At 38.5% G+C, this 72089-nt stretch overlaps 1 protein-coding gene across 1 annotated transcript; it reads left to right on the plus strand.

Annotated features, from left to right (window-relative positions):
- The first annotated feature begins 435 nt into the window (after positions 1 to 435).
- On the plus strand, positions 436 to 14837 carry LOC145775821 (uncharacterized). Its single transcript, XM_082587197.1, has 7 exons — positions 436 to 505; positions 5659 to 5918; positions 9564 to 9715; positions 10242 to 10403; positions 11097 to 11229; positions 11604 to 11700; positions 14113 to 14837. Exons 1-7 carry the CDS (start codon positions 436 to 438, stop codon positions 14157 to 14159), a joined length of 921 nt encoding a protein of 306 aa, XP_082443323.1. The 3' UTR covers positions 14160 to 14837.
- The last annotated feature ends 57252 nt before the right edge of the window (positions 14838 to 72089 follow it).

The following is a 72089-nucleotide window of genomic DNA, read 5'->3' on the forward strand; positions in this document are numbered from 1 at the left end:
GTTGAATCAGAAGTCCAACAATGTAAATAAAGGTTGGGAATGAGGCGTGTTGACTGAAATTCTCCACATCAGTATTGGAACTGGCAAATTTAATCCACAACACTTTTAATTAGGCTGTCATTTATTACTTACATTACTACATGTACCGGTATGCTTCTCTTTGTTTTACTTTTTGCTGTTTTGTGGCCATGCTAACTACAGACATATATGCCTACAAAATGATCTACTATTTCAGCACGTTTTAATCTTTTGCCACCTTTTCCTGTTCATTGACACGTTGGTAGGTCGATATCGACTATTGATATGTTCTTCTTGGACGCGTAAATGACCAAAAACAAAATGAATAAATAAAAATACCTCTTTGTTTTGTAGCCTTATACAGTACCGTACTTTCTTACTTCATTTTCTGAGTTTTACATCATAAGACATCACCACATGGATAAAATGTGGTCTAAAGATTTATTGAAGGTTTTACGAAATCTCAATAACTTTATCTATTGTATGGGTAAGTGTATTGAAGTATTTTTATAGACTATATTAGTAACCTCAGAGGCTATATGCACCTGTTCAACCAAGCATGACATATTTTTCTTGTTTTCTTTTCTTTCAACAACAAAAACAAGCTGCGTTATAATCTCTAAACTCGACAAGTTTTGGCATGAATGTCTGTGGCTCATAGCAACTGCATTGGTCTCATAAAAGGCATCGATTTAACCTTGCCTAGTAGCGTTTTTTTTAGAATTGTATCAATAATAGTGCTTTATTGCTGCTTGCATCTGTAACAGTATGAATAAACACTTTTAGTTAAAAAATAGATTTTTTTAAATTTTGTTGTAGGCTAGTTGGAAAGTTTCTCTTGTTAAATTTTAGTTTGCCAAAAGGGGTTGACCACGTTTGCCAAACAAACCTGCCCTGCATGTGATCTTTACTGCACAACTGTTCCGAGTCATTCAGTCAAATTTCTTTTCATGTTATTTGCTAGCCAAGTTTACAAAAATGAGATGACTGATTATATGTACTCCATTTTTACTGCCAACAAGTAATTTTGGTGGCTGTAAAATTAACAATACCTATTTCAAGACAATAGTTTTATCACATGTAGGGTAAACTGGTGTAAAATCATTACAAGTGAAAAATGGGACACCTCTTGGTAAAATGGGACTCTTAATAAAAAGTACTCAATTGTGGTATAATTGTTGTTGATGATGTGTAAATTTGTTTTTATGCAGTGTTTTATCTTTCACCTCTGGATGTATCACTTTTACAGTGCAATGATTAAGTGAACTTTAAAATCACATTTCAAACCATTTTTTTAGTTTTGAAGAAGCAAAGCTATGAATATGTGTTCCAGGAGCATTAAATAATTCAATGTGTTGTGTTTTTATGCTTGTATTTTAATAGGTTTTGTTAATTGATGCAGTAAGTTTTCAGATTGTCCACCGAGCTGGGAAGACGTTTCTGAAAAACTAGCAGTGCTTCTGCCCTTTTTCAAAAACGTAGTGGCAATAAATCATACAATCACACTGCATCAATTGGTCACAATGTCCATTCCAGCAATAGTTGATTCTGTATATATATATAATATATATCTTTTCAAATTTAACATGCAAACACTAGGGTGCACACAACCCCCTCATATGCTACAATTGACTTGTAGATTTGTGAGGATGTTCCACTTGTGGAAAAACTTTCCAGACTCGAAAATCAATGACATCGGACCATATTTATGTGGGCCACCATCCACTCAAAGTTTCCAGATATCTACTGTAGGCTTAATTGGAAATTTTTTTCCTTTTTTTGCAATAATTTGCTTCTTTTTCTTTTGTTTTAGAAACATAAGTCTACAAGTACATCAAATATAGTTACTATTCACTAAAAACTTCTTCAGCCTGTTTCACCCTAAAAGGGGGATCATGAGACGGTCCTTATTCAAATAGAATCAATTTCATTTCTATTTGAATAAGGACCTTCTGATGATCCCTCTTTTAGGGTAAAACAGGCTGTAGAGGTTTTTAGTGAGTAGTAACTATATTTGATGCAATTCGCTCTACTTGGCTTTTTGCTTGGTTTTGAGCGCTTTTTGCAGTATTAATAGTACCGGTATTTATTGTTTAAGTCTTCAAGTATATACGAATGTACAGTTGTATACTATAGGATTATTATAGATAAAAGTCTACTTCCCAAGTCAGCAACAGCCACTATCATCATTTTGTTTTCGTTCAGTTGTATACATTTTGGAAGAGATGTACCGTAACGTCAATCCGTGAAATCTGAGGCCAGTCACATGGCTTCCACAACACTTCAGACGGAAATAAATGGCCTGGGAAATGCTGTGACAAAGGAGGATGTGACAATTACAGGCAATCGTCTGCTTACTACTCGGCAGGTATTGCGAAGCATCATATTTCATGTTGAAGATGGATTTAGTGAGAATCGCACTAAGTATGATGCAGCAAAAATGGTGTATGTACAAATTGTCTCGTTTTATCAAAAAGATGGAACTCCAATGTTAGCGGAACAGACTTGTTGCCAAAAGATAAACAAACTCTTGGCAGAAAATGAGAAGTTATGGAAAATACCGAAAGCACGTCGAACAAGTGCATCTGCGCATGCAAAACGCAATGACTATGAAGCGTATTTGTCAAAAACGTTCCCTGTAAGGCTGAAAAACTCTGAGGAGCTTATATCAAATCCTGCAGGCATATCTTTCTTGAAATCAATGATGACAGACAGGGCAGCCACAATAGCCGGATGTGACTCTATTTCATTCGCACGAGTCCGAAGGGGAAAAATAGGATTCTGAGTGCACAGAAAAACGACAAAAATACTCTAAAACAGAAACACAAAAACTGTTTCTGCTGTAGCTCTTAAGATAAGGAACGTGCTCTTCTCTGGTCAGGTTGTTTACATCACATCGGTGAAATCGTTGTGTTACCTATCTTTGAAGATTTTAAGCTAGAGGTTTTAAAATCACCAGAAATGAGCATCTTCATGAGACTCCCCAAGAACTGGAATTATATTCCACACCGCAGTGGCTAACTGCTAAGTACACTGGATAATGGATATCAACAGCTTTCCTGTAACAACACATGATCTCATTCAGAACCTCAAAAGATGACGTTGTTCATAAATAAAGAACTTATAAACTTATGTACCGTATTGCTTATGTCAGTCCTGGTCTACAAAATGTGAAATTCTACCGTCCTGGGGCTACACAAAGGCCAGATGGATTAATTCTTATAAATTGGTGCTCCTGGAAAATCAAATAGCTAAGTTACCTAAGGGAACTATCACATCAGTTACACAAGTGGCTAAACTGAACAGTGAACAATCTCATGAACTTTATTTCACTCGTCTACTGTGCATATTGGTTTTGGTGTAGTGTTGCTGTAGATGCTCCTTGGAACTGTTTGACTACATGTACAAGAACATTCTCAGATATGGAGCAGTGCATAAGTTGATATCAGATGCTGCTGAACGTAGCTTCAAACTTCACTTTTGGTATCTCTCTGCTGAGATGGTACCACTCGCACTGTTCAGCTCTGAAGTTCAGGAAGTGGAAAAACATCAAATGGCTGATGAACTGATACAGGTAAAACCGACAGATCCTGTTTTTACACCAGCAGATCGGTTTGGCACTGGCTAGCTACGGGAAACCACGTTTTCCATCAGAAATCAATCTGGAATCAAAACTGACAGATTTTATCACAAAGGACTCTCGGTTCTTTTTCTCTATTTTAGAGATAAATGATGATTTTCTTCCTTTATCAGTAGAGAAATGGTCTGAATCAGAGTCGTATTAGAAAGCTGTTTACAATGTTGGCCCATCAATGTCACAAATGAAGTGGCTGAACGTGGAGTTAAACTGAGCACCGATTATCTACATAAGTGCCAGAAACGACTGAACACTATCAAAACACTTTACAACTAGTGGAAGCCAACAGAAAAGACGTACCTAATTTGAGAAAGAGAAAAAACAAATATCCTCTTGCACAAATTAGTGCAAGTCCACCACATTGCTTTCTGTGACAAAATGTGTTAGTAAAAGTTTGCAGTTACTGTATATACACAGATTCAATACCAGACTTTCATGTAGCAAAACTTACTAGCCTAGTATTAACTTTCTATATGTACTTGATCTATTTCCAGTACAAAATTAGAATTTTAGACCACTTCCGCTCACTGGAGTTGTATTTTTAGCTTTTGCAACAAGTAAAAAATGCGAATTCATAGAGATCTCGTATAGACGAGCATATTCTTTTAATTCCCTGTACAATAGGTAGTCGCACAGGCATACTTTTTATGAGTTTTATACATATTATTTTGTTGAAACATACAAATTCTGCTAAAAAGCGTGAAAATAATTCAATATTTACTAAATGGCAACCCTGAAAACTTGAATGGGATGGTGGCCCACATAAACGCGCCCCAATTCTACTGATTTTTTGGCCAGCAAAGTTTCTTGGCCAGTGGAACATCCTCACAAATCTACAAGTCAATAGTACAAAAAAAGTAAAAAACAGGGGGGTTGTAAGCACCCTAGCAAACACATTAACTTTACTATTGCATCACTGTTTTTTGTTATGATTATCTATGCTACAAATCTTGTATATACTATATATATACAATTTTGGTACAGAGGTGATTTTTTTGAACCATGTACAAATAAAACCTAACAACCAGACGACATTTAACATAATAACATAAAAATAAACTAAAAATTACAAATGTGTATATAGATCTGATCTGTAATTTCAATTTATGAAAAAGAAATGTTAGGTTTTATATCTTGTACTAGCTGTGAATATTTCATTTTGTTTGTTGTGCTAATTTAGCAAAAATACTTTTTCTTTCTATATAGGCTACTGTTATTGTTAAACTATTTCTCACTATACCAAATGAATAGAAAAACAGGACCATATAGATTTCTTTAAGTGTCCCATTTTTCCCACACTCAGGTTAAATGGGACACTTTTTTATTTTACAAGAACCTTTCTGAAATGGTAGCTTTGTAATTGTTATAGGCTTGCACCATTGTTTGATTGCAAAATTTGCAAAACAATATTAATGCCAGCTGTGAGGCTATTTAGTCCGGCAACAGAAGTAGTTATTTGTGTTCCATTTTACCCCAATTTACCCTATTATTTAAGGGTTTTAGTTTTACCATTTTCTTAATGCTGCCACTTTCATACCTTTATTAAAGCGTGCCTTAAAGGTTATATTGTAAATAGCCTATTGCCTCTGCCTATTTCAAAATTGTCTCATTCTTCTTCCAGCATAATCTTCATCTCTTCTTATGTATTCCGTAAGTCTCAACATTTAAGACATGTCTTTCAGCTTATCTTTCAGCTCTCCGACTTGCAGTCATTTTTTGATAATTTTATTTTTTTTACTTAATCCTGCTTTGTCATTCCCAGAGACCATGACAGCATTTTCATTTAGCCACTTCCATTTTCCCTTCTTGTGTCTTCATCAAGGCTATTGTCTGCATCCCATACAACAATGCTGGTGTTACCGTTGTTTTGTAGAGTTTTCTCTTCAGCTTTTCTGATATCTTTTTATCACACAATGACCATTGTTACTAATTTTTAAGCAATTTCTGCTTAAAAGTTTCAGGTCAAGCTTCTGCATTTTGAAGTTTCCTTTTTTATTGCACAGATTCATCAAGAAATGAAAGCACACCGTTCTACATTTGTGACATTAAAGTTGGCATTTTAACCTCAAAAGTAGTACAAGAATTAAAGAATTATCCAGAAGTTTTCAAAATTTGCAAGAATAGCAAGATTTGTTCACAAGAATATGTGACACTTAATGCTCAATTGAAGACATTTGATGAGCGTACAGATGCAGTGGAAAAAGTATTAAAAAATATGGTAAAGCGAGAAGCACACATTGCATTACGAGGATGGAGAAATGAAGTGAGACATTTTTGCAATTTAGGGTTTGTTTATGTTATAGAGTCCATGTGCGTATTTGTGATCATTGACATAATTATGTCTACTTCACAGATTAGTACATATTTTGCAATTGAAAATAATTTGACAAAAAATTAACGTTTATTTACCAATAATATTATCACAAATTGTGTAAGTTTTATTATTTTACGCTAACTCTGTGACTTGTTTTTTGGTTTTCAAATTACAGTACAAATTTACATTTTTAGAAAAACTCCGTTTTTTATAAATATAAAAAACAATGGCATCATGGCTTTATTCTACTGAGATAAAAATAAATATATCAAAGAGAAGTGCTATTTGCGTGTTCTTGCTGTCATCGTATTATTTATAACACCATATATTTTTTACAAACCGTTTTATTAGACGGATCACGCAGAATAATTCCACCAGAAGGACTGTGGCGTTCAGGGGCATTTTAGTACTAGAACAGCAATCACAAAATGTGCTACTATGATTTTAATGCACATAACCAAATTATTACACTTTTGAAAATATCTTTCTAATAAAAAAGAGAAGGCTAACAAATACAATTTTCAGAAATCCTTTAAAAAAATGGTCTCAAATACGCACATGGCCTATGCATGGTGATCACAAGATTAAAACAAAAGTTATTTTTTTCCTAATTTTAGTTATACAATGTGGTAGGCTACTGTGTATGATACTGATTTTGTAGCAGTGGTGTGCCGTATCATGAGCACGACTACTTTAGCTAGGATGTTTCCTGTTTTAGTGAAGTTCAAATAGTTGCTGCTTTGATTGTCTTCCGATTTTGCATAAATGCAACACAAAATTTTTGCTGCTTAAAATTTTCAGAGGAAATTGATTTGTCAAGGGAAAGTTTCACAATACCGGGGGTGTATTGGTACTATAATAGTAACTTATAAGTTAGCCTGTCAGCTATTTGAAAGTTAATTGACCTGATTTTAAAAGGCAACAGTTTTTTCTGTTATGTGCATGTACAGTAGAATTCGCCTATAGTGACTTTGGCTATAGTGACACCTGTTGCAAAGTCCCGTGTGCACACGCAACGGTTGAGTAGAATTCGGCTATAGTGACACTTCGGTTATGGTGACACTTTTTTCGCGGTCCCTTCGCCTATAGTGACACCTGTTGCAAAGTCCCGTGTGCACACGCAACAGTTGAGTAGAATTCCGCTATAGTGACACTTCGGTTATGGTGACACTTTTTTCGCGGTCCCTTCAGGTGTCACTATAGGCGAATTCTACTGTATTACTAATACTGTACATACTACATAAACAAAATACACGTATGTAACTTTTAATTTTCCTGAAGGGTTTTAGGTACCGTATCTTTATATCAAGAAGAAATTCGTATTTAGCAACCTGCAACACTTAGATTAGTTACACTGCTAGGTATTTCTTATTGCAACTGCTTCCTCACAAATCACTTATTTGTGTCGTAATCGATTGCCAAAACAGATGGTGTTTACTGTTTGGTTGTTGCTAGTACTGTATGTTTCAAAATCGAAAAGACGCCAAGATAAACACAGTCTGAGAAGCATTAAGTTTTACAGAATGAGCAGTTGAGTACTGCCATATCAAAATTAGCCTACTCAGTACTCTGCGATAACATGTGGTAGTTACAATACCAGAGATTAAAATCTCGTTGAGGGTTTAACTGTGTACACATTATGTTGATAAAAATGTCTTGCATCCATAGGCGGCGACTTTTCAAAAAACCTTGGAGGGCGAGAAAAGTGATGACGTTATAACCATAACGCTATTTTACTCAATTAAAATTATCTTTGATTAAGCTTAGTGTCTTGTTTATATTGACACCTAGGTCGCAAACCGAATTTATTAGAACCGCTGCATGAAACGATTAGTTTTACGCATGCAGTACGCCTAGTCGTAAAAATTTTGATATTATTAGCTTATAATTGGAACAGTTGAAAAACAAACCGATTTGTTTCCTTTTCGTGCGAGTGAATAACAACAATCAATTCAAAACAGTGACGTTATCGAAATAAAACGCAAAAAATCATGATCTCAAGCAGAGTGGAAACCCGCTATCAGTTTTATTAGTCTCGTTTCGCTCGTTTTGCTAATTACTTACCTTCAAAGCGTTAACAACGGCAAAGTGTTTTCTCTTCTGTTTTTTTTATCGAAAGTCTTTATGGTCTTTTATCGAATCCCGTATATACTCGAGTATAGGTCGAGATTTTCGCAAGTGATTTTCACCTCAAAAAGACAGGTTCAACTTATACACGGGGCAAGCTGTTGTCCCCAGCTTGGCAGTTTTCAAAATTAACGCATTTTTGCTGCGGCAAAATAATTGCCGACGTAGATTACGGATTGTGAAATGGGTCGGCTGAAGTAAAAATTTTGAATACGTTTATTTGTAAAGATTCAAACTTAAATTTCAAATTTAATGATTTCTTGTCAATTCTAAACTTTATACACTTGTTGAACAATATGCAAAGCCCACGAGACAAAACAGCAAAAAGAGCTGTTTATAGAGATCAATTTTTTTATTTTTGCGTGTAGGATATAATCGTTTTTATTACGTATAATTCGATGATCGTTGAAGTCGATGTCAAACCTTAGCGGCCGCATAAATCAATGATGTCAGGTTGGCTAGGTGATATTCGCGGTAAGAGACGTCGTTAATGCAGGCAATATCTGCGACCAAGACCATTAAACACCTTTTCTTTTATCGGTTTTTGATTTAATTCTCACACATTGCGAACAAAACAATGCGTTCTGTTGAATCATAATTGATCTCACAGCGGGAAGACCTCGTTGAAAATAGCGCGTCTAATTCAGCTGGTTTACTTAATATTGCAGTGAATAGTTACGTGACTCTTCCAGCAGCGTAAGTTACTCTACGCACGCTCTACTTTGAAATTTCCATACCGTATGATTTCCAAGCTGTATTTACGTAATTGTTCGTTGTGTCGTAGTTTCAACTCGATAAAGTTTGCTAAAATCGATTTCATGTTTGAAGTCACGAAAAATCTAACGGTCGTTTGGATAACCAGTGAAATGAGAAAAAACGTTCAACCTCGCATTCGCTTCATCACTACCACGCGTTTTGACTTTCAAGTTGCTCCTCACGCGCTGGAAGATAAGCAGTGTGTGACTGTGAGCGTGCGTGCCGTGCGCATCTCAATAGTAATTTACGTTCCAGAGAAAGTCATGCGATCAGCTGCTGTTTTGGGGGCAAGAGCAACGTAGGCTGTTTTTCGCTTTCGGCATTCTTTAAGTCCGTAATCTGTGTGTGGCTATTGGTTAAGAAATATATTGGATAGAAAAGCTGTATTGGTCATGAAAAAAAAAACGATTCACCATGGAATGCAATCTACTCCACTGCTGTGTTGTAATTAATATAATGTATAATATAGTATGTTTTATGGCTGTTGGTTAAGTAAGTGATAGTAAAAGAACCATTTTCATCTGCAATCAACTTACTGCATTTCTAGTCTACTACATAACCTATTTTAGATAGTGACAAATCAAAAAAATACTGTGCAAATTACTCAAACAACACTGTGTCCACTGTCCAAACTCCGAAGCCAGCGTCTACCTTCATGAAAGGAGCTGTAAGCCTGCATTCGCACGCCAGTGATAGTGTTTTGTATTGCAGTACTATGATGTGGCAAGTAGTCCTACAGAAGCACCCTTCATGAAGGTTGAAAGAGCTGCTGTGTCAGTGTTTGGAATTAGAGCCTATGGATCTCATATGAATGGTTTTGTCAACCACCCACTGAAGGGAATGTGCTTGTGGATTGCTCGTAGGTAGTAGGACAGTAAAATAATGTAATAATCACTGCGTTGTTTGTGGAAAAAAGTTATGTGGGTTTTTTAACATAATTGTTCATAGAAACGCATTGTACTAGCGATATACAAATTTGAAGTTTCAATTAGTGTTGCGACACAGATTAGGTTGTTTGTACATTAGGACATCATTGGCCCTAGAAAAGTTGATACTTCAAAATTTAGAATCGGCTGACAGTGTGTCTGTGATGTCTAAAATAGTTGTGATTGTAATATCGTTGAGGGTTAGAATCTCGACAGTTTAAAGTAATTTGTCATCTTTTTGCACTGAAAGAACTTTGCAACATGTGTAGTTGTGTACATTGTGTGGTGTGTACCCTTTTCTTAGATTTTCCAATAAATTAGCATGTGGCTTCCACAGACTGTTATAGTTATTGCTTAACTCTTTGAATGTGGAACCAACCTAGCAGATATCGTCACGTGTTCTAATCGAAACCACTTTGCATGTATGCAACCTCTGAAGATGACTTAACTCTTACTTATTTAGATCTTTATCAAAGCCTACTTTTCCTGGCAAGTTAGATAACATGGTAGCTGGAGGTAAAGCTTCTGGTATTGGAATATTTGAAACAATTGTGAAGGAATGCCAGGAAGAAGCAGGCATACCAAAATCATTGGCAAGAAAAGCGGTTCCTGTTGGAATCATTAGGTACCGTAGTTTATTTCTTTCATTTATATTAGTACAATGTTAAAGAGCGATGTCAATGAACTCCCGTGATCCCATATCCATTGACTCATAGTTACTAACATTGCATGTTACAATGATTTCAATGTGCGCTGCTAAGGCAGTTTTGTTACCTTACCATATTTTACATCTTGGAGTGTGTTGATTTGCTCTCACTCAAAACCCCTTGCTCAGATTTGCATTTTATTATTTTTCCATAGGCCTACTGCAAAATAAGGATTAGTTCGATTCCGTTACTTGTTAGCACATCCCTCTCTATTTTGAGCAAGGAATCTGCTAAAATGGTTATGTTATTGCATTAATTCTTTTTTGTTAGTGCTTTCAGTGTGTATCTCATATTTTGCATGCATGTAGAATAGACTGTAGATGTACTGCAGCGCAACTTCTCCAGTTAATTTAAGCGCCTAGATCTGTCGGACGTAGTCTTGATTTGGCACATTTGGCACAATTGGCACAAATCTGATGAGTACAAGTGTGGTTCGTTGGTGAAAACAAGCAAAATCAAACAGCAATGGATCCCGTCAATCTTCGTCATGGTCTTGTCAGATTAAGAAATTTAACTCAAGATGGCCATTTGCCAGACAGTCCACTTCACATGTAACTATTGTAATCAACATCATATATTTTTTGAATGAAATCTTAATACATTCTCTGCAGTTACATCTACGAAGACGAGCGTGGTATACAGCCAGATGTCCAGTATTGCTTTGATTTGGAAATCCCTCCGGATTTTGTTCCCACTATTGAAGATGGAGAAGTTCAGGAATTCAAGTTATGCTCAATTGACGAAGTAATAAGCGTGTCAAACAAACGCCTAACCTTTAAAAGAAAGTGAATTCGTTCTTACCACGCTTATACTTTGAGAATCAGTAAAAATGAAACCTGGAAAGTCTAAAATTTGAACACCTCATTGTCTTCCAATTAACAATGATTCTATAGGAGATAAATGCGCAAAGTTCGGGTAAGGTTTCTAGAAAATTGACTAACCGTATGGTTGATGGAATGTTGAAAGCAATGTACTTAATTTATAACAATCGTTGATTATTTAGTTTGGCAGTTTGCTTAAATAGTCGACAAATTATTTCTCGAGTAAACACTGTATTCACCGTCGTTGCATAAAACGGTTTCTGATTCTGGAATAGTTAGAGCAAATTTTATGTTCAGGTGAAACGATTGATTGTCAGCGAAGATTTCAAGCCCAACTGTGCTGCTGTCACTCTGCATTTTTTAATGAGAAAAGGCTTTGTGCTGCCAGATGAAGGTAATCGAAATGATTGATTATTATTCTCACTAAACATTGAAGACATTAAAACCAAATTCAAACAGCATGAGCGAGCTTACTTGAATTACTATTTTAATTTAAGTTGATCTTTTATCTTATGACGTCATTGAAAGAGGTATCACGAACTGCAAATTACAAACCATAAACCGTCATATTGGCGTTATGTGGGGAAAACAAAATCATTATATTTGGCATTTATGGTACTGCAGCAGTCTCTATGGTATGCTGCAGTCTCTAAGGTATGTGCCAGGAAATCGTGGGGAGCTTAATAATTTTGTATTTATGCGGCTTCAACAGTATCACTTTTTCGGTAAATCAATTGAAACGTTCTGTTGTCAGTCATCATTCGTCATTGTCAGTCAATCAGTCATCATTCGTGGCTATTACAATATTATGGTAAAACATCGAAAAATTGCACTTTTGAACCTAATACCTATAAAATACCATTACCTAAGTTATAAAATTTTAAAAGTTTTTGTGATATATGATACAGTTGGATTTTTGATATTGCTTTTTGCTCCAAATTCTTTATAACTTAAAAATGTACAGTATAACTTCGCACTGGTCAGGTGCCGATCCAGTGTACTGCATTGCAGTGTTGTACGTTGACGCCGTCAATTTGACGGCGTCATTTGACGGCGTCAACTTTTTGTTGACGCTGAGGCTAGCGCCGTCAATTTATTTTTCAGTTGACGGAAGTAATAGCGCCGTCAACTATTTTGCCGATTTTAAGCGTCAAGCGCTATGCGTCATTTTTTATTTTCATGGAAAAAAAATGAAAAATCTCGTTTCACAATTAGAGTTTCACCTATGGTTTCACAATGTATTCTGGCCAGCGCGACTCATCCGAATTACCGGCTTTTGCGTTGGTTGGAATGGCTCCCTGGAATACACGCGGAAGAAGTTCGCCAAATGATGATCAGTCTAGGGCCATTTTTATTTTGACCTAAAAAAAATTTTTTTGACTTTATTTTTATCAAATTTTGACTTTATTTTGACCTAACGAAATTGCTTATTTGTAAAGGTCACATTTCTTCCTTGAATTGACACTAGTTATCCAAACATAATATTTTGTCGATTTCAGACCCAAACGTAATATTTTGTCGAAAAGTCAAGGTTTTTATGGATTATAAAAAGTGCGTCGTGTTTTTCGCCGATAGGAAAATCTCCACAAATCTGTCTAACTTTTGCTGAAGACGATTTAGCTTGGCTATTCCTAAAATCCAAACTGTTGATTTTCGAAAAGACTACGTTTGTGAAGATGGAGCTTTTTATAAAAAATATTTAAATACGTAACAATGAATAAACAATGGGCAATTTGCGATAAAAGGTACTGCTGATCCGTCAGCATTGTGACATATTTCCTGCTTTTATAGGTTAATATGGTTTAATTGTGTCGCAGTTCCTGATTTACAATGCTTCCACGAGGATTTTGACAAAAATTACTTTCAAGAAACACAAAAAGTTTGTCAAAAGCCATAATTTGACAAATTTTGACTTTATTGAAAATTTTGACTTTATTGTCAATTTTGACTTTATTTTGACCTATAAACTTCTTAGAAACAGTCCCCTAGGTGCTAAAAATAACTTTATTCTTGGATTCGTGGATAGACGAGGTCCTTAAAAATTTTTGACTTCATTGACTTTTGCGGGCCCTAGTGATCACCCATGTATTGAGAACGAGAGATCAGAGACAGAAAGCGAAAAATCCATGATCGGCTTCGCGGAACGTTGAAGATACTTTATTTCAAGAGCTTTGTGCCTCTGAAAAGAGCGATGTTGGTGCAGTGAACCTGGTTAAAAGATTTATACGTGCTAAACTATCACAGCACGTTAGGAACAGTGATACCTTTCCGAGTAAACGTTTTCAATTTATTTTTGAAATACAACACACCAATACCAACCAGCGCTGCTGTGGAACGCATGTTTTCACTTGGAAAGGACAATAGCTTAGGCTATGCGTCCCAAACGCAGCAAATTGTCAGACAAACGTTTTGAAATGCTTGCTTTTTCTGTAAGGAAATAACTAATAGGCTAAGCAGCTAATTACAATACAGTCTCAAAACATAATATCTGCTCTTTATTTTTAGCTATTGTTAGCCTAAACTTGGTTGAAATATTTCCGTTTTATGAGACGCTGGCAAAAAATAGCGCTAGAAATTAGCGCTGACGCCGTCAATTTCTTTAAGAGCTTACGCAGTACTTTACGCCGTAAAGTTTTTAGGCAATTCGCGCTGACGCCGTCAATTTATTTCAATGACGCGTACAACACTGCTGCATTGTAGTAACTACTGGGTGTATCAACTGAACTTACGAAGTTGAACTAGAATATTTTGTTTTATACTAAGTTAGATTTTCGCTTTTGGATCAGAATTATTTTTTTGTTTCTAGTTCCAGACTACGTCGAACTGAACCAACTGATGCACCATCAATTCTGAGAAACAATATCAAGACTATGCAATATGCATTTGTGTTTTTAAGGTATAAACAACCCAATTTAACTGCTCTCAACAAAAAACGTTCTTATTGTAATAGTGACATTGCTTTGAATCACGGCTCACTAATGTTGAAATTACTACTTTGTATTATCAAGGTGAACAACGACACGCAGCGTAAATGGTAGAACTTTTACACCTTTTTGCTTTAACTTCAAAACTTGTTTCATGCGAATGTGTCAATTGTTTGCTCTTTGTTACAATGCAAAAGAACACAGTATGATCAATCATATTGACACTTACCGGCCACACTAATCGCGAGCATCACAAAAGATCAGGCGTAGATGTCTACATCTAAAGGATAAAATGTCTACGCTGGAATCAAAATGGCAATCCTACTATTTTCGAATGTTCACGAAAACTGTTTATGTTCATCAAAGCTGTTTAGTTTCCAGTTCTAATACTGCGGTGTTGCAATGATGGTATCATCTAAACCAGGGGTGGGCAAACTACGGCCCGCGGCCACATGCGGCTCGCGAGACCATTTTATGCGGCCCGCCGGCACTTGCAGAAATTCCTACTCATCACTTATTGTTTTAATTAAACATGTTACATGACAAAATATTGTTCCCTTTACGAGTGTGTTTTTCTCTTCACTTTCAGTGCGTAAACACACACGTCAGTCGCGCATGTATTGCAACATGCTCTCACACATTGTTTGATTCAATTGTTTGATCATAAACTACAAATACGGTAGCGGCTACCGTAGGCCTACCAGTACTTCTACTTTCCTCCAAATAGCTTTTCATTGTTACTTGAGAGAGTACATTTTAAAAAGATACAACCAAACCAAGCACGCAAACTTTGGACAAAATTTCACCAGTGAAGAAAGAAAACGGAAATGCCAAGAGCTAGTGAACAAGCTGAAGAAACAACAGAGTGTTTTCACTAAACAGTCGACCATAACTTGATAACTTTATAGCAACAGTTGTAGCAAGTTTAGTTTCCCAAAGTCAGTACTTGCGGGGCGACCACGTGGAGGTACTTGCTTTCGTCCCGTGCTCACTGGTGTTTGACGCTATGATGCAGTCATGTTGCGTTGGGGCTTGGCAGAGAGTGCTGCTTGTGAGTGTGGTGAAATGCAGACGGCAGCCCACATTATCAAGTATTGCCGGTGTAGCAGTCCAAGAGTCACTGCATGCCAAAAGTTACAAGAGTTGCCAAATATTTCATTTAAATTTTATTTAATTTTGTTTTAAAAAATAATTAAATTTTTAACCTCTCAAAAGGTCAGATTAATAATTATAAGTATTTTGTAATGTCAACTGAAAAGCTTGCATTAGTTTGAGAGCAATGAATTCATTACACTTAGTTAAAACAATTTTCGCTTTTCTATCGATTGTGAAAACGCCTGGCACCGCTGGTAACTTTTGGACTGACAGTAACTTCCAGACTGCAACACCGCAGAAGCAGTCCAAAAGTTACTGCTATTGTAAGTGGGTGTGCATTTTCGAAATTCTTTTGGGAAAACTTGTAAATGGACTGAAACTTCGCTTGGTCAGTAGATTAAACCCTCTGCAAGTGTGCGAAAGATGAATCCCAAGGATAAATATTCTCACCACGAAACCATAATCCTAGACTTTTAAGTTTCATGCCACGTGTTTTCGATGGGAGTCCAACGGAAATTCATTGGAATCTCAAAGTGTTCAACACTTTCGTAAAAGCTAAAGCCTTCCCGCGTGTGACACTGTGATAGCCTACTCACTGAAGGTTGATGGCGTTTTGACTACCGGTTGGCCTACATGTAGCCTAAGTTACTTTATATTTCTTCAAAACGGTAGTTATGAAAAGCCAGACCAAAAATAGGCTCAGTGCTTCATTCACTAGAAAACTTTGGTTTTAATTTTCATGAAATAGGCCTACATAAAATATAGTCAAAGACTATGTTCGTCAACTACGACTCAAGACCAGCGGCTAACAAGTCAGCCTTCAAATGCAAACTTTGCACGATATATTAAGGCCTGTATAGCTTATTAAATGCCACCGATTCACGTAGGCTTATAGCCACGATTTAAACTTTGAAATGTTTGTAGCGATGATCAATTAAATTATTTGTTTCAACAGAGCCATATAGCCTACAATGAGTCAATAAAACACTCATATTACTACATTGTGAATCGTAGGTTGCATTATAGCACAATCAGGATGACAGCAAAAAACTATAGGCTAAGTGGTCATCTAGTCAATCACCTCCCCATGCAAATTTATTTGCCAACGCACGTAAGGCACGGACACAACTTCAAATGGTATAATACAAACAAATCAGGTTAAAATGATAGCCTACGTAAATTGTTAGGTTACAAATTCAAATTTCATTCCAAAACAGCAACAATTTCTGGTACAAAACTCATCTTTTAACTTTCATCTTATTTTCGCTTTATTCCCAATTACGTTTCTGCTGTAAATCATGTTGTTAAGATGCAATGGTGGATAAGTCTTCAAGTTCAACATGTTTCCAATGTTGAAATTATTTATACAAATCTGCTGCAAGCGTCAAATCTGAAAACCCTGTTTTAGTAACTTCTGGACTGGCAGTAACTTTCAGACCGCGTATACGCGGTCCAGAAGTTACGGTAACTTTCAGACCGCAGTAACTCCTGGACCGTTACACCGGCTATACAGACCTCCTCATGGTATGGAAGGCCGAGTTTCTATCGATGACGACACCAGGCAGTGGTTAACCAACGGATGCCCTGACATATAGCGACAACACGAGAGAAGAAGTCGACCATACAAGAGGCTGCAACGGAAGCCAGTTTTATGGTTTCTTACAAACTTGCAAAAACGAACAAGCCGTTTTCAGACGGTGAGTTTATCAAGGAATGCATTTTTGACGTAGCTATGTGTCCAGAACAAAAAACCAAAATGGATAGCATTGCCTTATCGAAAAGAACTGTGGTTAGACGTGTTGGAAAAATAAGTGACGATCTCATGAGTCATTTGTAATGAGAGTGTGCGGCCCCCGGCTGCAACATTTTTTCAAATGTGGCCCTCTGTACAAAAAGTTTTCCCACCCCTGATCTAAACCAGCCTGCGTTTTCTTCTCTGCAAATACCGTACTTGAATGTGCTTAAAGTTCAGGTAGTCATAAGTCTTGAACCGACTAACTGAAAAAATGTTTATGCGACGTTTCGTCGTGCATTCCTCAAAAGGATGTTAGCTCTGAAGTCTGGATCACAATGCTGTAGATTTCCAGCCGTATTACGTGAAATTGTTAGACTACTTGCAAAGTACCACTCCAAAAATGTATTCTGCATGTGATTGAAGGACATACTTCTACCATTCTTCTGCCACGCTACCTAAGGTTTTGCTAGTCCATTGAGTGTATCTCATGAAATTCGTTAGTGAAAATTGTAAACAGTGATGACCCTATTTTGTTTTATTGATGCTTTTTGCATTTTTTCTGTTAATCAACTCGCTGTCATAACACTATGAATATATTTCAACTCAGCTAAACCTCGACGCAAATAAATTGCAAACCAATCAAACTTTTGAGCTCATATTGGTGTTAAAAAATTAGTTTACTTCGAATACAGATAACATACACCGGTACAATAAAAGGTTGACACCATCCCATAAACGAGATAATTGGAAGCAACGGACATGCACACGAAAGACAGTTTTATTTGAAGACGCAATCCAAGTTATAAATACCAGTAGAACTCGGTTAATCCGGATCTTCGCCTAATCCGGATAAAACTGGTAGTACAAATGATTTGTAACCTTTTTCTTGAGAAACAGCTTTGGATTATCCGGATTGTTTAATCCGGATCTTCCCTTTTCCGGACAAAGTTGCGCTTTCTCTATCGCTTTATCCGGATTTGCCCGTAATTACTTTGTTTGACCGTGATTTTTTGTAAGTTTTCAATAGAAACTCGTCTTCGGTGACTGTTTTCAAAAGTTTTGAGTGACTACAGATTATTCCGACACACATGTCTGAAGATGTAACTTTTGCCAGTGTGTTCTTGCGTTAGACGCAGAGTCTACAAATACATTCATTTTACATGCATACTGCATTTTAAAAGAACTCTATCACTGGGTCGCTAATGTGGTGATCGCGCGTCTAGAAATTGACAGATGACCACACTAATGCGTTTAATTTCGGTGATTTTTACCGATACCCTCCTATATAGGTAACGTCAGGCTTGATAGAACTGTCATCGGTTAATCCGGATCTTCGCATAATCCGGATGGAATCGCCGGTCAAATCAAATCCGGATTAACCGAGTTCTACTGTATTTATACCTTGGATTGCGTCTTCAAATAAAACTGTCTTTCGTGTGCATTTCCGTTGCTATGTATGTTGTATAATCTTGAATTTAATGTTAAACTACATCACACACTACAAGCGTGGCATACTTGCCAGCAGCAACACTAATGGGAAAAGTAATGAAAAAGTTACTGAAGTATATCAACGTGTGTTAACTTTCATACAATCTGCATTTAAAAATTACAAACTTAATTGCATAGTTTACCGGTAGTTGAAGCCTGTGCTTGCAGCTACCGTGAAATATTTTATAGCGTTTCCAGTTTACTGCCAGTGAACAATGAGAAAGGTTACAATACATTATTTACGAACTATCAAAAATCTTGCTTTAGGACGAAACGTTCATCTACAAAAGCTTAAACATTACACTTAGCAGAAAATTACAATACAGCAGCCCCGTAGTGACGGTTGATTTCAGGTGTGCGGATAACATACAGAACGCAATAGAACGGTTGTAGGAATGTACCGGCACTACTATATCAAATTCCGGCTGGAATTTGCCAGAACTGTAAAAAAAATCGAACATAACCAGAATGTTCCAAATAGTTAAATAAGACTTAAAAAAATTAAACTGAATAATAAAATTCATTTCCATTGAAATTCCCATTGATGTCAATACGCCAACATCAGTATTTTGGCTAGAAAAGTGTTAACAACTTCGGTATACTCCGAAAAGCTATTTTCAGAAGCTGGAAATGTTTAAAAAAATGTTCGAACCTTATATTTCTTGCTAAACTTTGCCGAAGTTTAAGTGAAGCAGTTAGCCTACTTCTAAACTAATACAAAGTAATCTTCACACTGATATTTTCTTCTTCATCAATGGTTGGTTAAGGGTTTGCTATTTTCTTTTATCGTGTAGGCCTATTAAGAAAATAAAAAATACACGCACACAAGCTTAATAACGTCTTAGCCGTAATTTCACTTGTTCCGGACGGAACCGGAACTTTTCCAAATTCTGGCCGGAATTCCGGCACATTCCTGAAAGGTTGTTACTGCATAGATCGAGTGTTAAACCTCTTCAGCATAGCTATGGTAGCATTCGGATTCACAAGCATCTTGCCGACTTGGGAAAAGTAGGATAAAGTGTCAACTAAAATGTGCTAGATTATGTCATGATGACTTATTTAAACTAAGCAGGTAATAAAATCTCATATTTTACGGTTAATTTGCACTAATTTGTTTAGACAAGATTGAAGAAGGAATTTCGTATCAAAAGCTGGGGCGTTTCTTGAGATTTTTTTGTTAAGTTCATAATTGTATTCTTGTTTATTGAACTACGTATGGATCGGCCCCTCTATCGAGAATAACGACGCTTTTTGCGTGTCGTACGTTTTTTAGCTTTCTTATTTTTACGTCGTTTCTGGCGGGGAGCCTGATCAGCATGATTCTTCATGTGGAATTTTAAGTAGTGAAAATGTGCAAAGCTCTTTCCACACTTTTTGCATTGAAATTTCTTTTCTTCGTGATAAACGAGGAGATGCCGTTTCAACGACGCTGAATTTCCAAATGTCTTTTTACACAATTTGCAATTGTGCTGTTTGCCGTCTGAATGCGTCATCAAATGGCGATCAAGGTTGTCTGCACTTCTAAAATGCCTTCCACATTTTTTACACGGAAAGGGTTTTTCTCCTGTATGGATTCTACTGTGGCGTTTCAATCCTGCCTCGCTGTAAAAGGATTTACTGCAAGTGTCGCAATGAAAAGGTTTTGTATCAACGCTTTTGTGCTCAAGGGACACATGACGTTGTAGTAGGGAGTCTGATACAAACGATTCATCGCATACTGTGCAAGTGAAGGGCTTAAGCCCCTGGTGACTTTTCTTATGGTGTGCTAATCCTTCTTTGGTAGAGTAAAACTTTCCGCATTGAATACATTCAAAACATTTGGCATCAAAATGTTCCGACAGTACATGGCGTTTTTGAGCTTTTTCTGATGCAAATGACATTTTACAAATCTGACATTTATGACGCTTTTTGTTGGAGTGCAATTTCATGTGATCCTTTAATAACCACGAGTAAGAAAATAGTCTTTCGCACACATCGCAGCGAAATTCTGTGGATTTTTCCTTGACGTTCTTCTTGTTCTGTGCAGGCAGATAGAGCTTAGACTTAGGTCTGATGGATCCTTCTTGATGCACCGTGGTTGATCGTTGCAAAAACTTTATCTCACTTTTCTGCTCGACGAACGGTGTTTCAGCAATGTTTTCACAAGAAGACGATTCTATGCTTTCCGCGCAAGAGCTTTCAAACGTCTGTACGCTTATAGCCTTTTCAACCTTAGGTTTGTTAAGGCTGTTTGTAATATCCCGAGATGGTGTTGAGCTTTTGTCAACCAAATTTGGTGATGTATATGAAAGTTTACATTCGACTGGTTTCACCAACGTTGCTGCATCTACTGATTCATAACTATGCAGTTTAGCTTTTAAACGAGATATGATTTTATTTTTCATCGCATTTTTTGCAGACGTACACAGAAAAGGATTGAGATCATGTTGCTTATTTTTATTTAACACAACAGTGTTATTATTCATCTTGGTTCCGTTTGCAGGTAAATTAGTAAAAGGGTTTTGTTTTTCCTCTTGTGCAAACATGGAAGTTGTTGTTAATCCACATTTCAACTCGCTTCTTTTTTGGTTGTTTGTTGTCAAAATGTTTTCACCAAGGAAGTTGTTTTCATGAGTGGAAGTTCGAACGACGGCAGATTGGTTATTATCAAGATATTTTTCATCTTTATTAAAGTATTGCAACGAATGTGCTTCTAAATGTTTGCTTGATTGTTCTTGACTTCTGATATTTGTGTTTAAACTTGCAGTTGTCATGAAGTCATAGGCTGTTTTCTTACAGTGTTGGAAAGCTGTATTGGAAACAGTCTCAACATCACATGAATCAGATCCTACTACAGCGTCACAGATATCTGGTTCTGTTGGATCAACAGCCATGGTTTCAGATGCATCAACTGTTTTCTCTAAACCAACGTTTGAATCTGAGTTTGGATTTGGTTTGCTGAAAGAAAAATCTAAAACAGAATCAGATGGAATGTTGGTGTTTGAAATCGGTGGTGTCAAACTAACATCGGATCCAGTTGCATCGTCTAAATCGTCATCATATTCAACTGAAACCAAGTCTTCCTTGCTTGGAGGCGGTGGTTCTAAGTCCATGTGATCATCTGTTTTCGACACAAAGTTTAATTGATTTGGGTAAAAATTCGAATATCCTGTTGAAGCTATTGAAGTCGACGTTGACAACTCACTTACTTTTTTTGCAGAAGCAGTCGGTGCTTTATCAGACACAATATCAACATTTTCATGATTAGCTTCTTCCACCTTAGGCTGGTTTAGCAACGTTGCAATGTGATCACGTGCTGATTGAATCTCATTCCGCATATCAACCCGAAGGCCTTGTAGTTCTTCCAAAATATATTGAGCGATTTCTGCGTTTTTCCCTTCCATGGTCTCGCGATGCTCTTCATCGTCAATATATGACGCGGCATCATCAGAAGATAACGCCTCTTTTCCTTCGTCAAAACAAAATTCTTCTGCAATGCCGTTTTCAGTATGCTCGTCTTTCACATCACTTTCAAGTGAGGCCATCCTTATTGATTACAAAAAACTACACAAAACACACCAAGACATACAACATTTTTCGAACATTTACACATTAACTAAAGCATCTAGTAAATACACTAATGTAGATTAACGTTTTGGGCAATAAACCACAATATGGTGTCACACATTAACACCTATGTTGGAACCAGAGTGACGGTTCGGTTGGTATTACAGCAGTCCCCGCTTATTAAGTCCCGCTCGAAACCGGACGATTTTGGGCTTATTAAGCGGGGGACCATTTTCTGCCACTCCTACACATTCAGTAATTCCGGACCTGATCAAATTGGGCTTAATAAGCGGGGACTAGGCTACTGTATTAACTTGGATTTACAACACAATTTTCGCTAACAAAGCTATTTAGTGAGCCAAGTGCCAAGCGTTAACATTTTTCAAATATTGTTCGATTGGAATAGTTTCTGGTCGTAAAATAAGTCATCCTACAGCGGAAATCGATTTCTCAAACAAGCAAAATTATAAACAAATACTCTTTAATAAAAAATTTTGATTGAAGCGTGGTCCAGAAAACCCTTTCGAGTAGGAGGCATTCCATTATAATTCAACAAATCCAAATAACCACTAAGTCTTCAATTTTGATGACTAAAGCATATGTCATAGTATGCAAAAAATGCATCTCGGCAAAAAAAAAAATTTGAAAATCGGACAAGCGGTTTTCGAGTTCTGAAGTTTTGTGGCTGTCACTAGGTGGCGCTGTTGATGTTCCCAATGTTTTTTGATTTTAGGGTTATATTTGAGGTAGAAAGTCGGTTGAAGTGCCTATTCCACCATTTTTCATGAGGCAGAATTCAAAAATGATGTCAATTTTAGTCTACAAGAATTAGCTAAGGAGTTGTGTGACATTTAAAAAAAATTGGGGGACCAAATGCCAACCCCCAAATTGTCATGTGGGTAACAAGATATCCCAAAATTTTTTTTTGTTCTTAAAAGTTTCTTGCGTATACTTCATGATAATATACTGTTTATTTATGAGACCTTTGTCCTTTTTGCACAATGCAACCTTTTATCAAAGACTTGCATGAGAAGTTATATGATCTATTAATGCAATATATTATTTGAATGATGCGTGCTTATGATGTCACAATAACAAATTACAGATTTTCCCAAAAAACTTTTTTCATAGTGAAAATTGCTCAGGAAAACCAGCCCTTGTTTCAAAATTGCAGTCAAATTTTGTTTTCCCGGGCAATTTTCACAATGAAAAAAAGTTTTTTGGGGAAATCTGTAATTTGTTATTGTGACGTCATAAGCAAGCATCATTCAAATATTGCATTAATAGATCTTTGATATAAGGTTGCATTGTGCAAAAAGGACAAAAGTCTCATAAAAAAATATTATACTATCATGAAGTATATGCAAGAAACTTTCAAGAACAGAATTTTTTTTCGGGATATCTCGTTACCCACATGACAATTTGAGGGTTAGCATTTGGTCCCCCAATTTTTTTAAATGCCCCATAACTCCTTAGCTAATGCTTTTAGACTAAAATTGAGACCATTTTTGAATTCTGCATTATGAAAAATGGTGAAATAGACACTTCAACCAACTTTCTACCCCAAATATAACCCTAAAATCAAAAAAACATTGGGAACACCAACAGCGCCACCTAGTGACAGCAACAAAATTTCAAAACGCGATATCTCAAAAACCACTTGTCCGATTTTCAAAATTTTTTTTTTGCCCAAGTTCAAATTTTGAACACAACAAAATATATCAAAACCAACACCTTTTGAAACCTAGTGGTTACATTTCTTTCTAAAATTTGTTGAATTATAATGGAATGCCTCGTAGGTGTTCTAATATCGTTTGATGTCCATCCCTTCTGATTGTTTGCGACGGTTTTCGTCATCCTGCATAATTCGGGGAAGATTCACACGAAGAACATGCTTATCAAAAAGTACCGTTTTGTAACTGGAACAGTTAGTTCAGCTACCAGTTAGTCTACCGCGTTACCTTCGTGGTTAAGCGATCGAGTCAAGATCACGTGACCCTTGTTCGACTCTGGGGGTGTGCGCTTAAGCAACGCATTTCAAGACTACTCTTCATTCAGCAGCACCAAGGGGTTGGAATAATTTCCGGGTAACGACATTTTAACAATCGGAAAGTTCACTCTGCCAATCTTGGTAACTGGCTTTGCGTCAAGAGCATCTACAATTATGCGAAACTACCAGTAAGAACAACCAGGAATAACCTATCAAAGGCTTTCTCAGTCTGAGGATAAAGATTAACAACTAACCATCTTAACAATTATCAGGCTACTTATCAATTTTGAAAGTTGCCAGGTTTTTCATTTTTGACCTTCAATTTCTTTAAATTTAATTTCTAAGGCTAAGTTGTGATCGAAATTGAAACCGATTTTCTCAAAAACAAACGCTTCTATTTTCGGGAAAAGTTTTAGAGCGAAGAACAAAAAAAAAAACAATACAGTACGTACTTTAAAACAGATTGCAAACAAAATTCTATTGTAGGTCTACCTAGCCTACATCGTGTAGTAGCCTATCAAATTAACTAGTTTTAAAAAACTGTTGTTTGAAACTAGTTTTAAGAAAACTGACATTTTTAGTGTAGTGTTTTCGAATTAGTAATCATCAAATAGTTTTAATCTGGGCTGTGGAGTCAGGAAGATTTTGGCGTGTCTGGAGTCGCAAAAAAACGACCGGCTCCGATTTGACACAAAACGATAAACAAAATTTTTGTTCTTGGTGTACGCCAAAACACATTTTACTTCCTCACGACACGCGTTGTGCTCTGCCAGTCGCCATTTTTGCACACCAAATACAGTTTGTAGTTGCCTAACTTGTGCTTCCAGTTAGAGGGAGCCAAAGGGTACAAAACGTGAGAAATCGCGTGTCCCGCTTTGCCCCGCGTCCCGCTTTGCCCCGTCTTCCCCTACAATACATTTTCTCAAAATAATGTTTCTTGTTCTTCGTATTGCGCTCCAGAAACTAGAAGTGGTGGTTCTTGTCAGGTTTGTGAAAGTTACCGGTTTAATTTTTATTAGGCTACAGCTTTATTGAAATTAATTTTTAGAAAAAGAACAATAAATCCGGCAACACTGAAGCTGCTGTACTAAAATTGAATACAGTAGAATTCGCCTATAACGGCTTCGTGTCAATTCGCCTATTACGTCACATTTCGCTCGGTCCCGGCAGAATTCCTATCTTTTACATACATTGTAGTTCGGCTACAACAGCATCGCCTATAATGTCAATTCGCATGTAACAGCACCCTTTAGTGGTCCCAAGACGTCTTTTGTTCGTTTATAACGTCACTTTAAGCCATCACCTTCACCACAAACGGTCAGTCTTTTAATCCAGTTAGCGCTGCTGCTTGCAAAATGTCTTCCCTTTATTTCGCTACGTCGTTCTCAGCAGGGACTTTAACTTGCTTTAACTGAATTAACTTTTTTCCCGCGTGAAAAACTATCACGTGTAAAAAGCAGCTCTACAGCTGTGTCAAATCCGTGTCAAAACCGAAACAGCTCAAGATCAATGCCCTTTTTGCTAATAAACAATGAACTTTTTTACTACTGTATGTAACGAGCTGTATTGCGCAAATTTCCTGTACCTTTCGCTGTAGGTTATTTTTTTTAAACAGTTTCTTTGTTTACTGTAATTTTTGCGTGCCTTTTGTCAGTTTGGTGGTACCCAGTAACCCTGATTGGATTATACACCTCTTTCTTTAATCAAAAGACAGTTGTGAAATAGTTTGCGGTAGTTCGTCTATAACGTCAATTCGGCTATAACGTCAGTTTTTGCAAATCCCCTAGAGGTGCCATTATAGGCAAATTCTACTGTATTAGGCTACTTGCCCGACTCCACAGCCTTAGTTTTAATTCTTTGGTTGAGCTCTCAACACACAAAATTCATAAATATACCATTTGACGACCCTAGTAGATTTGGACCAGAAGGCTGCCAGTTAGGCTACATCGTCAGATTTGATTTTGACACCGCTGTGTTTAAACCCAATCTCTGATTTAACCTGGGACTACGGGCTACGGCTTGTATTAAACCTTTGTCTATAACAGGGGTTCCCAAACTTTCTGTTCATCGGTATCCTTTGGTCAATTTATAGATTCGCTCGTGTACCGGTACCCCCAAAATTTTCTCATATTTTTGGCTTTAGAAAGTTTAGATATTGCAACAAATTCACAGCAGAGCTACATTAGAAGACTGCATACATGATATTTTGTACCAATCAAAGCACACAAAGTTATTCATAACAATGTAATCCAAGGTTAATCAATCAAACAAACAATAGGCTATATCGGCTGAATAAGCCCAGCAATCCTAGCTAATGTGATGGATGAGCCTGTTTTTTAGCAATAAGCTCATTAATACGAGGTGAAACATTAGCAACAGCGCAACGAAGATCATGTTCAGGTGTTTTGAGCTGTGATCTGACGACTGGTCGACTGTATTTGCTTTCTAGGCTAGCCTTTGTAATTACGGTTCTCATAGCAATCAATCAGCTGTTTTGTCTTGTGTGCTGTGATTGGACAAAATAAGTCATGTGAACTTGGTAGTTACTGTAGCTGTAGTTAAAGCTTCTACTGGGGTGAAAATGTGACTTACTAAGGAGTTCTTAATATCAGGTTTTCAAATTATTAACATCATCAGGTGATAAAAAATATTTTAAGGCAGATTAGAAGTTATTGAAAGAATATCCTTATACTTAATCTAATCTACCCCTTGAAAAGTCGAAATGTACCCCCGGGGGTACATGTACCCCAGTTTGGGAACCCCTGGTCTATAACCTACATTTCATTGAATGACCACTAGCTGTTCCTGACCAAATTCTATTTTTACATGACGGCTTTGCTATGACTGCCTGCAACATATAGGCTATTCGCCCTTCTACTTGTAGTTTCAATTAGGCTACTGGTAAATCATTTTACGCTACCGGTTCTTGAGGTTAGCTACAAGTTTTTGCTAGCTGGCTTATTCTAGACAGGAGGTATAAATACCCTGCTCCTAAGTTTCGGCTATAGCTTGCATTGCCTTAAATATAGAAAATTTTGATTTCTATAAATTAACACATAGCTTCGTACTAGTTTACATCAATTACCCGTAGTACTAGATGATACGAAAAATCCAAGTGGTGTTGGCTACCCGGCATCCCAGATTGAAGATGATCTGACTTCCACAAACAGACTGACTTCAAACTCAAAGAAATATAAAAACTCATCTTGATGAATAGCATTGTTACGAAACTATGGAACAACAATACCGGCTGTGGAAGTTTCAAATCACCATTTTAATTTCCACAACATAGGCTACTAGCAGAAAGTAGCCTATAGGCCTACAAAATCTTTCTGCAGTATAAAGTTAATCAAATCACACAAATGCCATCAATAGCAGTGGTGCCGAGGTAGGGGGGATGGGGGGTATATCCCCTCCAATATTTTGGCAGCATCCCCCGCAATAATTTAGAAAAAATTATTTGTTATGAAGTTGTACTTCGATTAGGGACAGTGGAATACCATCTACTTCTACCATCCCTAACTTCGATTTATATGTTTGCAAGCATCTCGAATTGCTGTTGTTTTTCTTTTATTGATGTTTGATCACAGTTCTAAATTGTCTTGGATTTGACGCTAGACTAATGACTCTATAGAAATCACTCTAAAGAAATGTCGTGATTTGGAGTTTGAAAACAATTGCAAAGTTGCAGTTTCACTTCAGGAAAAATTTGCTACTAATTTTATCACGCCTTTGCGAGCACAACGGCACAGAAGAGCCTCTGAAAGATTGGGCACAGGCTCGATGGCAGCTATATTACAGACACTCAACTGCATTATAAAATACTTTACAATCAGTTCATGGACAGAGTTATCTCTGAACTGACCGAACAATTTGAAAGTAGCCTGAATTCTGATTCGGCAAAGTATAAAGAACTTGCGCCAATTCTCAAGACCGGCTTAGTTCCTAAAATGGTCAAAAATTATCCAAAGCTGAATAGACAATCGATGAGTTATCAAATTGATTCATTCAGAAAGGCAACAGGAGCAAAATCTCTGTAGCCTACGATGCTAAAAGAGCTTAGGCTACCAGGCATTGTCCGAGTTGGAAAAACCTCAAATACCGGTACTCCAGCTGATTAAGATCCCCTTAGTTTGCCCAGTAAGCTCTGCTGCTTGTGAGAGGTCGTTTTCCAATCTTCATAGATTAAAAACCCGGCTGAGAAATACTTTAGTACAGGAAACGTTGAATGCTAGCATTATTTGCAACATTCACCAAAATATTCTTAATGACATTGCTATTGAGTTTTCAATGTGCACTACCGTAATATGCAATATGTTCGGTTGTAACAAGTTCTTGTGATAGGACCTATGTTTGAAAGTTATTGGTTGGTTGGTTTTGAATCTTTATCCTCGGACTTATAATGTTCTGCCTTTATTCACTAGTACACTTTGCTTGCTTACAGTTTCTTTTTCATAATTGTAAAATCCGTTTACATGTGCGAAGTAACATAAATACACAACGGTTCATGCAATATCAATATGAGAATATAAATGAAAGGGACTCATGAATACTACAATCCTCCCCAAGTTGTAGATTTGGATTAAGGGGTATGCTTTTTATATAACGAGTACGATAAATTATAGTTGTCACAAATTTTCAGTCTGATGATAACAAAACGTTGCTTACTCGAATTACAGTTTTACACAGAACAAGAATTAATCAAACATACTTGTCATCAATCTATACAAAGGTCATTTGTGACTGGTTTGAAGAATGAAGAGTTTCTTGTGACCACATGAGATCCTTTTTTTGCAGTGATCATCGAACCATTTATGTTGGTCACTTTGTAAGGACGCAATCCATAAGGGAGTGATAGTTTACTTTCTCTTTTAACTTTCAACAAAACCAAGTCACCAATTGAAATATCACAATTTTTAGCATGTGTACGTTTGTCTGCATATTTTTTCATTTTACATTTTGCACGAGTGTCTTTCTCTCTCAACGATTGGTCATTTACAGTAGTGAGAGCTTGAGGAATAGTAATATTAGCTTTCCTCCCAAACAAAAGTTCTGCGGGACTCATTCTGGTCGTGCAGTGTGGCGTAGCTCGATAATTTCTCAAAAAGTTATTCAAGTCAGATTGCCATGAATTGTGTTGAACATTTGAAATGCGAACAGATTTGTTAAGTGTTTTCATGAAGCGTTCAGCTTCGCTGTTGCTTTTCGGCCACAAAGGAGTTATCTTTCGATGTTTGAAACCTAAACGTTGGGCAAATTGCTTAAAATCGTAACTATTGAATGGCGGGCCATTATCTGATTTAAGCACAAGTGGAATTCCAAACATTGAGAAAATTTTGTCAACTACCGGTATCACAGATGAAGCTTTGGTAGAATTGACAATTTCTACAACAGGAAATCGCGAGTACTCATCGACAATTACTAGCAAGTATTTACCAGTGTTATACGGTCCAGAAAAATCAATACACAGTTCAGTCCATGGTGCGTTAGGCAATGGTGACATTTTTAATGGTTCAACAGCGTTTTTAACGGTTGCAGCTTGGCAATAAATGCAATTTTTAACAGCGTTTTCAACAGTTTTGTCAATGCCAGGAAACCAAACTTTTTCTCGAATCAATGCTTTTGTTTTCACGATGCCTTGATGTCCTTGGTGTGCAAGAGTTACGGCTTGTTTTTCTAACACTCGCGGCATAACGATTTTGTTCTGTTTAAGAATTAAATCAGAGTTTGTTAATGTCAGCTCGTTCCTGATAGGAATGTATGGCTTGATGTCTTGATCTGGGTTCTGCATAGCAGATTTCCATGCGTTGCTTTTGATGATGTTGATGATTTTCTGCATTGTGTCGTCACCTTTGACAGCATTTGTGACATCATCAATTGTCATTGCTAGTGGAATTGCTGATTGAGAAATAAAGTTCACATATTGTTCAGTCGCATCACACAATTGAGTGCAATGTGTGCTTCCCACGGGATGTCGAGACATGTAATCAGCAGGGTTGTCTTTTCCTGGTTTATACGTCACAACGAAATTGTAGGGTTGCAATCTTAGATTCCAACGCTCAATTCTTGCTGGAGGCTTGGATGATGCATTTCTGAATATGAGTTCTAATGGCTTGTGATCTGTAATCAAATTGAAGGGTTTTTGCATGCCATATAGATACAGATGAAAATGTTCACAGCCCCAAACAATTGCTAGTGCTTCTCTTTCAGTTTGAGAATATCTTTGTTCGACAGGGGTGAGAACTTTACTTGCGTATGCAACAATCCGTGCCGGTTCGTTAACATTGCTTCGTTGAGTGAGAATGGCCCCAAGTCCTACGGGACTGGCATCTACAATAAGCTCTGTTTCTTTGTTCAGGTCAAAGTATGTTAAGACTTCATTCCCTGTCAGGCTGTCTTTGAGAGCTTGTATTGCGTCATCATGCACAGCAGTCCATTTCCACTCTGTGTTCTGATGTGTTAACTCTCGCAACGGTTGAGTGATTGTTGAAAAGTTTCTGATTGTTCTTGCACAATAGTTTGCTTATCCCAGTAGACTTCGCACTTCACCGACTGATTTTGGCGTTGCAGCATTCTTTATAGCAGGGGTTCTTAACCTTTTTTCCCTTATTACCCATTTCTGTCCAGATCAAAGTCCCATTACCCAAAATCTAATTTTATCTATTTTGCCGTATTAAAGATATAGAACAGCGTTATTCAACAAAAATAACATTTAATGCAAAGAACAACATCAATAGTGTCAGTGAGACATTTGTTCTTGTTTTTTGTGTACAATCGATGCAATATTGGGTGCGATTTTGGATACTGCACAACTCAAATCTGACTCCAGATCTAACAGCTTGTTTCGGGATTTTGATTTCAAAGCAACAACACTTGAAATTGCTGATTCACAGAGATAAGTAGAATATATATAGGTTACATAGTCAATAATGTTAGTGATTTTTGCGCAACTTTTGGATATGCTTTCCCCAGAATTTTCCCAAGCTTTCATCTTCAAAAGAATAGGCCTATAGCTCGCTCGTCTCAACACTAACTCTAAATGTAGCCTACACTTGGCTATACTACTTCAAACAGCAACGCAGCCATCAAGCTTGCTCATAAAACAACTGTAAATGAACTGATTAGACAAGAAAAATCTTATCATTATGTCACAAAAATAAAATACATAAAACTGGCGACAAAAATGATGAGAAAATAAATTCCTATGACGAAACAATTTTAAAAATGATAAAATATCACTGTGCTTGTTTGGTTGTTTTGAAGGGACTCAAAACATCAAAAAAAGTGTAAGTAATAAAGCAACTTTACCACTTACAGCTGTGACATTGTTTGTTACATCTATAATTCTATATATTCTGGTTCAGCTGATTACCCACCTGCTATCTTCAAATTACCCACATGTGGGTAATTACCCATAGGTTAAGAACCACTGCTTTATAGCATTTATTTTGGTGTCTTGTGCAGAAATGCCTTTGTCAGAAAATGTGTATCCATAAAATTCCAATTTTGTTTTGTTAAATTCACATTTTCTTTTGTTCAGAGTGAGATTCTTTTCTCGCAATCGTTGCAATAAAGCATCAAGATTCTTGTTGTGGTCTGCTTCAGTCTTTCCATAGACAATGATGTCATCGCTAATGTTGAGTGTACCGGGTAAGCCATCGAGTGCTTGCTGAATGGTTTTTTGAAAAAGTTCGGCTGCTGAACTCACACCAAAGTTTAAACGTTTGTAGCGATATAACCCATTATGAGTTGAGAATGTTGTTATGTATCTGCTGTCATCATCCAACTCAATTTGGTGATATCCTTTGTTCAGATCTAGCTTTGAAAACATTTTGGCTCCATTTAGTGCATGAATAAGGTCATCCACAGTTGGGCAGATGTGTCTTTCACGATGTATAGCCTTGTTTGGCATTCTCATGTCCACACAGATTCTTACTTCTTCTGGGTTGTTTGGTTTTGGTGGTGTGACAATGGGAGATACCCACGGTGTTGGACCATTGACTTTTTCAATTATTGGTCACAGCGGTAAACCATAATCTCTTCTTGGGAAAATTTTAACATAAAGTTCCCGAATCCGTTCGTCTGTATATAATGACCGAAGAAACACACACTTGAACTTCTTTTCAAACAGTGTATTTCTGTAAAATTAGCCCGAGGCTACCGAAAACGAGGGGGTGCAACGCCTTACACCACTGAAAAACTGTCACTACAGAACAGATTACTTGGATAAAAGACGGAACCTTTGTCCAGCTAGCAAGCACTAAGCCAACAGTTAAATGTGCGGCCAACTTTCAAACAATCATTTTACGAATGACCAGAATAGATAGCAATATCTCAAATTCACGTATGCAGTACTGTGACGCAATAATGAAAGACAATTATGAAGTCATTCCAACAGGTGTTTAAAGCTGATGTAATATTTCCTGTTTAAACAGGCCCAAACAGGCCCAAACAGGTTTGACACAATTCTTATGAACGCTGGTGCAATTTTGGCTCATGTTTTAGGAATTTCCATGACGTAATATTCAGTAGACTTGAACGGTTTTTATATGACGTTTGATTTGGTGAAAATTGTCGGGAACATAGCGGCCCCTAGTCATGACAGTCTGACATGGCATAACTAAAAAGAAATGACGACAATTGTGAGCCAATGAATAAAAACACACGATACACAAATTGTTTGAATCACTCACGTTTAAGTTAATACGTAAATACAAAGGGCATGCAAAGAATGAACAACAATACGGAATAATACACGACGATACATGAAATTGGTACCATAGGTACACGCTAAAATGACGCTATATACAATGGTTGCGATAATAACCGACTGTTCCGGGCTCAGACAAGGGTCGGCCACCGCAGACAAAACCAGGCTCAAACCCTAACACTTAGGTGTTCTTTACGGGGGCGAGGCACGAAATATCCCTCAACACGTAGTCTACTTTTACTTTCCCCGTACTCTCATCATAGTTGCAGACGGCAACTTTGGCTCTACGAACTACAGGCTTCCCTTTCCTAATTTGTGGAACTACCTCATGCACCCTCCCAAGTTGATACTTCCCACGTTTACCAATGTCTTGGAGAGAACCTACCACTACAAGTTGACCAGGCTCCAAATTCTCGGCCATTTTTAGCCATTTTTTCCGGCCCTGAAGACCTGGCAAGTAAAAATCGATCCATTTACTCCAAAACTGCTGAGAAAGTGACAAATTGAACCGATAATCCCTTCTTAATTGGTCACGATCATGTGGTTGCCCAACAGCACAGTATGGGTCTAAGTATGGGGTCAAAAGTGAGGCAGGGGTGATGACAGTAAAATCCCTAGGGTCGTCACTCAAAGGTACCAAAGGGCGTTCGTTCACGATCCGAACGGCACTGCCTGTGTACGTAAGCAGTTCAATAAAATTGGGCTTACGAATTGAAGAGTCCAAAATGTGAAAAAAGTATTTGGTCACATCAGCCATGAAACCAAATCTTTCAAGCCGAAATCTAGCCAAGACATCTGCCAGAGGGTTTAACAAGTCAGACAATTCAAGACAAGAAGACATTAAATCATTTACACAAGTTCCTCGAAATTCAGACTTGCCATCGTAAACAATGCGCTTTTTTAATTGTGACGTAACAAAGTATGGTAAATACCATTCAAATCTCTTGACATTTCCAGCTTCACCAGCACGCTCAATATAGCCATTAGATTTAAGATCTTTCATGGTGTCAGTAAGGAAATCACAAAGTTCAGGTTGTTTTAAAGCTTTCTTTCTTAAAGCAGCAGCTCTATCTGACGCCAACACAAAATTGTTAGGTAGATCAATATCTTCCTTCAACGGAACAGGTATCTCAAATCGACCATCTTTCAACTCAATATTCGGTTCGACAAGTTCTCTAGCCAAAATATCATTGCGAGACAATTCACAGGTTTCATTTTGCAAAGTCAAATCCTGAATGACTTTATTCAGGTCTGCTATTTCCATATCACGAGACTGAATTTTACGCTGAAAGCCAGAGATGACATCCGACTCTGAAGACGTCTGCACTCTGCACACTTTAGCAACGCTTTCAACTAAGGGTGACTTACCACCACAAGCCAACCAACCGAGAGGAGTGAGCAAAGCATGCGGTTCACTACGATTGTCACCAACACGCTCTTCTTTTGTCCACATCAAATAAGCGTTGTCATTGCCAATCAGTACATCTACAGTACTACAATCATTCAAATGAAACATATTCACGTCATGAAAATGACGGAAACCACTTAAATCTTGTTTAAATTATGGGGTAAAGTTTTAACATCGTCAGCCCAAGCTGGGTTAACCACCGAGGTTATATCACAAAACAGTTCATCAGTCTCTAACGACTGGATGTTGAGTTTAACAAGTTCAGCACAAGTAGGTTTCTGACCAGCCAGAGTATCCATTTTAAACGACGCTTTATCATACGGTTTAAGACCAAGTTCGCACACCAAGTCACTCGAAACAAAGGTCAACTGCGAACCAGGATCATGCTGACAATACACCAACTTCGATTTGCCAGTCATTGGATTCAAAACACGAGCAGCAGTAACGCGGTTAAAGGCTGCTTTAACATTTCCAATCTTAACATTACGCACAGGAACTCTGGCACCAGCATCATCTTTACCGACCGAATCCAGAGAATCACGTGACGTCACATAAAAATCATGCAGAAGAAAATAGTGTTTCCTATCGTTGTTAGGCCCACACTGACGACAGTTGTTTGCATGATTACAGTCCTTAACCATATGCTGGCGCAAACAGTTCAAGCATTTTCCAGCTTTCACAATGACATCTCTCCGACCTTTAGGTGTCAAGCGCAAAAATTCTTTACAATTAGACAAAAAATGATATTCAACTTGACCACGTGACGAACAACAAAAACATGCCGGTATGTCACTACGTCTGGCCACACCGCCGCGCGGTGCGCCAACAGCAGTCGAGTACTGCGAACTCCCTGAAATCACATTATCATGGGGTTTTACCGACGTCTGCCTAACCGGACATGAAGGCAATTTTCCTTTGCCAAACTTTTTAAAATGCTGCGACTCACCAGAATCGCCCATTAGCATAATGCTAAAATCAGTCGACTTGCGCGTTTCCTCCCGTACTACAAAATCAAACAAACTCTGAAAGGTAGGTTCCTCAGTGCTACCATACTGATCACCTAAAAAGTCAAGATAGCGCTGCTTAGCGTCAAACGGGAGTCGCTTAGCCAAATCCAAAACAAAACGTCCTTCTAATTTATCACGCTGACCATAAGCTTTCGCGTAAAGCAAACACTGCGACAATTCATCTTTAAACTCTTTCAAATCACTGGAAGAGATAGAAGTCAATTTGCTACCATAGCGATACTTTCTAATTTCTGGTTCTGCGAAAAGACCTCCACGAACTCCAAAACGTTGGGACAAGCGAGCTAACGACATTTCTATCCTGTCTTCCTCTGACAAGCCAGGAGTGTCAGAAACCAAATTAGCAATCGTTTGTGCAGCTGTTCTAACACAAGCTGCTTGCAACAAAGTCAAACGAGTTCCCTTAAAGGGCGAAGCTGCCATCAAGGCCATAACACGATTTTTAAAGAAGACAAATGGCATATTATTACCATCGTAACCAATCAAGGCCGCCTTATCGAAGAACGTCCTACTATTTTGGTATTCAAAAAAGCAATCCTGCTGTTGAGAACTCGATTTAGCGGGAGAAGACAAGCTATATCCCTTAAGGGGCTGAGTGGGCTCAGTCACATGCACAGCTCGATCACGATCCTCACACACGTTAAAATCAGGAGACGCGATACGCCTCTCACAACCACCCAAATTACGTGTAGCTGGGCGATCAAAAACTAGCGGCGCTGAAAACTGTGAAGGGGGCAAAGCATTACTGCTAATGGCGGCCCCGTGACCTGTACGCTCTGGGGGAGGAGTTCGGTTGTAATTTGCAGACCTTGGCTCTACAGCCTTCGGAAGACCCTTAGCCGCGGCCCCGAGACCTCCTGAAACAGCTGGAAAACATGTGGATTGTACAGGTCCACTTACGGATTGAACAGGCGTCTGGAAAAGGTTAGGTAAATTAAACTGTGATTGATGTTCACTTCTGGAATGCCTAGAAGAGCCCTTCCTAGAGCTACGCCGGGAGCCCAACTCAGAACGATATTCAGCTAAAACTACCTCTTTACGTTGTTCGGCCCTCAACTGAGCGTCTTTGAGTGCGAACTCAGCAGCTCTAGCTTCGGCTCTCGCGGCGGCCTCAGCAGCTCTCGCTTCGGCCTCAGCTCTCGCGGCAGCCTCTGCTCGTGCGGCCTCAGCAGCTCTCGCGGCAGCCTCAGCTCGTATGGCCTCAGCTCTTGCGGCAGCCTCTGCTCGTGCGGCCTCAGCAGCTCTCGCGTCGGCCTCAGCTCTCGCGGCAGCCTCAGCTCGTATGGCTTCAGCTCTTGCGATGGCCTCAGCAGCTCTTGCTTCGGCCTCAGCTTGGATCTGGAGCTCCTCTCGTCTTAACTGTAGGTTAATTTGTGCAACTATCCGTGACGAGCTCTCAGACATCCTAGTGCTTACATTTGAGGCGCTATCCTCAGGATGTATGTCAGCATCCAACCTATCTGACAACTCACTTTCTTTTTGTTCGAAGTTATTTTTTAACGAGTTAAATTCGGGATCTACGCTATCACGAAGTTCTGCCAAGATTGCAGAGTTAACAATTTTACTCAAAAGAGCATGGAAATGCCGTAATTCCTCTTCTAAAGTAGATAACTTAGATCTAAAAATTAACAGTTCCTGCTTATCACTCAAAGAACCTAGGGCTACAGAAAGTTTCCCAATTTGAGTCAAAATATCCCGTCTAAGATGCCGGGCCTCTCGAACTGACTTAGCCTCATCGTTAATGGGTCCCTCCCCAGAATGGCCTGCCCGACCGCAAAGAACATCATCAGGCTTAAACTCAGTCGAGTCGACGGCGGTCGAGTCCCTGTCGCCACCGAGTGTAGACATATTAAATGTTAGGGCTAAATTTAACAATTAAAAAATTAAGTTACACAAACACACAAAATTTAAGTTATAAAAAACTTAACTGTAAAGACCGTAAAAATACAAAAAAGAATTTAAATGCACGATACCGTAGCTGTACGAGTATGAAGTCCTAAAGTCCACAAAACTTGCTTGGATTCTTCCACTTGAATCTTCAAGCACAGATGGATTGCCTTTAATCTTCTTTCTTGCCAATGAATGTCAAAGTTATTTTTCTTCTGTACCAAACTGAGAAGAAATGTCTTTACTTTTTAGCTTAAAGTTCTTCAGTTGCCTACCGAGAAGAAATGTCTTTAATTTTCTTTGCTTCTTTAGACTACCAACCAATAAGATCTTCTTTTATTATTTCTTTGCTTCTAAGTGCTTCTTGGCCTACCAACTAACTAACTTCGTCTTTTATTTTTTATGCTTCTAAGTGCTTCTGTGCCAAACACTAGACAGAGAATCGTCTTTTATTTTTTTTGCTTCTAAGTGCTTCTGTGCCAAACACTAGACAGAGAATCGTCTTTTATTTTTTCTTGTTTTAATTTCTTCTTGACCTACCAACTGACAAGAATCGTCTTTTATTTTTTATGGTCACAGCGGTAAACCATAATCTCTTCTTGGGAAAATTTTAACATAAAGTTCCCGAATCCGTTCGTCTGTATATAATGACCGAAGAAACACACACTTGAACTTCTTTTCAAACAGTGTATTTCTGTAAAATTAGCCCGAGGCTACCGAAAACGAGGGGGTGCAACGCCTTACACCACTGAAAAACTGTCACTACAGAACAGATTACTTGGATAAAAGACGGAACCTTTGTCCAGCTAGCAAGCACTAAGCCAACAGTTAAATGTGAGGCCAACTTTCAAACAATCATTTTACGAATGACCAGAATAGATAGCAATATCTCAAATTCACGTATGCAGTACTGTGACGCAATAATGAAAGACAATTATGAAGTCATTCCAACAGGTGTTTAAAGCTGATGTAATATTTCCTGTTTAAACAGGCCCAAACAGGTTTGACACAATTCTTATGAACGCTGGTGCAATTTTGGCTCATGTTTTAGGAATTTCCATGACGTAATATTCAGTAGACTTGAACGGTTTTTATATGACGTTTGATTTGGTGAAAATTGTCGGGAACAATTATATCATGGTCTTCCAAGTATTTCAGTTCTGTGTTGACTTTTTTCCGAATGTGAAATGGTATTCGCCTGTGTGGTATAGCTATAGCTATAGGTATCACTGATTTGTCAATGTGGAGTTTGGCTTTGAAGTCTTTGAGTTTGCCTATGCCTTGAAAACGGTCAGCATATTTGTTAATGATGCTAGAATTGGTACCAGTGACAGTTTGATTGATTATGTGCAACAGGTTTAGATTAACAGCACTGTTGTAGCTCAACAAACAGCCATGTGTTCCTTCCACTACATAAAATGTGGCATAAGTTGATTTATTTTTTGTCTTTATGTCAGCATGACATTTGCCAAGTAGTTTCATTGGCTTGCAAGAACCATATGTAAAAATTTTAACATTGGTTTTGAAAAGTTTGCATTGTATTTTGTTGAAGTTTTCTTCATCAATGAGATTAGCTGATGATCCAGAATCAAGCAAAAATTTGATGTTTTTTCCATTGATGTTTAGATTTGCAGTAGGATTCTTTTCTGAATTTATTCTACATACATAAGCAATTTCTTCATTAGAATCTGATGTGTCACTACTGCTTTGCTGTTCAGATGTAGCTCTAACATTTCTTTGATATTGTTTTTGCTTACTTAAACAGCATTTTTCAAAATGATTTGGTTTTCCACAATTTCTGCAAGTCTTTCCAAATGCAGGGCATGACTGCCTTCCCTTAGCATGAGGATAATTGCCACTGCAAAAATAGCACTTGCTGATGCTTGTTGACTGTCTGAGTTGTGTTGGCCTAGTAGGTTTTGGCTTGAATGAATGCTGTTTATTTGTTGAGAGTTTGTGCATTTTGTTGATCGATTGTGATTGACTGTGAGCCTGTTGTTCAAGATGTTCTGTTTGCTGTCGTGAAGTTTCAAGGGTTTTTCCTATTTCAAGCAAATTTGTTAGATTCAGCTTTTTTGCTTCTAGAGCTCTGGTACGCAGTTTTTTGTCAGAAGTTTTGCTGATGATTTGCTTTTTAATTTCTTTGTCAATTTCGCCACCAAAATCACAAGTTTGAGCCTTTTTTCTAAGTCTGGCGTAAAACTGATTGATGGTTTCATCTGGCAGTTGTGCCATTTCACGAAATTGCAGCACTTCATAGTCAATGTTTATCTGAGGCTTGAAGTAGTTACTGATGGCTTGTTTGGCAGCCTCATAATCATTTTCATTACCAGTGTTAGGCAAAGTTATGAAAATGTCGAACAACCATTCTCCTGCATAGTGCAGTAGAGATGCTCGTTTGATTTTATCTTCTTTAATTTTATTGACAATAAAGAAGTTTTCTAAACGACAAACCCACTTATTCCACCGTTGTCCAGTTGATGAAGGATCACCCTCTTCAAAAGATGGAAATGCTTGCGAAAGACCAGTCATCTTGCTGTCTTACGTTGATGTGTTTAGCCTACGTGGTTTCTGAAACTCTACTCGTCGCCAGTTATAATGTTCTGCCTTTATTCACTAGTACACTTTGCTTGCTTACAGTTTCTTTTTCATAATTGTAAAATCCGTTTACATGTGCGAAGTAACATAAATACACAACGGTTCATGCAATATCAATATGAGAATATAAATGAAAGGGACTCATGAATACTACAGGACTGACAAAGCCTTGATAGCTGGTAGTTTTGCATACTACTTGTAGAGGCTCTTGACACAGGGCCGGTTACCGAGATTGGCAGAGTGAAGTTTTTCTATTGTTAAAGTCAGGGACGCCAGAACGATTTTTGACTGGGGGGGGGGCAAGATTACGAAAAAAGGGCACTTTTGTTTACTAAAAGGCCAATTTTTTTTCAAGTTGTAAGATAAGATATAGCGACAATGCTCAGGGCCGGATTTAACTGATGAGGGGCCCAGGGCACTTTTAGATCGGGGGCCCCCCGTGTAAAAACATTTTTTGCGCCTACGTCGCGATAAACCACATTTACGTCTATAGTAGCATTAATCCAGCACTGCACAGCATTTTGCAGAAACTTCAAAGGCTGAATGAAAAAACATAACACAAAATCACATTTTTTCCATGTAGGTGTCCCTTTATAAGTCGGGGGGACCGGGGCACCTGCACCCTCTGCCCCCCCCTAAATCCGGGCCTGACAATGTTAATCTATCAGCTCACTATGTATTGAGTAATGATAGCCTACAAGTGTCCGGTATACAGAGAAGGGCATCATGCTATGTTATAGCCTAATGATGTCATCTACTGTCAAGCCTTAAAGCAGCCTGCGGCCATGGCCGCTAAGTAGCGCTTGAATGACCGCCGGTGCTACCTCCTCAATCGGCCAAGTTTGGCCGCCGGTCTCTTCTAGCCAATCATTTAATTTCGCAATGTAATGATCGTGGATTAACTGTCGAAAATATGTAAGTTAGTATCAAGGAGTGACGCAAAATTAGGTCAGCGCGTCATAATCGCCACTGTTGCATTGTGCAGGAATATTTGTTATTGATGGAATATATCCATCTGCGATCACCAGTGCTGTAAGTCTTGTTTGTAATTCCCGACGTTCATTTTAACAAAGTCTTAATCCGAAGTGCTAATTTACATCGGCTGACAATATTGTCGTTTTTATGTCGATTCGATGTTGTCGGACATTAAAAAGGAGAACTAGGTTAGTTAGAAAGGAGAACTAGGTTAGTTGACATCTGAGGGGAAACCATTTTTTGATCATATTTTGCAAAAATTATGCTTCTTTTAGTAATGTCTTTCACATCATTGAAATACTTATTTTATTACCTTGCCGTCATCGTCAACACATGTCGAACGTTATTTTTCGTTGCTAAAGAGAATTCTAGGGGAGTGGCAAACTTCTTTAAAATTAGCCACATTGGAGACACTCATGCGAGTGTGGTTAGATGGTCACGCTGTATTGGATTACAATCCCGATAAAGCAGTTATTACGTGGTGCAACGATTCTATTCTAGGACGTCGCCCAGGCCCAGACTTCAACAACGCTAAGTGATCATTTTTGCATTGTTTCAAGTTTAATTCTATTTACTTGTGCTATCGTTATTTTTATTTTGTATTTTGGCTTCCAAGCACGCAGATTTGGCCGCCGAGAAGGAGCTCCCGGTAGGCCACGATAGCTGCCGAAAAAAAAGGAGTTTTAAGGCCTGTACTGTGTTGCAAAATTTTGTGCCGTATGTATTATTTTGAGGCAAAAATGAATGATTATAATTAGGCTAAAAGCGATAGCAAAAATTGTTATATTGCAAAATGTGCAGTAGCTTATAGCCTATGAATTTAAAAAGGCACCTTTGCCCCCCCTGCCCCTCCATCAGCAAAAAAAATGAGGGCTGAAATCAACGCAATAATAGTAACACCTCAATTTTATTTGGAACTTGAATAATGAATACCACTTTGAAACAACATTTTGATAAAATACACAATAAGGTTTTCTTTTCAAAGTCAATGTGAAACTTAATAATATTGCTCCTCTCTTAGCAGACAAAATGGGAAAAAAACTTTTCATGCAGAGCATTCACCAACCGAAGTACAGTCGACAATCAGCACATCTTGTACAAGTATTGACATCACAAGCCACAACAATATAAGGGTGTCACACTAAGAATTTCTGACCACGAAACATCGTAGGCTATAGCTACGCATATGGTATGACAAAAAATTACTCTTAATGATGTAACAAAAACAATCGCGCATGAAATTTGTTATCAGCAACAATGATCCTAGCCATCTGAAGACAGATAAAAATGATACAATTTGAGTAGAAAGGTAACTTTTTTAAACCATGAACACACATAACTCAGCAACAACACTATATTTACATTATAAATCCAATAAGCTAACATTTTCGGCTAGTCATACAGCCTTTTTCAAGCCTATAAGAGAAATATTACAAAAAAAATACTAAAAATCAAAAATAAAAATGAATATGAGAAATAGCTTGCGGCACCCACGAGCAGGGGCGTTGACAGGGAGGTCTAGGTGGTAGGCTACTTTTGGACCCGGGCCTGGAATATTTAAGGGGCCCGGATTTAAAAAATTCCCCGCGACTTCAAACATTATCAAGATCTTAATATAATCAGATCTACAGGAATTGCCATCAGAGGTTAAAATAGCCATTTCAGCCGTCAGGTGGTAAAATACCGGGCCCCCTTCTGGGTACCGGGCCTGTAGTGTTTCGTCATAGAAACCATTGTTACATTTTAGTATCGTTTTGTAATACGTGCCACTGTTACGAGACTAGAGACATGAGATAGATTAGCTGAGAGAAAGTACAATAAAGTGGTCTGTGTGTAATCTATTGAAGTGTGGTGTATCTAAGTTAATCAATCGGAAATACAACAATGGCGACGAGGATTTAAAGTGAAAAATGGCTAAACAAGTTACTGTAGCCCGAAGCAACCCGCTGGTCTGCGAACTAGGCAGTCTCAAATCGTTTCAAGTGCAAGGTGATCCACATGGTTTAGGACAAAGATGGAGGCAGTGGAAAAGGTCATTTTCTCTTTTTACAATCAGTAAAGGAATCGCAGATGATAAACAAAAGCAAGCGTTGTTGTTACACACAGCTGGAGAAGAGGTTCAAGAAGTTTATTTCAGCCTAGTGGACGAAAATGACGATTTCTTTTTCAACAGATTGATCATGTTTGATCAGCTGTGATCTCCCTTATGAACTGCCTCCATTTTGTTCTGTCTTTTGTTTTTATTTGTGTTTCCGGCATGCTTTTTATTCCTGTAATTTGCTTGATATTGTCAAAATATTTCATTTTTTGTTGTCCTTTTGTTCGTTTGCCTTGCACCATCCCAGTCAACATTGAATTTTCCAACGAGTTGTTCTTGCTATGTGTCCGAAATATCTCAATTTTCTGAGGTTAATGTTGTTAATCAGACTCCATTTATCGTTTATTTGTTTGGAAACAAATTCATTTGTTTTTCTTTCCATCCAGCTGATGCGTAATAGTCTTCTGTGACACCACGTTTCAAAACTTTTTAACTTTTTAATGTCACGTTTTTTGCATGTCCAAATTTTACATCCATATGTGGCAATTGGGAAAACGAAAGTTTGCAGCAATCTTAATTTTGTGTTTTTACCAATTGACCTCTGTTTCTACACCGTTGTAAGTGATGTCACAGCTGTTTTTTCCATAGCAATTCGCCTTCTAATTTCCTTGCTATCGTCATAAGTGTCAGTTATGACACTGCCAAGATAGCAGAAATTACTTACAGTACACTTTCAACAACATTACCACCAATGTATAAGTTTGGACAAATTTCATCCTTTTTTCTTATGGCCATCACTTTTGTTTTTGTGGGATGTAATTGCAAACCATATTCTTCACTTGACCCTATTCAAAAGTTCTTGCAGTTCCGTTACACTTCCACACTGCTTCCAGCGACAAACACTATGTCGTCAGCATATCGAAAGTTGGTTACCATTTTTCTTCCAATTTTCACAGAGCCATCAAAATTCTCCAAAACTTTTCTCATTATGTGTTCAGTATGTAGATTGAAAAGATATGGTGAAAATATGCATCCCTGTCTGACACCCTTTCCAATGGAAAACCACTCGCTGAGGTCATTTCCAGTTCTTACTGCTGCTGTTTGAGCAGTATACAGGCTTCGCATTAAATTGATCAGATGTGTAGGAAAGCCATAACCTTTCAGAATTGTCCACAATTGTTGGTGCTTCACTGAATCAAAAGCCTTTCGATAGTCTAGAAAACGTAGGCTAAATGAGTTGAAAGGTTGCGTTCTCTTCATTTCTCCATCAGCATTTTAAGATTGAATATTGCGTCTTTTGTTCCTTTGCGGGGTCTATATAACTAGCCTGTTCAGGAGCTAATCGTGTTCAATTTTGTTTTCTAGTCTTTTTTTAATTATTGTTAACATTACATTGCTGGCATGACTAATTAAAGCAATTGTTCGGTGGTTGCTGCATTCCGTTATATCGTCTTTTTTTGGTAATGGGACAAATATTGACTTTACCCAATCATCTGGCCAAATGTTGGTTTCCCATATTCTGATAGCCTACAAAGTTTATGAATTGTTCTTACTGCATTTTCTCCAATATATTTCACTAATTCGATGGGTAGGCTATATCATCAGATCCGGGACTTTTTTGTTTTGAATAGTGTTTAAAGCCTTTTCTACTTCACTCAGCAGTGGTCGTGGCTCTGTATCATTTTCATCTTTGTTTTGCATTTTCATCTTTGGATATTTTTAAAAGTATTAGCTTTAGCGTCCTCTAGCCTACCCATTTAGATGTTAAAGGACACCATGATTCTCGATGACTTGCAAAAAAAAGAGATGTTCAGAGAAAAAACGTGGTCGTGGCAACAAGATAACTGATTAGAGGCTAGTTGCTATAAGAAATCTTATCAAAACTTTTCACATTTTAGCATGATTTCAGAAAAATTTGGAAGATGATACGTGGTCTGGAGATACAGTAATAAAAGTGCTTTTTGGGGTATCTGACTTTTTAGATGTGAGTTGCATATATAATAAACAAACAGAAAATTTCAAAATGTCAGTCATTGGGGCAAAACGGGACAGAGCTGCTTGGGGCAGGATGGGACATCTGTTCTGCTTATAATGGGCGTGGCAATTTTGTATGTGATTTTTATGGAAAAAAGTAGTCTGTCATTTTGCCCTGATGTAATTACGTGTGCTGTAAATGCAAGACATTTTTGAAATTACAAGATATTATCAGTAGATTTGTGATTTTACAGGTGATTCCTCATATGAACAATACGCGTCCCGTCCTGCCCCAGGTGTGGGGCAAGATGGGACAAATTAATTTTTTTTTGTTTTTGTTAATTATAAGGTCATGCGATACTAACTGAGTCTTTGTATCTTGCTGGTTGGTAGTGGTGTGCAATAGAAATAACATGATACCAAAGTTACCGACATTGATAAAAAGGAATTCTGCAAAACATCGATTAAAGTTAAGTGTCTCGTCCTGCCCCACCTTCCCCTACATTATCGATAGGGTCTTTTTCTTTGTATAATTCTTCGCAATATTCTTTCCATCTCTTTTTTACCTCCTCTTTCTGCCACAAAACTTTACCATCTTTACTTTTTATGTTGTCTAGCTTTGGTTTGAACTTATTGGTTATGCTTTTTACCGCTTGCTATAAATCGCGACATGAGTTATTTGATGCGTGTTTTTCGATTTTACAACATTGTTGTTCTATATTGTCTCGTTTGTCTTTTCTCATGGCCTTTTGCACCTCCGTATTGAGCTGAGCGTAGGCTACTCTTATCTGGCCTCTTCTGAATGGGAAATTTTTGCTTTCAATTTTTTTCCGTTGTTTTATTTTCATTAATGTCTCTTCTCTAATCCAGTTGTTTCGTTTCCTGTTTTTCATTGGTAATGTGTTCTTGGCTGATTTTAAAATTGTTTCCTTTGTGTTATTCCAAAGCTCCTGAGGTGATGATTCCCCGTCTATATACCCAATAAAACCTCAAATTTGTTACTTGTTCAATGGAATAATCTTCTGTCATATTGTCATAATTGAATTGAAGTGGGGGCAAAGAGTGTGTCATCTTTTGTAGTCGAAGCTTTAAAGTGCCTCTGACAGGTAAATAAATTCGCTAAATTTACCTAAGATACTAAAAAGATGACACTAACAAACTTCCTTTACCAGCAAATCGTAAAAAATATCAACAGGCTACTAAGTTACACGCTTGCAAACTTTCGTTGACATCGGCGAATCTGGCACTCATTCAATTGCGAAAATAAAAACGGCAACACCGCTGTGACGTCACCGTAAGCGAGAAGGATACATTCCTTCTCTGTGGTGACTTGGTAAGGTATAGCACGGCTACTGCAAAACGTGAATGTGTGGGGCTCTGTTGGTCTAAACTACTGTAAAGCATGTGCAGATTAAGAATTACCAAAATGAAAAAGTGAATTTATTATTACTATCAGGTTTCGATCAAATAGGTTGAGTTTATTTTTATCAAGATCTAACAGCATCTCAATTCAATTGAAATTGCAGTTTCATAGGGCTACAATTTTGATACTTTTTTATTTGTCCTAATCTGGCTATAGCCATTTGCAGTGTAACAACAGTATCTCACAAACAGTACCTTTAATTTATGGTTGAGGCAATGCCTACAAATTGCTATTCATGTGACAGTGTCAGTGACAAAGACCGTGTGCTTTCTTTTCACGCTTTCCCACAAAACAAGGTGCTGAGAAGAAAATGGTCAAAGTTTTCTTTAGTGTTCGAAAGTAGGATGGGCCATGCAAAACTACTCGTATATGTTCTCTTCACTTCACTGAAGATGATTTTGTTATGGTGGTGCGTTTGCCACAAATGCGAGTCTATGCCCCAGCCCAATGAATGTGTATGTTGCCATGAAGTGCTACAGACGAATAAACTTTTAAAGAAGGACGCTTCTAGTTGTGTTACAAATTTGACCGATTTTGAGGCACACTTATACATCCTGCAGTTCTGAGGACTTTTTTATTAGGAGCAGGAAGAACTGGAGGAAAAACAATAAACCGAAAGGGGAAAACGGAGACCTATCCAAAGAGTAAGGATGCTACATTAGGCTAAAAATACCCTAAACGCTAAAGAATACACACTAAAAGAAGTGATTTTATTTCCGTGCAGGCAGTAGGCCTATCAGTTAGTTGCCTACAGGCATGTGTTGGAGTGGATACCGTATTACAAGGTGATGCTCTCGGAAGCAACAATCGGATTGTGCTGCCGTCATGCATTGTTTGGGGAATCCGAAACAATTTTCCAGATCCAGATGGCCGTTACACTGGATTTCAATGGCCAGCTGAAGACACATTATGAGAGAGAGAGAGAACTTTTATTTATTTTTAAGTAGTGATGATGAATTAAATATGAATGATGATTCGTACTATTTCTTAATTTTTCACTTTAAGTATATTTTAGGTTTTGTAGGAACGTATTTAGTACAGTTTTATTAAACTGCAAAAAACAATAAATCTTTGAAAAAAGCAACCGCTTGTACCAACTCCAACCAAACTGTGATCCACCAATTACATCTCGGAAACGTTTGTTTCATCTGTCGCTAACGACGCCCACTTAGGATGACGTAATACCACCAAAGTCGTCCCAGAGCAGTGAAATATGGAGTTTCGCCTGTGGTGGCGCTGCGGAGCAGGCGTTTGATATAAATTACGCCCTAACCAGTCGAGCTACGAGGTTAAGATTAAAAAGTTCGCTAAGTATAATTCTGCGCTAGAAAATGCTTTAAAAAGTTACTATACTTGGATCCAACCTGTCAGGGGCACTTTAATGTTGCTTTTAGCAGTTGGTGATCGGTACCACAGTCAGCTCCAGGATAAGTTTTTACTTTTTTAATGCTGCTTCTCCATTTTTGTGAGATCATGATATAATCAATTTGATTTCGTGTTTTTCCATCGGATGATGTCCAGGTATACAGTTTAACGATACTCTAGCAATTTTGGATGAGTACTTTTTGCCTAAATCTAATGTTCCTTTTGAAAGATACAAGTTTCGACAGCTGACGCAAGCCCAAGATGAGACCATTGATAAATTTTATATAAAAAAAGGCCTAACCTATCGCTATATCTTATTTTAAAATTAAAAAAAATTGGCCTTTCAGCAACAAAAGTCCCCTTTTGTCATAATCCTGCCCCCCCCCCCCTGTGAAAAATTGTTCCAGCGCCCCTGTTTTGAGCACATACTGGAAAACAGTATTTAATAGTAAGAATACAGTTGAAATACGTCTGTATGAAAACTTATAAAAAGTGATTGTTGTGCTTTTGTCATTTCCATTTTTAAATGCTAGTGCTGAAAGAATATTTAGCCAACTGAAATTGATCAAAACTGATCACAGAACTGCACTCGAACATGAGAGTTCATTTAGTTTATTACAAACAAAGCAATTTTTTCAGAGGAGTGGAACACAACAAGCTGCCAAGATTGTTCTTTCAGAAGCAATGTTGAGACTTCATAACAGAATGCTATCTAGTCATTCTAGTGCTGATGACAATTCATGCCACGAACTGAGAAAAAATTCATAGAAAAGAGGATCTCACAAAAGTTATAAACTTTCCCTATTTTGTAGACTACTGGTCACAGCGGTAAACCATAATCTCTTCGTGGGAAAATTGTAACATAAAGTTCCCGGATCCGTTTGTCTGCATGTAGTGACCGAAAAAGAAACACTCCTCGAAACGTCTATTCTTAAAGTGTATTCCTGTAAAATTAGCCCGCGGCTATCGAAATCGAGATGCAAAGCCGTAGGCTACACCTCTAAAACTGTCACTACGATACAGATTACTTGGATAAAAGACGGAGAATTTGTCCAGCTAGCAAGCACCAAATAAACCAGTTAAATGTGCGACCGACTTCCAACAAACAACTTCGAGAATGAATCAGAAAAATTTGTGATAACTCAAAGGCACGTGAGCAGTTCGCGCGACGCAACATTTCATGTTTAAACAGGTTTCAACTGAAACAGGTTTAAACAGGTTTGACACAGTCTTACGAACGATGGTGCAATTTTGGCTCATGTTTTAGGAATTTCCATGACGTAATATTCAGTAGACTTGAACGGTTTTTATATGACGTTTGATTAGGTGAACAATTGTCTGGAACAACTACATCATGCCCAGATGTGCAATTGTGCATGCATGATTGGATGTAGTTCATGGTAGTTCATCACATTTTTTTCTTTGCAAAAGGTTTAGTAGCCTACTGTAAGGAAACTGTTTATGTGATGTTTTGATTAAACTTTAATGGTGTTAATTTAGTTATTGCAAGTGTAATTAAGTGTAATAGTCTATATACTATCAATGTTACACTACTAGTGCTTATACGACTATATTTTGTAAGGAAATCTATAGCCAATTTTACTTGCTTGTGACAAAATTAAAAATTAAGTTGTGGAAGCACTGACCACACCAGTCTTTTTCCCGCGCGTTTCGAAGGCAGCAAAGTTTTCGCTCAGGGTTGCCATATTGGCGTTTTTCCTGCCAAATTCCACAAATTTAGCGTTTTTTGAAAGCGTTTGGCAGGAGAAAATTACGTTTGGCAGTTTGGCATTTTTTTGGCAGTTTGTACTTTAGTGTTTTTTTGGCATCTTTTGGTGTTTTTTTTGTAATTATTACTGGAACAACTCACCACTAAAGTTTTTCAAATACTTTTATCAATGAAAGTCCATCAAAAAAGTTTAATTTTTGGTCTGGAAACTCTGAATTCCTAATTTATTCAAATGAAAGCTCCAGAGGCACCAACCAAGTCCAAAACTCCAAAGTTGGAGTTGGACTAGACAGCTGGAGAGATGCGTTTTGACATTTATTTTCTTGCTAAGTGTTAACAGGTTATGGTTAATGATGCGATGTGGCACCGTTTGAGTTGAAAGCTTAGCGTAAGCCAGAGACCTTGTAGAAATTTGAACCGGAACGTATTTGGCATACCGGCGTCAATGCAGATGCCATGCATTTCTGCTAATAACTGTAGCCTCTTGACATGTAAAGTTATCAGGTGTAGGTGTATTTCCTTCATGCCATTAACATTGTGAAAATCCTTAAACCTTAAAAGTTTTTGTGATATTTACCAATAGTGTTTCTTGACATTGTCCTCTTTTCACCTGTTGAAGTTTAACACTGAGTTTTTTTGTTTTTCAGACTTTGGCTAGATTGGTTACAAAGCATGCATTAAATGAATGGCCTACTGTAAAAAGTACCGTAAATATGTGGGACAGAATGTTTGTGTCGCCAAGCAAGGAAAACAAATCTGAACTAACGTACCACTACCAGTGATTCTGATAATGAGGAATGCTATTGCATGCAGGTTAAACTTATAAAACCTGCTAGAAAAGCAGCCCTCCCCCATAGATCCCCCTCAGGCCAATTGGTCTTTATCACCTTCTTCTAATTGCGCTTCGTTGATACTTGATAGCTCCAACTATGTGGCTGCCCCCTACAACCTTTGAAAGTTTGTTTTAATTTAGCTTGATACATGCAGTTTGTGTTTCATTATTCATACTGAGTGGTCTATCAAGTTAAATTAAGACAATATACCATCAGAGCTATATTTAGCACCATATATTATGGTGTATGGCCTTGCTGGTTAACAGGACAAGCCGCACTAACAGTTTGGCATTTTTTTTGGCAGTTTTTTAAAACCCTGAAAAATTTGGCAGTTTTTTGGCGGTTTTTACGAAACATTTGGCAGGCAAAGCTATTTTGGATCTGGCAACCCTGTTTTCGCTCTCCAAGTCTCCAGTAGGGAGGGCACAAAATTGCAAAATCAACAATTCAATAATGAGTTCACCTGAACTTTATGCTATGGATCAATGTCAATGCACTAAAAATTTTTTTTTTTACTTTGGTCGCAAAAACCCCCCGGATAATCAGATATCAAAATGTGGGGGGGCCACGTTGGAAAGTTTGGCCTGCGCGGGGGATAAATCCCCCGCGCACTTCAATTTCCAGCCGCAGTGTCAGCCGCGCAGTTCACGAAAAATCACAAGCGCAGCCGCGCAATTCACTAAAAATCACAACCTCAGCCGCGCAAAATCGCTCCGGCCAGCCGCGAGAATGCAACTAAATAATCGCAACAATTCTATCGTTTTATGCAAAAACCACTCGTGAGTTTTTGTTGAATCGAGAAAATCAACAATTTATGTTCCATTGTTTCACCTTATGTGACATAACAACGAAAATTGCCCACCCCTGCAGTGCTTCCACTTTGAAGGATTTTATCCCGAAATTGGAATTTTTCAACGCTTCGAAGGATAAAAAAAGGAAATGAAGATCGGAAGGATTTTTTAAGGATTTTTAACAATTTTACAAGGAAATTTTGTCTTAAAAAGGGAATTGTTGTTTTTAGCAATTTTAAAGAAAATATTATTAACATTCCCTTTCAAAAGTTCTAAAAATGACTGGAATAACAATGATCAGCTGGTTTCCGTCGTCACTCGCCACCAGGAACCCCCTCTCACTCCCTTTCCCATTTTCGCCTTTCTGTCGCTTGATTTCTATTTTCGCCATTTTGGGAATTGGACGTGAGTGCAGTGAGTGAGTTAGTTCCCAATTCTTTTAGTTAAAATTAGGTAATCCGTTGATTTACAGTTGAACTTGAGTAGCAATGACAAAGTTCACTGAGCTTCGACGTACAGTTAGGCATGATAAACTTAGGCTAGTGGTATCCTTCCGGTTTAGAAAAGTTAGTTATAGCCTAGCCTATGCTAACCTATTATGCAGTCATAATAATAGAGCTAGCTAGGCTGTGTATTTGTAGGCCTAGGCATAGCCTGGCATAGGCTATGCTATGGTATGGTATATGATAGGCTATGATATGATATGATGGTATATGATAGGCTATGCTAGCCTAGCCTAGGCATAGCCTAGCCTACAGCATAGATACTGTAGGCCTACACAGACTGAGTCAGTATCATGAATAGGCCTAGTATCTTGAAGTTTTTCACCAGTCTCAGATCATTGTGAAGACGTTACTGACAAAGAGAATATTTAGGGGAATATTTGCATCCCCCCGCCAAACTTTTAGGGGGAATAATTCTCCTCTCTCCGGGATTTACGCCTATGATGGCTACCCATTGACAAACTGGTGTCGTTATTTAATGATTTTCATATTTTTCAGACGTAGGCCTACTTAAACGGTGATAAAAACAGGATATTTGTGGAGGAGTAAGTAAAAAAAGAACGAAAAGCGGACATGAAAAAACGTCGATGTCTTTTTGCTTAGTTTGCTTTGAGCAAAACAAAAATACATTTTGGTTGGGAAGATTCAATACTTCAATATCAAAAGCACACATTGGTTCTGTTCACAAGAATTGCAATGTCTCAACGGACAAAATTGTCTCAGAACACAGCCCGCTAGCAAAAGAGGCGTTGAAGGCTTATCAACGTACCCTCACTTCCAAGTAGCCTAAGTCTGGTAAAATGCCGTACGTTTTTCTGCTGAAGTGTGGTCAAACTACGGTATGTTTCTGATTTCAACTTTGTTTTAGCTTAGCCTTGTTTCTAACAAATATTTTTTAGTCTGTGCCGAACCATCATTTTCTGCCCCGCAGCGCAAACTGTTTTTTTGAACAGGACAAACTCAGAGAAACAAGACAATTTATGTAACATTCACGAATTTTACGGTAATATAATAACTCGACGACCAACGTATAACTGTAACTTATAGATGTATAGAATAAATCTTGTGTAATAGTAGGGTATAATGATAACAACTTTTTAGGAGATTGATTACATGTCGCGGCTGATTCGGCTAATGATTTCGTGTCTACTTCCACTTTTTAGGAAAGTAACAAACCCGAAAACAGCAACATCCAATCCAGCATTCATTGATTTATCGAAATCACCAACGAAACCACTAAAGAAGTACCACCGCCTGATTCAAACAACGTGGATGATGCCTACCAGGATTTATCGATGCAAAACATGAATAGCCTACCCTGCCGCCTTCATATCTGGCTCTTGAGTGTTTAAATAACACTAGACATAATTTTTTGCTATTATTGTGGTCTCCCTGTGTAGCCTACAGACTGTAGGCTACTAATTTCATTACCGTACTATACTCTACCAGTTACAATTACAGTGTAACCAGACGCAGTAAGTTATAATATGATGAAGACAGTGGCGCCGCCACACCTTCAACAATGGGGTGGCAAAATATTGACAGTGCAAGACAGTAGCGTAGTCAAAAATTTTGAAAGGGGAGGTGTTGACAGCCGGCGGGCGCAGTCCGATGGCGTGTTCGCCGAAGGCGACACTTAGCGGCGGGGGGTCTGGGGGCCTCCCCCAGAAAATTTTGAAAAATTACTTTCAGTTTGGTGCATTCTGAGAGCATTTTCAACAAAATTGTGGGTATGATTATTTCTGTAAAATGGTGCTGTCCGGTGGCATAGCAAAAGGATAAGATGATGTTTTCTTCGGCATTTTTCGGAAATAAAGCTAAGTCTTTATGTTTTCTTGTTGCTAATTCCAGACTGAGATACCGGTATTTGAATGTTTGGTATTGGCAAAACTAGCTCTTTTAATGCAGTTTCGTTTAAAATTAGGCAAACTTTGTTTTAGAGACATAGGTTGATTGCTTTTTTTTTGCGAGATTATTACAGTTTTATTACGGTATTTATCAATTTTCTCCTTAGTTGATTCAAAAAGCGATCTTATTTCGGTAAGTCACTAACTTTTATGCTCTTAAGTCAACCCAAAGTTTAGAAAATGTAACGTCATAGAGGTCATACATCTTGATAAGTGTCAAACAAAAAGCTTTGAGACAATGAAGTTACTTTAGGCTATTTCTGATATATTCAAGTTTTGCATAACGAATAGCTGTTTAGATGTTAATCTAGATTCTAGATCAAACAAGCGATCTCAGCAGTTGCAGATGGCTTGCATCCTTGCACAGTTTGACGAGAAATTACATCATAGGCTAAACGCTGAAGCTTTTCTTGTAAACAATGTATTAACATCCGTAAATTCAATTTGAAAGGTTGAAACCCCCGAATCCCCCTCCCTTGGCTACGCCACTGGTGCAAGACAGTGGTATATTATTTAATTTCTCTTGTTTTTTACCAGGGCTGGAAAAAATGTTTAGCTTCCCGGGAATTTGTTTTTCAGAGAAAAAATTTCCCGCGGCTTACAATCACGATAATGAGAACCTTATATTTTACTGATCTCGGGGGCTGACGTTAACCTTAAAAGTCATGTCGACATATTTTTGATGTCCCCCTTATCGAAAATTGTTCTTTGTAATACCGCTTTGAAGGAGGATTATGAGTTACGACTATGAACAAAAGAATAAATTTTAAACTTCATTTTGAATTGAAAAGACATTGCGTAATGTCTTCCAACCTTAGTTATTTATTTTTTCATTACATAACGTCTTGTAGGAATAAATTGAAAATCAGTATGATCACTCAAAATGAAAGCAATGGGACTACGAATCCTCACTAAACCAATCAATACATTACAATGCACGTTATTCATTACTCTACCAAAATATAATGTGTAAACTCACGCTACAAATTACACTCATAAGTGACCTCAACATTTCAACGTATATGAGCAGTTCTAAAATTCACATAGTTTTAATTTTCGGATATGCTCAGCGTGAATAATTTTACAAAGTAAATCCCAAATTTTGAAACCTTGCCAAAATAACAGAGATATCACTCCTAAAGCATAAGAAGAATCAACAGCCCCCCCCCCCAAAACTGAGCAAGACTCCAGGAGCCCAACCTTCTAAGGGTTAAAAGTCATGTCGACTTATTCTTGATGCCCCCCTTATCGAAAATTGTTCTTTGTAGTACCGCTTTGAAGGTGGATTACGAGTTACGACTATGAACAAAAGAATAAATTTTAAACTTCAATTTGTATTGAAAATAACTTACATGACGTAATGTCTTCCAACCTTATCACATTTTTTTCATTACGTAATATTTACTACCACCAAACCACTTTTGACGATCGAATTTGCTAATTTATTATTCAGTAAAATGTTTAGATGATGTCACGTCATTACGCCGATTTGAGATATAATTTCATTTATGACGTCGTATGGATGAAAAACTTTTACAAGTTTTATACTCTGCTGAGATTAAAGAAGAAACATAAATGATAAATATTGGAGAAATTGAGTCTCCTTTACAACTTAAGAATCGAACAACTCAAAACTGCTGAAACAAAACGTTTTGTTTAAGTGAAAGAATCACTGCAAGCAACCAATGCCAATATGCGCGCGGAAGAAGTCATGGGAGTGTGAGGTATCAAAAATTTAACAGGTTGTTATTTTTCTACATCAATGTGACGTTAGTTAAAACTTTGAAAAGTCTATATCTTTGCTTCTGTAGAAAATCTTTTTATCTACTGTACAATTTAGTCATCAAGGTTTTCCATACTTTTTTTTAAAGAGAGAGCTTTTACCCCCCCCTTGCAACTTGAGTTGACTTACTTGAGGTTGGGACACAAATATTAAAAAAATAATATTAATATGTAATAATAATAAAAAAAAAGTTAAAAAGATGATGCCCAAAACATTGGGGGGGCAGCTGCCCCGCCTGCCCCCCTTGCCGGCGCCACTGGATGAAGATGATATTTAACAGTGCATTTATGTAGCCTAAGCGTAAATTTGCAAGTTATAATGCCGGGTCTGGCAATGTAAATAAATTCTTTCGTGTATTATGTTTTGTAATTATGTGATTGAAGAGCACGTCATTAAACCTATTGTAGGCCTACCTGTTTTATTATAGTAACCCTTTGCTACCACCAGTGTTGTACGTTGACGCCGTCAATTTGACGGCGTCAACTTTTTGTTGACGCTGAGGCTAGCGCCGTCAATTTATTTTTCAGTTGACGGAAGTGATAGCGCCGTCAACTATTTTGCCGATTTTAAGCGTCAAGCGCTAAGCGTCATTTTTTGTTTTCATGGAAAATCTCGTTTCACAATAAGAGTTTCACAATGTATTCGGGCCAGCGCGACTCATCCGAATTACCGGCTTTTGCGTTGGTTGGAATGGCTCCCTGGAATACATGCGGAAGAAGTTCGCCAAATGGTGATCACCCATGTATTGAGAACCAGGGATCAGAGAGAGAAAGAGAAAAATCCATGAATGGCATCGCGGACGTTGAATATACTTTATTTCAAGAGCTCTATGCCCCTGAAAAGAGCGATGTTGGTGCAGTGGACCTCGTTAAAAGATTTATACATGCTAAACTATCACAGCACGCTTGGAACAGTGATACCTTTCCGACTAAACGTTTTCAACTTGTTTTTGAAATACAACACACCAACACCAACCATGCAGCGCTGCTGTGGAACGCATGTTTTCACTTGGAAAGGGCAATATGCGTAGGGGCGCCGGAAGCGGGGGGGGGAGCAGGGGGAGCGGATGCCCCCTTGCCCTCAAGTTTCTGTGGATGGGGAGAGAAGAGGGGGCAATGGTGCCCTTTTAAGGTCATGTAATCTACTGCATACTTTGCAATATAACAATTTATGCTATTCGCATTTAGCCTAATTATAATGTTCTATTTTTGTCTCAAAATAATATTCAGGACACAAAATTCTCCATCACAGTAAGTTATATCATTATAAAATAGCATGATGCCCTTCCGTGCCATTGTTCTTTGTATAGCGGACACTTGTATCATTACTCGACAATGAGCTGATAGATGAGCATTATCGCTATATATTATCTTAAAAAAAAAAATTGGCTTTTCAGCAACAAAAGTGCCCTTTTTTCATACTCCTGCCCATCCAGTCAAAAATCGCTCCGGCGCCCCTGAATATGCGTCCCAAACGCAGCAGATTGTCAGACAAACGTTTTGAAATGCTTGTTTTTCTGCAAGGAAATAACTATTAGGCTGAGCAGCTAATTACAATACAGTCTCAAAACATAATACCTGCTCTTTATTTATAGCTATTGTTAGCCTGAACTTGGTTGAAATATTTCCGTTTCATGAGACGCTGGCAAAAAATAGCGCTAGAAATTAGCGCTGACGCCGTCAATTTCTTTAAGAGCTTACGCAGTCCTTTACGCCGTAAAGTTTTTAAGCAATTCGCGCTGACGCTGACGCCGTCAAATTATTTCAATGACGCGTACAACACTGGCTACCACACTGCCATTGGCGTAGCCAGGATTTTCGATTGGGGGGGGGGGGCAAAGTTTGAAGTACAGACGCCAAGCAAAATTTGTCTTCCCCGAACATTTTGACTATTTTTGACCAAAAATAGCCCTTTTTGGTAGGCTAGTCATTTTTGAACCAACAATGTCAAAATTTTTCCTCAAAATTGGCATGATGTTAAATAATATTGGTTTTACTTCGTAATCTGCTAAATTATTGTTAAAGTGAATTCAATTAGCCGCAATTTATTGAAAAATTTGTCCAAAATGTACAAAAGTTGCAATATATCGCTCACAAAGTTGTTGGATTGGGGGCGGGCCCCCTAGCTATGCCCTTACACACTGCTCAATATTTAAAAAAAAAACTGTAAGTTACTGTGCACGCCACTCTTAATATTTTTATGTAGCCCCATGTCTTGCGCACTGGTCGAATCATGCAAGAGCGCTGCAGCACATTTAAATTACCGAACCGCAATGAAATTACGTGCGAAATAATATTTTCTACTGCAACGCCTAACGGTCGTCGGCCGCGTTGTTAAAAAAAAACCCGGAAAAAAACAGGAAAAATTTCATTGTTTTCAAGAAACAAAATTTAGTTTTGGATAGAGAGTTCAGTTCAGTTGTTTTTATTTCTGACCATCATATCAAAATTTTACGCATTTAAGTTAAAAATTGTTTTGTGCCATGATACGTAGCCTAGATTAAAAATAAATGATGGAATGAGGATGGAAGACCTTCTTCCATCCCATCATCCAAATCTTCCATTCCATCCTTGGATCTTCCATCCCAAAATATGCCTTCCATCCCATGCCTTGCTCCTATGGCACGTTAAATCAAGTCACAGCTTATCCAGTGGTTCTCAAACTTGGGTCCGCGGTCCTTTTGGGGTCCGCGAGACAATTTTGTAGGACCGCGAAGCATCTCCCAAAAAAATAACACAATCCCGAAGAAAAAATTTTTGTGGAAAGTAAAAATTTTCAGGTAACTTGTTTTCCAAACCAAACTTAAAAGATATATTTTAGTAGCCTAAGCTGGCTTGGTATCCCTCACACAGTTTTTTAAGCCTGGCCTTTTGTTTGATTGTGATAGCCTTTGTTTCGTTTTTATCCATCGCCTTTGTGACATCAAGGAGTGCAAAGTAGTGACGTGCTCCTACAACACTCGTGTTTACCAGATCAAGAACAGAATTACGAAATATACTTGACTAAAAGGAAGTACGGTTGGCGAAGTTGATTAAGGCTGGTTATTTTTATTGATTTAAGGTTTGAATTGAATGCTTTTCCGAACTTTTAGCTTTTTTAGCCTTATTCAGATAACAAAAAATGTCGTAGTAACCTACGAGAAAACCAAAAATGCACCTACACAAGTTGTCACAGTAGCCTACGTAGCCTCTGCACAAACAGTCATGTCACGCATGATAGCGCTACCAACATCAGTGATGTCATATGTCACGCATGATTGCGTCGACCAGTGGAATATGTTAAAGTGCCTACTGTGGGATCATAGATACTGTGGTCAAGATTAGCGCAGTTAGCCTATTGAACTGTTATGCTATTTCCAAAAGAAGCTCAGCGAGGCAGGACAGCATTGCAATTGCAAAGTTAAGGTTTCAGTAAGCGTTTTCCTTACGTTTTTGTGAATAATTTTCAAACGCGCGATTTCCAGCGTTTGATATTGACAACCGCGCAATTTCCAGCGTTTGATGTTGACAGCCGCGCAAATGCAGCAGCTGAAACTCTTCTCCCCCGCGCAATGTTCAAACTTTCCAATCTGGTGGGGGGGCGCAGATGGTTTTTCAGAGGTAATTCCAGAACCACTTGTCAGAAATGCTTGCAATTGGTCTTAAAAGATGCAGAATAACAGTCTGAGCAGTTTGAGACCTTATTTTTTAAGCTAACAGAACATCAACATGATATTTTTTTTTAAAAGTGACATTTTTCTTTTTTCTCACCCCTAAAAAATATTAATTTGGATTTTCTCAGAGTTTTGAATAAAAAAAACATGCTTACAATTTACCAAATTATAGGTTACTGATGGAGTACCGTAGTAATAAATAACAGTTGCCAGTCTTCTTCTGTAGGTTGGAAGAAACAGTTAAAGTTTTCTATGGTCTTAAACTGAAGGAACATAATCAAGTAAACTGGGTGAAGTACGCAAAAAATCATATAAATAAGTATGCAAAATGACCTCTAAATACACGCATTGAACACAGGAAAGTGTTGCAGTACCGGTATGTAAAGAGATAGAGTCCACAAAGTTGCAATACTTCGAACACGTTCTCCCAGAAAGTTCATTCAACATTAGATAGGGTTAACGTTTCAATGGCAGAGTCAAAAAAGGGTTCACGTCTTTTAGGCGCTGACAGTTAGGCGCTGGTCTAATAGGCGCGCACACTGTGGCGTCTGGATATTTAGGTGCGGAGCACTGTGGCGCCTGGTAATTTAAGTGCTATTTCTAGTGAAGTCTGTAGATTGTATCAGCTTGGCAGGGAGGGGCGTAGGGCAATGCTTTTCACACAAAATATTATATTGAACAGGAAAATATATTGTTTTGTTAATGCGTGTGCGACGTGCGTTGTTGGTCATGGCTTCAGTGAGTGAAGTTGCTTAAACCGGCAATGCTTTTTCACACAAAATGTTATATTGAACAGAAAAATATGTTGTTTTGTTAATGCGTGTGCGTTGTTGGTCATGGCTTCAGTGAGTGAAGCTGCTTAAACCGGCAATGCTTTTTCACACAAAATATTGTATTGAACAGGAAAATATGTTGTTTTGTTAATGCGTGTGCGCATAGGCGCTGACTTTTCAAAAAACCTTGGGGGGCGAGAAAGGTGATGACGTCATAAACATACCGCTATTTTTCTTAATTAAAATAGTCTTTGATTAAGCTTACTGTCTTGTTTATTAACACCTAGGTCGCCAACCGAATTTATTAGAACCGCTGCTTGAAACGATTAGTTTTAAGCATGTAGTACGCCTTGTCGTAAAAATTTTGATATTGTTAGCTCATAATTGGAACAGTTGGAAAACAAGCCGATTCATTTCCTTTTCGTGCGAGTGAATAACAACGACCAAGACAGTGAAGTTATCGAAATAAAACGCAAATAATCATGATTTCAAGCAGAGTGGAAACCCGCTATAAGTTTTATTAACCTCGTTTCGCTCGTTTTGCTAATTACTTACCTTCAAAGCGCTAACAACGGCGAAGTGTTTTCTTTTCTGTTTTTTATCGAAAGTCTTTACAGTCTTTTATATACTCGAGTATAGGTTGAGATGTTCGCAAGTGATTGTCACCTCAAAAAGACAAGTTCAACTTATACACGGGACAAGCTATTGTCTCAAGCTTGGCAGTTTTCAAAATAAACGCATTTTTACTGCCGCAAAATCATTGTTGACGTAGATTACGGAGTTTGAAATGACGTCGTCCTAAGTAAAACTCTTAAATACGTTTATTAGCAGTGATTCGAACTTAATTTTCAAATTTAATGATTTCTTGTCAATTCTAAACTTTATGCACTTGTTGAGCAATATGCTAAGCTCACCAGACAAAACAGCGGAAAGAGCTGTTTTAAGAGATCGATTTTTTTATTTTTGCGTGTAGGATATAATCGTTCTTATTACGTAACATGCGATGATCGTTGAAGTCGGCGTCAAACCTAAGCGGTCGCATAAAACAATGATATCAGGTTAGCTAGGTGACAATAGTGGTAAGAGACGTCGTTAAAGAGAGAGTGCAGACTCGACGACCTCCTACGCCTTCAGGGCTACGGTCTTTCGCACTCTCTCATTGGATGCACACTGTCAGTTTTTGTTTTATGTATGTTTCGGCGTTTCGCATCCAAACAAAAATAAAATGACCATCCATCCATCCTAATGCAGGCAATATCTGCGACCAAGACCATTAAACACCTTTTCTTTTATCGGTTTTCGATTTAATTACACATTGCGAACTAAACAATACGTTCTGTTGAATCATAATTGATCTAACAGCGGGAAGACCTCGTTGAAAATAGCGCGTCCAATTTAGCTGGTTTACTTAATATTGCAGTGAATAGTTACGTGACTATTCCAGCAGCGTAAGTTACTCTACCATCTACTTTGAAGTTTCCATGCCGTAAGAGACTATGAGAAAGCCATGCGATCAGCTGCTGTTTTGCATGCAAGAGCAACGTGGGCTGTTTTTCGCTTTCGCATTCTTAAAGTCCGTTTAAATGATCTAACTCTCTTTCGCGAAGTGTTTTATCTTTGAAACACCACTTGTAATAACCATTTTTGTTGCCCCTCAACCATAAGTTTACGGGGGGCCCCCCCGGAAGTCGGCGCGTATGCGTGTGCGTTGTTGGTCATGGCTTCAGTAACTGAAGCTGCTTAAACCGGCAATGCTTTTTCACACAAAACGTTATATTATAATTTTAAGTAGAGATGTACCGATACCATTATTTTGGCCGATACCGATCCCGATACCGATATCACTTTTTTAGGCCGATACCGATACTGATACCGATATTTTGGCCGATACTTTGGTGTTACAAAAAGAAGCAATTTTGGTATTTGCAAGGAATTATATCAAATGCTAAGTTTTACCTTATTTGCATAAAAACTATTAAAAAAAGCTTTCAATTGGCATAATTTATTAAAGATTCAAGAATCCAATCTCAACCGCATTGTTGTGTCATAATAGTAGGTTTTAGTAATGAAAGGCCACCGTAATTGAGTATTGGGAACTGGGATATAAAGGAAGAAACATTACATCAGAATTGGGGTTTCTGAAAAATTAATAAAGTGTTTGCGCAAACTCTCCAAATAGGCTATCATAATTGATAATAAGATGTAAAATGTAAAACAACTGATTTGTGTAGTTGTACAAAAACTATTCGACAAGTAATGTGCAAGCTAAGGGTGCTTGTCGTTTGGTTGAAAAGCTTTTGCCAGGCCCAGACTACCCAGGTAGGCTCAAAATGAAAGCAATGGGACTACGAATCCTCACTAAACTAATCAATAAATGGTCTTGTTGCGCCTAAGATGACAACCTCATTGTGAAGAAAGGAGTGTCCTTCCCGGCTATCACAAGGCTGAGCATTCATTAGTACAGCGAGCTGTTGCGATTCGCTAACCATAACGGTGTAGCTTCCACGCTAGCCATTTAGACCATCCAATCAACTATATGTTTCTCGGTAGCCGTTAGCTGCTGTTGAATTACTACATCCATTCAGCAATCATGCCATCAGCGCAGCACACTTCATGGAAGATACTTGGAATGCATTTGTGGTGCGCCACCGACACCAAACTACATGGTTTTATACCCCACCCGGTGGCGCGCCCTCCTGGTATGGACCTGCCTCGGCCGACTTGGGTCAAGCTCAACAGAATCCGAACCGGAGTCGGTCGCTTCCATTCCAACATGCACAAGTGGGGTCTGGCTCCCTCATCGGCCTGCAAATGCGGCGCGGAGAAACAAACTGCTGACCATGTCTTTTTCGAATCTCTCATCTACAAGGCACCAAATGGAACGCATGGTATAGCAACGCTGGACGAAGCTGCACTAACTGGCTCTCTACCACCTGCCCCAAAATTTGATCTAGTCTCAAACGAAAGAAGAAGAAGGCAGCCGTTTTGTAGCAAGAATTGACATCGACAAGAATTGAAAGGTAAAAACGATGCAACATTATCCATTTTTGCTACCTGGGTAGTCTTGGCGTGGTTTTATCCTCTGCTGAGAGTAAAAAAGAAACACAAGTGATAAATATTGGAGAAATTGAGTCTTCTTCACAACTTAAGAATCGAACAACGCAAAACTGCTGAAAGAAAACGTTTTGTTTGAGTGAAAGAATCACTGTAAGCAAACAATGTCAAAAGATGCACGCATGAAGTCATGGGAGTGTGAGGTATCAAAAATTTGAACAGGTTGTTATTTTTCTACTTCAATGTGATGTTAGTTACTACTTTAAAAAATCTATATCTTTGCTTCTGCAGAAAATCCGCAGCGAACGCCTTTTTTTACATGTTTAGTATCGGCCACAGTATCGGCCAAATTTTGCCGATACCGATGCCGATACCGATACTCAAAAAATGGCCGATATCACCGATACCGATGCCGATACCGATATATCGGTACATCTCTAATTTTAAGCAAAAAGTTTACGTAATTTAGCCTACAGCAGTGGTTCCCAACCTTTTTGTTGTCACGGACCCCTTTAGACAAATTATTAATTCTGCGGACCCCTACCTAAATTTTGCCTGAAACTCAATTAACATACTAGTGACTATTGTAATAATTATGCTCCTCAACTACTGTACTGTGTCATATTGCATTGCCGCTATGACTCCTGCGGCAAATATCAGGTTAAACAGTTGCTCAAATAAGAAAATGAATGAATTGTTCAAGAAATGTCACCAGTAGGACCCAAAGTGCCATGCTGAAACTTTTCAACGTAAGCAAATTTAATGAGAGGGCTGTTGTTGCCTTTCCTGAACTAAACGACTGAACTATGGTTGAGTATTTGACAATGCAACACGTATGTCATCTTCAACGTCCTGGCGATTTCGATGTTTAGTTTTTATTGTAACAAGAGCTGAGAATCCTGCCTTGCAAAGGTTAAGTGGTTATGAATGGTAACAAAACAATAACCGCTTGCTTTGCCAAGAATGGGTAGGTTTGCAGTTGTGAGCACCAAAATTCTTCCACAGTTTTTAAATGAAATTTATTGCGTAATAACTCTTTTGAGCTCAAATCAATTAGGTCATCTTTACTGAGATCGTCATCGCTAATGTTGTTCAAGTCAAAAAGAAAAGGATTTCGAATCCATGTTTCAACTTCGTTCGGCAGGTGTTATAAATTAAAATAACGTTGAAATGAGATTTGCAGGGTTTCCAAGTGTGCGCAAAATTCTTCTCTCATAGAGATCAAAAGAGTACATTCTCTTTGAGTTTCATCCATCAAGATAAGATCTTCTAACATTGGAAAGTAAGCGTAATTACCTGCTTCCAATCTACGTTTCCAAATCGGCAACTTGGCTGAAAAAGCTTTCAGTTTTTCAGCTGCATCAATTATTGTCACACCTGGTCCTTGAATGCCACGATTAACATTGTTAATATGACCAAAAATATCAGCTAGGTAGGCCATGCCGTATGGAAAGCTTTTACTCTCAAACAATTTTGAGAGGGGATTTCCTTTTGCTTTTCAAATCGACATGCGTTGTGGCCGTTGTGGTAGATGTAGTTTGAGGTCAATGTACATACTGTAGGCAGCAGTATAGATTTATTTTAATGCATAGGCCTACCGGTACAGTTTATTCTCGCGGGCTTGAGCTTGATACATTTGCATCTAAAGAGAGAAATAAAAGTAAAAAGATCGTTTTTCGTTTTTGTTTTTTTCAAAATTTGTCAAGGTAGCCTAATCACGGACCCCCAAATGCTTTCTCACGGACCCCCAGGTTGAGAACCACTGGCCTACAGTCTTTTTGATCGAGAAATTCCAAAGTGAGGGGTTGTCTAGTCAGTTTTGACTGCCAATTCCAATGAGTGAAAGAAAAAAAATCCACTGCGTCCCCATCTTTAAGAAGTCCTCATCTGATAACTGCACCGCCAAAATATATTTTTTTTAATTAGCCAAAAAAGGACAGGCAAAGACTATGGATCTGCCATCATTTACATTTTTTTTTTCTTGAAATAGGCGATCTTTTAACCTTGGACGTAGAGATACTTCCTTGGTCATCATGGCAAAAATCCCAAGGCGTGTGTATACGTCCGTGGTCGCGAAAGAGTTAACTAAAAATGAACTCAATAATGTTCGGAAGCTTGAATAATTTATTGATAAAGCTTTCACCAACGCAAACTTGGACTAACAACAAATAAAACAGTAATAAATCAATAAAACAACACTATATTTTTCTGTTCAATATAACATTTTGTGTGAAAAAGCATTGCCGGTTTAAGCAGCTTCACTCACGGAAGCCATGATATAATTTTCTGCCAAGCTGATACAATCTACAGACTTTACTAGGAATAGCACCTAAATGACCGGGCGCCACAGTGCTCCGCACCTAAATATCCAGACGCCACAGTGTGCGCGCCTATTAGACCAGCGCCTAACTGTCAGCGCCTAAAAGACTTGCTCCCTCAAAATCTTCCTATGTTACGGTTGAGGAACACTGAAGTTTACTCAGGTAAATCAGCTAACGTACTCTCAATGTCACTGATGACTTGCAAAAGTTTCCTGTTGAACATAAGGCAAGGATGTGTGTGACAAAAGAGATGTTGAGGAATGTGATCAACACTAAGATCAATAGCAACCATTTCATCCGCATGAAGATTATGTGTAGCTAAATCTGTCATCTGAAATGTAATTTTTTTGAAAATTTCCTCAACTGCAACATCACTCACAGTGGATAAAATAGCAAGGATGGTTTGCTTTAATAAAGCCAAGTTTTCTCTGTATTCATTGCTCGCAGGTAACGCTAGGAGCCTTCTATAAGTACCATTAATGGTGATACCCTCCAGTACCCTGGACCTTAGAGCCATCAGTGCAGTCCTCGAAATTAGCGGCGGCACTCGGCAATTGCCGTGGTAAATGCCGCCGTAAACGTCATAATGGCCATTCTGCTACGGCAATAAAAATGCCGCCGCAAAATGAGCACTTAATGAGAACAAAACTTGTTCAAAATTTTTTCCTGTGTTATTTACTCGCAGCGGGAGTTTAATCAGCAGAAACATCGCACCAAGACTTCACCTCGGACTATTTTAGTTGCTGTGAACACTCACGCAGTCTTCGAAAATATTATATTTTATAGCATATTTTTACTTGGCAAGAACTTTGCCGAGGCCAAACGACAAAAGTTGAAATTGCGTCGGCAATTGCTCTGAACGTTTATTACGAAACAATTGTACCAAAACATGTGAAACGAGAAGGGAAAAGTATACTAGAGTAGTCTATCACGACCGCATCGTTTGATTTGTTGGGATGTAATAATACTTAAAGTAGCGATAAAGCGAGCAACGCAATACGCACGCTGTTACGTTAATTCACGTAAAATAGCTCAGGGGAAAAGTAAGTTAATTTTGGGTTGATTCAACGTTCGAGTCAGCACAAATCGATTTACAATTTTCCCGGCGGTTATATTGCGCACCCAGACAGCAAAACCATCATTTCTACATCGATTCAACGTCTACAGACGCAAAATCAATGCAAAAATAACGAATTATGCTGCCTGGGTAACAACAATGCCCAATAAGAAATTTACGTTTGTTTTTCGACATCTAGCGACGTTGAACCATCATAAAATAACGTTAATTGCTCAAACAGGTACCGGTAACAAATTAATAGCTCCCTGCGAGAAGATTGGCTCGATTTATGTTTATCCAACATAATTTCGGCACAATTGGGATACTGCGTGCGAGCAACACAAAGTCTGTTGGATAAAGAACTAGTCGGATATCATATATATATAAATCGGAATCATCAGATGCTGTATCGGAGGATGAGGTTGTCGCGTCGTCACTGGAATACTTGAAGACGCAAAACTGCCCGTTCGTGAACGCGCAATGCCATATGATCGGAAGCATTATTTTACTGCCGAAGAACCATTTATCCAATTTTGTTCTACTTTTTTAACTTGACCCCTTAGCTTTTCTAATTCCAATTTTTTTCCGTCATAAAATTCTTTATAAATTTTGTAAAATACCACACTAACTTTTTTCTTCTGTTCCCTCTGTTTGATAACCTATAGCAGGTAAATTCTACTTTTCAACTGTATCCTTCACCATGACTTTTTCGTAACAATTAAGCCACTATTTACAAGGTTGCAAACTTTTTACAGTTTACAAGAGCATTGTCAGCGCGTAAAATAGCTTGCGTGATGCTCTCCGCTACCACCGTATGAAAAACGAAGAATAAACGATTAAAATTTCGTTTGTTTAAACTTTAAAGCATACGGCAATTGCCGCCGCAATCCAAGGTTTGCTGATTTGGCGACGGCAATGTTTTTGCCGTCGTAGATGGAAGCTAATTTCGAGGGCTGTCAGTGTGATAGGTTACCACAGAATCACTGCTATCCATAATCTCCTCTACCAAGCAACCTAGAGACAAAGCATGTATGGCACCTCTAGCTCTTCGAATACTTTTGCGGTGAGGAGCTGTATCAAGATCGATCAGCTCTTCATTTTCATTATGATATTTCCAGTTTTTCCGATCAAACATTATTCCGACCAGTTTCAATCACTGCAGGTGTTGCTTGCATTTTGGAGCAATGGTTACTTACTAATCAACACATCAACTGTTTTGTAAAAAGTTGGCCTTACAATGTTTGAGCTCTCTCGAATATGTCTGTATTCTTTGGGAATGCAATCACTTGAAGATTTATCAGTAATCATGTGACTACAGGGCCTTTTCTTACTTTGAGATTGTTCCATTTCTGGAGAATAATCATCATGGTCATCAGTTTCCATTGCAATATCTCGTGCATCAATAGCTTCAACAGCACTTGCTCAAAGCCAATTCTTCCCTCCTTTCTTTCTTCTTTTGCTGCATCTTCTCAAATTTACGTTCTTGAGCAATTTTCCTTTCCATGCATTTTTGCCATCTATCTGTTACTTCTTCACAGTAGTGCTTGCGAACTGTTCTCATATCATCCAGAAACTTCCACTCCATTTCTCCCATCTTTATTCCATACATATTACATATGTTCCAAAGCCACTTTTCGTTCCTTATTTTCAAGTAACTTGGTCATGGATGCATTGAAGTCAGTAAAGATGGACTTCTTTGCTGGCTGCATATAAATTTTTTTGCTTTGACTTTTTCATGGTATCTTTGAACAAACTATAAAGACTAATAGCACGCTTCTTGACTGTCTTCAAACTGACAGTGTACACGTTGCAATACATCCAGTGATCCATTACAGGCCTCGAAATTCGTTTTTGTTGACGGCGGACAAACGTGTCCGGTCTGAGCAGCTATCTCGGCGGACAAATTAAGTCTCACGGCGGACACACCAGTTTTAGCGTCGATCGTCATGCTTAATCACTTTTTCTTGATAACTCTTCGCCATTTGAGAACTATAGCTACGGTTTAGAAGGCTTTATAAAACTTTAGCGAAGTCACTGACTCTGAAAAGCTTTTATCAAAACAACGACGTGCACTTGAAGAGCCAAAGCTCCGTGTAGCTGCTTAATACGCCGCATAACTGATTAACTTCCACCGAACGAAGTCGTGTGGCTTCTTGCGTCACAATGCTCTGAGCACGAGCCGGAAAACTTCTACACTAAAGCTACTATTAAACTTAACTTACCGTAACAAATTTTGCTGGATCTTGCTGCAATAGCCTACTCGTATAATGTAATTTTGTAACCAACCTTGCCTTATCAATATTACTCGGAGATCAAAGCCAGACATTGTGACGTAAGACTTGAACTAAGTTGCGCGTGATTAGTGTAAAAGTACCGGTAACTCCCATCGGTTCTTAGCGAAGAATTCACCTTTGTTACGCTGATTCAATGTCATTAATCGTTGAAGCAACGTAAAAATCGAAAGTTTTCCTGCTTGAATGGAAGCTAAGGGATACAGGACGGTATTCACATTTTCTAGATGCGTGCTAAAATGCGCGGGAAAGTGTATTCTCGCAACAATTGTTCGTGTTATGCAATGACGATTTGCATCACTAGTTCTTGTGTTATTTCTCGACGGACAAATATGACCGATCTAGATGGTACTTCCCGCGGACATCACATGCTGTGACGGCGGACATGACCGCCGTGTCCGCCGTGAATTTCGAGGCCTGCATTAGATTACCTACCATGATATGACATGCCTCATCTACAGTTCTTAGAGCTTTGCCAGCACGGTAATCACGCAGCAAATATATCATACATTGAACAATATCTTTTTTGGACGGCAAAATTCCTTTTCTCAAATCTTCTGCTTCAGTGTACGTTTCCTCTTCAACTACCCTTTGGCTTTTTGATCTTGTGGTTTATACCCCACTAATAGATGCCATCTAATCTGGTTGATCTTCTTCTTCATCGTGTGTCACACGGCCGTAGCCCAGAGCATCACGCAGGCTCTTGCTCTATCGTTGAACTCGGCCAAATCCTGTGCAGAGCACCTTGCTTTTAGGTCAGGGCATTCGAGTAGATGTTGCATCGTTTGCTCCTGTCCGCATTTGCAACTTGTGCTCCCCATGGAATACCCCCAGTGTCTCATCGAGGTTTTACACCTGCCAATACCAGTTCTTAAGCGGTTGAGGCATCGCCAATACTTCCACGGTTCACGTTTTCCGGGAGGAAGGCTCTCCATGGGTGTGAGCTCCATATTGGCCAATGTCGGTCCGGCTGCCAGTCCCTCCTGCCATAGTTGAACCCGCACATTGGCGGCGACATCGTCATGACCTAATGGGACAACTGAAGCAAGGAAACTTTTTCTTGACTTCAGACGCCTGTGTGCTGGAGTTTGGCCATACAGTGGGTGTCTCAAATCTATGTCCTGACAAGATCTTTCCTTTCTGCTGGTCACGCTTCTTCTGATGTTGGGGGGAGCAATTCCAGACAGAATGTGCAGCGACGTGATGTTGGTTGGTTTGAGACAACCTGTAATCAGACGGCAGCTTTGGTTCAATATGGGGTCAATTTTCTTGGCATGTGCTGAGCGTTCCCACACTGGGCAAGCATATTCTGCAACCGAATAGCATAAGGCTAAAGCAGTTGACCGTATTGTGTCAGGGAGGGCACCCCAATCAGAGTTTCCGAGTTTTTGCAAAATATTATTTCTAGAAGCCACCTTAGCTCTTACTTTTTCGATATGGGATTTGTATGTGAGGGACCTATCTAATTTGACACCGAGGTATGTGGGATTGATACAGTGTGCCAGTTTGGTTCCATTCCAGGAAATGTTTAGTTGGCGTGATGCATCCCGGGATCTAAGGTGGAATGCGCAGACTTGGGTTTTATTGGGGTTGGCACGCAGGTGGTTGTCCGTGTAGTATGTCGTCAGCCCATCCAGAGCATCACTGAGTACTGTTTCCGCGGAAGTGAAGTGTTTGTGTTGTGTTGTTATACACAAATCGTCAGCGTATATGAAGCTTCTTGTACCAGGATGGATTGGTTGGTCGTTTGTATAAATGTTGTACAAGATGGGGGCTAAAACACTTCCTTGTGGTAGACCATTTTTCTGCTGTCTCCATCTGCTATTTTTGCCACAAAAATAAACATAGAAACGGCGATTGCTAAGCAATGATTGTATCAGCTTAGTGAATCGAAAGTTCTCGGTGATATTGAGGATCTTTGATATAAGGAGACGATGGTTGACAGTGTCATACGCTGCAGATAGATCTACAAAGACGGCTCCAGTGACGGAACCCTCTTCAAACCCATTCTCTATGTGCTGTGTTAGATTCAAGAGTTGTCCTGTGCAGGATTTACCAGGTCGGAAACCTGCTTGTTCATTAATGAGTTGGTCTTCTATGAGAGGTTGCAATCGGTTTAGTATCAGCCGTTCAAACAACTTGAACAAATGACACAGCAAAGATATAGGACGAAAGCTTTTAGGGTCAGTTGGGTCTTTTCCTGGTTTCAACAATGCAATAATTTTGGCTTTTCTCCATAGCTTAGGAATTTGGTAAGAGCTGAGGCAGTTGTTGTAAAACTTTAGCAGCCATCCCAGAGCGATTGAACCAAAATGTTTAATTTGTTCAGTCCGAATTCCATCTAATCCAGCAGATTTACCTTGTTTCAGAAATTCAATGCCCTTCTTCAGTTCTTCAATTGAGAAAGGAGATGTTAGACGAGGGTTGCGTTCATTTTGAGGTCTTATTAGCCGGGGTTTAGACTGCTTTTTCATGTTATTTTTGCTTTTGCCATTTAGAAGGAGTTGATGGGCAATTTGATTGGCAGATACAGTGTAGTGGTGGTCTGGTTTAGTGTAGTCGGCCGACAGCAATTTAATTGTTTTCCAGGCTTTCCGACTGCTATGAGACAGATCTGTGGATTCGATCATATCTTGCCACATTCTTCTCTTTTCGCTGGCGATAGCTGCCATCACGTTTTCTCCTGCTTCAACTGTAGAGTGAGAGAAAGGATCTGATTGGAACTTTTCTTTATAGTCTTCATAGAGGTCTGCTGAGTCTGAATTCAGACCAGGGATGTAACGTGTCCTACAGCCTCTAGGAATGTTTTTTCTTGACGCTCTTCGTACAGCTTCTATGAAGTCAGGGTATTTATCTGATGACGTGTGTAAATTGGCGATGTGGAAGTCCAGATCTGAAGTAAATCCCTTCCAGTTAGCTTTTCGAAAGTTGTATCGTCGTTGATATGGGACATTCTTTGGAGTAACAACTGCCTTGATTCGGAGGCGGATTGGGCGATGTTGAGTATGTGGGATTGGATCCAATATGTGCTTCACACAGCCCATAGTGATGGAGTCACTTGCAAAGATGAGGTCCGGGTTTGAGCCTCGTTTCCATCTTCCGCTGTTAAAGGAAGGGGGCAACTTAGGGTCATGTATGAGCTGCAAGTTATTATCGTCAGCCCATTTTTCAACAGCTTCTCCATCCTTAGTGGTGTTTCTATAGCCCCAGCTCGAGCTGTGGCTGTTGAAATCACCAATAAACAAGCCAGGCGTACTGCCATTTTGCACCATCAGATCGTTTGGTATGAAGGGTTCATTTGGGGGCTTATAGACAGATGTTACGTCTATTCCATCGAGGTGGAGAGTCAGGCATTCGGTGCTATTGCTATCATCGGACGAAACTGAGTTAATGCGTGATCCAGATCTTACGTACATAGCACTGCCATGTTTCCCATGAGGGATTTCGTTGACGAGGTCCATTCCGGGTATTCTTGGCCTGTGGTGTGTAGCACTTCGGTGGGTTTCCTGTAGGCAGAGGACATTGCATTGATGTTGCTTGCAGAGTTCAGCAAGGACGGCTGATTTTGCTGAAGAAAACCCTTCGATATTGGCCGAGATCACCGTTAGAGCAAGCCCTAAAAAGGGCTGGCTAGGCGTTAGAGTAGGTACGGTTGTCGTGTGACGTGGTGAAGACATTGGTTTCACTTCTAGTGCTTGTTAGCTCTGGTCGAAGTTACTTGTAGGGAAGGCCACGTAGAGGCTGTCTTCATCTTCCCCATCTGGTTGATTACAACACATCTGGTTGATTACAACACATATATGTCTTAAAAGTTTTGCTTACAATATAGCATATTAAAAGGGACTGTATACTCACATTCATTGAAAAAGCATTTACATTTTTGGGTCTAATATTACTTTTTTCTTCCT

The sequence above is a fragment of the Aplidium turbinatum genome, chromosome 8 (genome assembly GCF_918807975.1).
Source record: "Aplidium turbinatum chromosome 8, kaAplTurb1.1, whole genome shotgun sequence".
NCBI lineage: Eukaryota > Metazoa > Chordata > Ascidiacea > Aplousobranchia > Polyclinidae > Aplidium > Aplidium turbinatum.

What these genes read in the sequence shown, in the direction of transcription:
- LOC145775821 (XM_082587197.1), top strand. Translation starts at nt 436, where the DNA reads ATGGATAAAATGTGGTCTAAAGATTTATTGAAGGTTTTACGAAATCTC. An exon ending in TGCTTGTGGATTGCTCGTAG is followed by an intron (nt 9,716 to 10,241) that starts GTAGTAGGACAG and finishes TTACTTATTTAG; the next exon opens with ATCTTTATCAAAGCCTACTT. An exon ending in GTTCCTGTTGGAATCATTAG is followed by an intron (nt 10,404 to 11,096) that starts GTACCGTAGTTT and finishes CATTCTCTGCAG; the next exon opens with TTACATCTACGAAGACGAGC.